The 63924-nt window shown below is 39.4% G+C and overlaps 2 protein-coding genes across 6 annotated transcripts in view; one reads left to right on the top strand and one right to left on the bottom strand.

The window, feature by feature from the left end:
• The first annotated feature begins 3475 nt into the window (after positions 1–3475).
• Pym (partner of Y14 and mago) lies at positions 3476–22324 on the top strand. 3 transcript variants are annotated; one of them, XR_011394465.1, is made up of 7 exons: positions 3476–3573; positions 10657–10764; positions 12394–12490; positions 12843–12985; positions 18491–18604; positions 18987–19709; positions 19902–22324. XR_011394465.1 is itself a non-coding variant. In XM_053798523.2 (6 exons), exons 1-6 carry the CDS (start codon positions 3540–3542, stop codon positions 19190–19192), a joined length of 702 nt encoding a protein of 233 aa, XP_053654498.1. In that variant the 5' UTR covers positions 3476–3539; the 3' UTR covers positions 19193–22324. The 3 variants fall into 3 exon arrangements, 2 of the variants coding, with proteins under 2 accessions (XP_053654498.1, XP_069959839.1); XM_053798523.2 differs by having other exon boundaries at positions 18987–22324; XM_070103738.1 differs by lacking the exon at positions 10657–10764 and having other exon boundaries at positions 3525–3573; positions 18987–22324.
• Positions 22325–37927: 15603 nt separating this feature from the next.
• Gas8 (Growth arrest specific protein 8) overlaps positions 37928–63924 on the bottom strand; it is a 49496-nt gene continuing 23499 nt past the window's right edge. The window contains exons 12-14 of one of the 3 annotated variants that reach the window (XR_011394463.1): positions 59837–60704; positions 42434–42535; positions 40708–40727 (exon numbers count right to left, since the gene is read on the bottom strand). Coding sequence is in view for 2 of the 3 variants with exons in the window: in XM_053798524.2 (XP_053654499.1) it covers positions 40569–40727; positions 42434–42538 (264 nt within the window). In the remaining variant the exon portion in view is untranslated. Of the gene's footprint in view, positions 40728–42433; positions 42539–59836; positions 60705–63924 lie in introns of all 3 variants that reach the window. The other 2 variants (XM_053798524.2, XM_053798525.2) reach the window with 2 other exon arrangements.

Genomic DNA, 63924 nt, shown 5'->3' with positions numbered 1-63924 from the left:
AGTATGTAGCTACCTGGCCACACTATGTAGCTACCTGGCCACACACACTATGTGGTTACCTGGCCACACTATGTAGCTACCTGGCCACACACACTATGTGGTTACCTGGCCACACTAGATGCTTACCCAGCGCAGTAGAGGTGTGTGTGTGTTCAGTATGTGATGGACTGGTATTGTGACCTTCTCTCAGTGAGGACAGGACACTGACTGAGTGTGTATCCGCCAGCTAGCCACCCACCTGCGTCTGAGGCCACCCACTACCCACCCTCCACCCAGATATGTCTGAGGATGCGCCCTCACCCGCCCACAACATAGTATGCGGTGCAAAATACACATATCAAACTAAAATAAGTATGGCAGCCTTAACATATACATTATTAATGCAGCTAATTAAAGTTCTGGTGACCCGTGGCTCGGTTGTCAAGCCACTCTCCTCACACACTAAGAGTTCATGGTTCAATCCCCGGCACGGGTGAAAACTTGAACATATTTACACCTGCTGTCCCTTTTCACCTAGTTCTAAGTAGGTACCTGGGTGGTAGTCGAGTGGTGTGAGTCGCATCCTGGGGTTATCCTGAGTAGCTAACCCTCCCAGGGTTAAAAATCCGAACAAATCTTATCTGAATGTGATTCACAGTTGGTGAGTTTATATCATATATTCATTTTTTGTTCCTACAAGTACATGATAAAACTTGTACAGACCATAGCTGACACCAGTGACGTACTATGTAGGAAGCCCCTTGTTATGCAGAGTATTTCTGGTAAATTAGATTAATTTTGTCCCCAGGATGCGACCCACACCAGTCTACTAGCACCCAGGTACCTACTTATTGCTAAGTAAACATGGACAGCAGGTGCCTTAAGGAAACACGTCCTAATGTCTCCACCCGTATCGGAGATCGAACCACGGACCTCAATGTGTGAGCCAAGTGCGCTACCAAATGAGCTACGGGACACCACAATTCATTTATTCATTTATTAACATAACTAAAAGTAGAATAATACAGAAGTTTTTGTGCCTTTAAGAATAAATCTGTTACTACATAACAGAAGGACCTCAGAAGGACCCAGAAGGACCTCACAAGGTCCCAGAAGGACCCCACAAAGACCCAGAAGGACCTCACAAGGACCCAGAAGGACCCCACAAGGACCCAGAAATACCTCACAAGGACCCAGAAGGACCCCACAAGGACCCAGAAGGACCCCACAAGGACCCAGAAGGACCCCACAAGGACTCAGAAGGACCTCACAAGGACCCAGAAGGACCCCACAAGAACCCAGAAGATCCCATAAGAACCCCGGTGAAAAGTCACAATAACTTTGTATTAAGTAACACAGATACATACACTTTAGGATAAGTTTTAATGGATATTTTGGTCCTGGAACTTTGGTTACTGCAAGTGATACGAAGGACCGAGAAAGTACAGTATATAACAGAGAATATAAGTCCTGGGCGATGGTCAGGTGGAGACGTGAGGTCTGTGTATCACCTAGCGGCCAGGAAGACGCATGTAGCAGTATCATCTGTGGCAGAGTGGTGGAGATAAGATTTTGTTGGGATTTTTAACCCCGGAGGGTTACCCACCCAGGATAACCCAAGAAAGTCAGTGTGCCATCGAGGACTGTCTGGCTTATTTCCATTGTGGTCTTTCAGTCTTGTTCGCCAGGATGCGACCCACACCAGTCGACTAACACTCAAGTACGTACTTGCTTGCTAGGTGTACGGGAACAACAGGTGTAAGGAAACACGCCTAATTTTCCCACCCGGCCGGGGACTGATCCCCAGACACTCAGTGTGTGAGGCGAGAGCGTTGTCTACCAAGCCACGGGACACCAGATGTAGTTGCCAACTCTTTGTTTTATTATGTTGTAAGTAGCAATTAACGTTGCTACTATACAAAGGCAACCATTCCTGTCAGAGATTCCGTGGACCATTTCTGCGTTATTCCAATGCATCAGCTCACCTTCTTTAGACCTATACTCCACAAGCTCTGCTGGTGTCGTCACAGTTGCAAGCAGCATATTTGTATTCTTGAACATGTGTAGAAACATTTCGCCTGATATGGTGTTGATTCCTGTGTCACTTTTGTGTGTGTGGTAGAGATGTCTCTTCCTGGCGAGGTCTATGATAAAAGATGTGGCCGTAGTGGCTATGAAGATGTTACTTCTAGAACTTATCTGCTTGGTATCAGTTGGCTGGGATCGGTTGGTTGGATTCGGTTGGTTGGGTTCGGTTGGCTGGGTTCAGTTGGTTGGGTTCGGTTGGTTGGGTTCAGTTGGTTGGGTTCGGGTGGTTGGGCTCAGTTGGTTGGGATCAGTTAGTTGGATTCGGTTGGTTGGATTCGGTAAGTTGGATTCGGTTAGTTGTGTGCAGTTGGTTGGGTACGGTTGGTTGGATTTGGTTAGTTGGATTCGGTTGGTTAGGTTCAGTTGGTTGTTCGCAGTTGTGTAACCGAAGGTTGAGAAGTCATTAGCAACCATGATCCAACCTTTCAGAGACACCTCCATGCAAACCTTGCAGGATATGGCAAGACACCTCATTGTTGATGCAAGCTATCCGAAATCTTGAGGTTGTATCCACATTTTGCGTCGACTAGATGAATTAGCTGTTTTTATAGAGATTGAAATCCATTTTCTATTTGCTGGGGTTAAATTCAAATAGCCGCTTGTCAGACCAGTCCCTTAAGTAAGTAAGTAAGTAAGTAAGTTTATTCAGGCATACACAAATACAATTACATAGATTATCATACATAGCAGTATATGTGTAGAGAACTTAGGATGATAAATTAGACACATGTGCAACTCTTGGGTATCTTTATTGAGGAAACGTTTCGCCACACATTGGCTTCATCAGTCCATACGTAGGAGAAACTTGAAGAACAGGAGGAGAATGAGGAAATCAGTCCCTCAACCTTGAGTCGATGTGTTCAGTCCATCAATCTTGAATTGATGGACTGAACACATCGACTCAAGGTTGAGGGACTGATTACCTCATTCTCCTCCTGTTCTTCAAGTTTCTCCTACGTATGGACTGATGAAGCCACTGTGTGGCGAAACGTTTCCTCAATAAAGGTACCCAAGAGTTGCACATGTGTCTAATTTATCAACATGTCGGTTCTCTGAACCATTCATCTACAGAACTTAGGATAACCCAAAAAAGTCAGAGTGACTTATTGCCATTTGTAGTCTTTCCTGGTCTCCTCTTGGTTTTTTCTGGATCTACCGAGGTTTAGGATAGGGAACCAACTTACCTAATTAGGAATTTAGTGTTCCAGGAAGATAAGATAAGATAAAATAATAGAATTCCCGGCCAGATTTGGTCAAAGGATCCAGTAAGAATAAGTCACTGTGTCTAAATTTTCTTTGGGTTATCCTCTGTGTACCTGTGTCTAAATAAACTTACTTACATACTTATATACTTACTTATTTACTTACTTGCTTACTCACTTACTTACGTGGCCACCTGGGAGTGAGGGTTCAATAAGAAGTAAGTTTTAGTAGCCTTCAACAACCCCAACAACAACAACAACAACAACAAGATGTCTACTGCAGAGTACGTGAAGGATGAGTCGGGCAAGTTATCATTTAATGACATTCCGAGTAATGAGAGTGATTATGGTTGTTACTGTGAGGATAATTGATGGTTGAGGTAGCAGGAGCAGAGGATAAATATGGTGTGTGAGGCTGGAGTGGCCGGTGAAGGAGAGACGGTGATGGCAGCAGCTGCAGCCACACATGCGCTCCATGTTATATATCTATAGCGTATAATTTTTTTGGTTAAAGACCTGCGTGTAGAGTATGAAGTTTTGAAATGTTATGGAGGTGGTTGTATGGTTTTTGTATCTAGTGTTGTTAAGGGTGTTTTAGGGTTGTGTTAGTGGATCAATCATATGTTAGAGGTCTTGACCCCATACTTGTCACTGATGGAAATCATGGAGAGATTTTTAAAATAATTTTTACACGTGAATATTTAGCCATTTCTAAGACATTTTTACTCCTGGACATTTCTTGATTTTTTATAGTTTTTGAGATATGGCTCATTTTAACGTGTATCCTGTGAGGAACCCAAAACGACTACCAATAACCCATATTAGTCGTGTACTGCCCACTAGTGGAATACTTTTTATGATTCTTTTAAATGATACATGAATTAATGTAGGGTTGTAAAGAGCTGTTTTCTATTTTTACTTTAAGTAATAAGATATTACAAGAACCCTAATGGAAATAAATTACTTCGCCTGACTTTTTTGGGGGGTTCTCCTGGGTAATTTGCATATATGTGATGTTGCAATAAGATAACAGTACACAGGTGTTCTGTACCTCAGTTGGTAGCGCACGCAGCTTACACATTGCGGTCTGTGGTTCGATCCCCAGTATGGGTGGAAACATTAGGACGTGTTTCCTTAAGACACCTGCTGTCCCTTGTTCACCTAGCAATAAGTAGGTACCTGGGTGTTAGCAGACTGGTGTTGCTTGCATCCTGGGGATAAAATTAACCCAAGTTGCTTGAAATACTCTGCATAACAAGGGCTTTCTGTATGGTACTATGAAACTGATGTTAGCTATGGTCTGTATAAGTTGTATCTTGTACCTATTGAAATAAAGATTATTATTAGTATTATTATAACAATGTGGAAAATAACCACTGAAAAAATTGTGAATTTCCAAGTATTTTTCATGATGTCTCACATAATCAAAGAACTGTGTGTAATTATGAAAGTTCTTGGAAATTCACTATTTTTTCACATTAGTTATTTTGCATATGTAACTATGAATGATAATTGTACTTATGTATACTTAAATATTTACTTACAACTAATACTATAAATATTGTGTAAGTGCTGTATGCAAAGTATTTATTATATTAAAAAATATAGCTTTAGAAAGTGGTTATGAAACAGATGCTGATGTGTGAGAGGCAGAGTGACCTTGTATGAGGCAGAGTGACCTTGTATGAGGCAGAGTGACCTTGTATGAGGCAGAGTGACCTTGTATGAGGCAGAGTGACCTTGTATGAGGCAGAGTGACCTTGTATGAGGCAGAGTGACCTTGTATGAGGCAGAGTGACCTTGTATGAGGCAGAGTGACCTTGTATGAGGCAGAGTGACCTTGTATGAGGCAGAGTGACCTTGTATGAGGCAGAGTGACCTTGTATGAGGCAGAGTGACCTTGTATGAGGCAGAGTGACCTTGTATGAGGCAGAGTGACCTTGTATGAGGCAGAGTGACCTTGTATGAGGCAGAGTGACCTTGTATGAGGCAGAGTGACTTTGTATGAGGCAGAGTGACCTTGTATGAGGCAGAGTGACTTTGTATGAGACAGAGTGACCTTGTATGAGGCAGAGTGACTTTGTATGAGGCAGAGTGACTTTGACTTTGTATGAGGCAGAGTGACTTTGACTTTGTATGAGGCAGAGTGACCTTGTATGAGGCAGAGTGACTTTGTATGAGGCAGAGTGACCTTGTATGAGGCAGAGTGACTTTGTATGAGGCAGAGTGACCTTGTATGAGGCAGAGTGACTTTGTATGAGGCAGAGTGACCTTGTATGAGGCAGAGTGACTTTGTATGAGGCAGAGTGACTTTGACTTTGTATGAGGCAGAGTGACCTTGTATGAGGCAGAGTGACTTTGTATGAGGCAGAGTGACTTTGTATGAGGCAGAGTGACCTTGTATGAGGCAGAGTGACTTTGTATGAGGCAGAGTGACCTTGTATGAGGCAGAGTGACCTTGTATGAGGCAGAGTGACTTTGTATGAGGCAGTGACCTTGTATGAGGCAGAGTGACCTTGTATGTCTGGCACAGACATTTAAAATAATGGACATTGTCACGTGTGAACACAGCTTACAGCTCTGTCTTGAATCCTGGAAGACTGGAAAATGTAGTGCTGCAGTTTTATTCCTCAGGATGTCTGAGAGGTGTGACTGTTGTTTCGGACTTTATTGATGGTTGGTGCAGTCATTGACTGAATTTCATGCAATGAGAGTGTGGATGGCATTGTTGGCTTCTGTATTCCTGCAGATATTAATATCTGCAGCCTGAAATCTTTGAGTATAATAGGTCCTCCATGAGTTTAAAACAAGCATGGCAGGCCTGAATAATTTAGTCAGATCATTTACCATATATAGAATCAATAAATTTATTTAAGTTTCTTAATTGTAAACTCCCTATACTGTTGTGCATTAATATTTCTTCACATTAGCACTGCTCTACAATACACTTTACTGAGCTTTGCTACTTAAAATAATCATTGCAATTAATTATTATATCTTCAGACAACTTAATCATTAATCTTAGCATTCAGTAAAATTAAATTATTAATTATTATTGAGTTTTTAAGTTATTGTTTTAAATATCACTTTATGTTGTAAAAATTCTACCGTAAAACATAATTTATTTAATTGCAATTTAACTTAATTTATTTTTTGTGTTAATTATATATCAAGTTTCACTTTTAATCTGCTTTTATCTATTCTTGTTTACTTTACTCAGTAGTATTACTTTTATTTTATGTCTGTTTATTTTTAATGTCTTTATATACATACTGTATATGTACATTATTTATTGTGTTAATAGTCTTGCTTTATTTTTAGCTTGATCAAAATGCTCTACATATCTAGGGGCTTTTCATTTGTACTAATAAATGTACTTGTTGACCCTTTTGTACAGGATGTAAGAGTTGCAAACAGTGAGGTGAAATACATATACAAAGAATCACATATCCTCTGGCTTTTATGGGAGTCTCGTAGAGATTTGTCAGCATGTTTAGTCAGTGCCAACCATGCTAGAGTTGTAAGGTTTAATAACCTGAGAACAGGAGACCTCCACTTTGTTCTTGACAGTGGCATTCACGTACAGGCCAAGACTCCAAGAGTAGCTCATTGTTCCTCACTTTTCTTTGGGCTCATTCATATTCTTGGAATCCTGTAGGGTTGGATTACCATTTCCATTTTTTCTTGCTGTACTAGGCATCTGCACTTGTAAGAACTGTGTTGTCTGGGTTGTCTTTCTTTCTTCTGTCTCGTGTTTCTGTTCCTTCATTATTTATTTCATCACTTCCCCTTTTCCCCACCTCTGTGCACTTGCTCTCCCTCTGTGGGCACCTAGCTCCCTTGCAGTGCTCCCCTTTCTTTGTATTTGACTGGATCCTCGTCCTTAATCTACTACTACTACTACTACTACTACTACTACTACTACTACTACTACTACTACTACTACTACTACTACTACTACTACTACTACTACTACTACTACTACTACTACTACTACTACTACTACTACTACTACTACTACTACTACTACTACTACTACTACTACTACTACTACTACTACTACTACTACTACTACTACTACTACCACCACCACCACCACCACAACAACAACAACAACCACCTCTACCTCTTCCTGCCTATATATACACGTCTCGTTTGTGTGACTTTGTAAATGGTCCAAGTAGGATCGAAGCGTCATCGTGAGCTCCTCTCTTCTGTGTATGGGTTGTTTGTGTATCTGCACTTGTATTTCTGCTGAAAGTGTGCAACAAGGTTGATGTTAGTGAAGAAACTGTCAGTGTCAATTACTGATGTGGCTGGGTTTTCATCAGAGTAATGACAATTTTTGAGATGATATTCATCTTGTCATTCTCAGCTGAGAACCTGACTCCATGTGCAGTAAAAGTTGAGGCAGTCTTCATGGATGAAACTATCTACACTTATTACTGCAAAAAAAAAAAAAAAAAAGCTTGAAGCCCAATTTGTCTGGCTTTGTCTATATTTTCCTCTAGTTTCCAGCACAAATATTTTTATATCTCCCAAAATAACTTTAAAGTAACCATAATTTTAATAACATTTGTGATGGCACATATTATGACATAATACTAATTAATCATGCCAAAATTGACTATACTACAGTGGAACCTCAAATATCGAACTTTCTCTGGTCCAGAAGGTTGTTCGAGTTCCTTTACCGAATGAATTTATTCCCATGAGGAATAATGTAAATTAGGTTAGTCCATTTCAGACCCTCAAAAATACAATTATAAAAGCACTTACAAAAATACACTTACATAATTGGTTGTGTTGGGAGCAGTTCAATTTTTGAGGTTCCACTGTATATGTTCACTATATTGTACATGTAGTTACTAGTTAGTCATTCCAAGAGTCAGGTACTGGACTTGCATGGTTTCTCATATATCATCCACAAGTCCAGTATCAGCTTTGACGCTTTATCAGGAGTGGGGTTTTGTATCCATTGTAGGATTTACTTTTTATGTGGCATATTTTGCTCAAAGTTCTTCTGTTATTTTTCTAATTTCACCTGTGACAGTGCTAAGTAAAACTACATAGCTGTGTCATGTGAAATTTTCATAAAGTTACTTCCTTGGTGATCAGCATTCTGGTTCTGAATGTGAGGAACACTTTTTTGAGTTTGTGAGACTCTTCCACAATGTTCTCTTCCTAGCCATCCCAAGAGGGTTAGATGGAACTCTTAATTGTTCTTAATATTATGAGGAAGTGTTCCTCTATTGGCCTGACCATACATTACATACGTCCTGCTCCATGATTAGCCTCAGGAAATTTACAAAGTTAGTCAAAAACTCAGTTCTGTAATGGATATAAGAACTATGGTGCTAACATGATAATTGGTGAAACTATATATTTAGGGCTACAGTGGTTTGAAATACTGCAAACCTGTGTTGATTACAATGTAATTAGTTGCCAACTCTTATTGTTATGGTTACAGTTGAAGGATGGTAAAGTTTAATTGCTCACGTGACTTCGTTATGCTGAATTTAACAATTTTGATAGTTTCAGAAATATATTGGCATACTTTTTACTGTTTTCAGGTGAGTGAATTTAGGTTAGTCTCAGGTTTGTTAGGTTAAATATGGTTAGGCAGGTATTTCCTTCATTCATTCATTTAATGCTAATGAAGGGCTCTTGATTGAAGGAATTGGACCTACTTTTTTATTCCTAGGATCAGTCCTGACTATTTACAATTTCCTGGGTGCTGTATGATATACCTTTGATAGGTTTCGAGAGTTCCTACTGTAACCCACCCCTGTCCAGGCTTGTCTGGTACTTGCTTGGCCAACAAGGTCATTGCTGCACTTGGTCAACTAGGTTGTTGCTGCTGGCAGTGCACTCTCCCACATATCCATCACAGCCTGCTTGACCCACTAAATGGGCTAAATGGTACTTTATATTAATATAGAAGTAATAACTAGTGCCCTAGGCTATTTAACTGGCAGCCAGTTGGCATAACATAAATGGATATTGAATTGTATTACCCAACGTGCTGTGTTTGTTTACTTTCAATTTGATTAGTTGTGATTTAATATGTATATTTTTTTTTAGGTTTATGTAACCTGACCTTACCAATCAGCTGTCTGCTACCTGACTAGCCTTTAACAAATTGGTCGCTACCCCATGAATAGCCACTTCCATAATTAATTCCCATTCATTTTTTCAACCATTACAGTGCCATGAAGCTTTAGTAACTTCTGTTATACACAAAAATAAGACCTGTATCCCAAGGATTGTCTCTTACATAGCCTTAGGGTTATAAAGAAGAACTGAGGATGTAATTTAGGTTTACCGAAACGTCTCATTATTACTACTTATTCATTCATGAGCAAAAATTTCACACGTGAGACCCATACCGTGTTTTATTTCAGTATTTGGTGTTATTTGCATTTTTACTGTAATTCTTGTACAGTAAGATTAGTTCCAGTTTACATATTCAGAACACGTAATTGTTAGTGTACAACAATTTTTTCTTGGAACGATGAGCCACTTTCCTGGGAAAAATGGAAAGGCTTTGCAAAAGAAAAGTGTAAATCTGCTTAGAATAATAGTTAATAGAGTACAGTTCATTATATATGCACACACAGAGTTGTACAACAAGCCTTAGTAGAAGAACTGGAAATGAAGATAATGAAAAGTTCTTTTACAGAATGGTACAACAATGGCATTCATTATGCAAGAGTAAGTTCTTGTACAATTCAAAAATTAATAAACCTATGTGATTAATTAAATACTAAAGATGGGACACCATGAGCATTTATAGATTAAATACTGAAGATGGGATACCATGAACATTTATAGATTAAATATTGAAGATGGGATACCATGAGCATTTATAGATTAAATATTGAAGATGGGATACCATGAGCATACATACTAAATTAAATACTGAAGATGGGACACTACAAGCACACCTAAATTCTAAAAGATTAGGACACCATAAGCATGGCTTTGCAACTGTAGTTACAGATAGGTAACAGGAATACTGTATGTACTGTACACACACATCCACACACAAAAGTACAGTTTCTGCAACAACAAAATATTTGCTCCCTAAAACAGAGTTTCAAAAAGGATGAATAAAATACACAAACTCTTTAATGAATTTTATTATTAAACCTAGAAAATGCAGAACATCAATATTTGGTTATTTGATCTTTTTTTTTTTTTTAGCTTTTCACACCAAAGATTTATATTGTTGAGACTGTGGGTAATCAAACAGTTTGTATTGCATAAAACACTAAAACTGAGAGGTTAGAGGGATAGAAATGGTGATTTCTATTCATGTATATTTTGCCGGCTAAGAGCTCATCTCTGCTCATTTTAAAGCCTAACCATAATATTTTGTCCCCAGAACATGATGTTCCAGTCGATTTATCACATCCAGATCACCAGCCGCAGCTGGATGAGCAAAGTGTGACCCCCAGCCAGGGACTCGAGTCCGAGACCTCTCGCTTGGAAGGCGAGTTTGCTCTGTTTGCATTTGATACTGTTCTCTTTATTTATTTTCTGACCTATAACTGGGAGGCAGTTGTTTACCTAACTTAATATGTTTTACAATACACAAGCAAACTAACAATAGTTATTTAATTCATTTACAATCTCTGCATGTCGTTTATACTCTGCATTGTGAGAGGTTTTTATCATTTACCGGATTACTTAACTGACATGCAGAGGAGTATTTTCATACTAAAAACTGAAATAAAGTATACCATGGAACTGTGTGAAATTTTAGTAACTAAATATTTTATTGGTATAGTATCCCAAAAATTCCAAGAGGTTAGACTGAATGAGTACCTAAAAGAAATGTGAAGGAAAAAATATACCCAATTAGTACGATTTTCTTGAAATACGGTGGCCATCCCCAACCCAAGAATGTCTGAATTGCAGTCATCTGTACGTATAAATGAGGTTCGTGAGATATTATACTAAAAAATACGCCTTTTGAAGAATGTTGATCCACAGGTATAAACAAATGTGACATGCAACTATCCTAAATCGCTCCATATCGATTGATTTAACATTTTTTAAGTTTTAGGTACCAGTAATGGCTTGGCCAGTGCCTCTGTACTCTCTTATGCTATTGTTTTCTACAGGAAAATTTGTTCAGATAACTTGTTTGTGAGTTATAACACCAGGAGTGTAACTCTTTAAAAAGGAACTCAAGCATATACAAAAATCACACAATATAGAGAAGCTTAGAGAGCTGACAGATGAGTTGGTGAGAGATGAGGCGAATCATAGAATTCGTTTTGTGTTGAGATATTTATGGGAAGAAAGAGGGAAGTTTGTGGAGGCATAAAAGAGAATGTACCAGAGTATTGTGGTACCGATCCTCTTTTGACGGGTGTGAGGCATGGTCTATGAACATTGCAGTGAGAAGGATAGCAGCAGTGAAGATATGCTGGAGAGTAATGTTTGGTGGGAATATTATGCAGAAAATTAGGAGCACAGAAATTAGGAGACGGTATAGGGTTATGAAACATTTACTTTAAAGAACAGAGGAGCTGTTAGTCATTTAGGTAGGATGGAGCAAGATAAGATAACATAGGTGTATAAATCTAGGGTGGAAGGTTTGGAGGGAAGGGTGAAGGAGGTTTTGAATAGTAATGGCTTGAGCTTTCAGCAAGTGTGTGATGTAGTTCAGCTGGGCTTGTGAGGTCTCTTGGGAGAACTACATCACAAGTGTGTGTTTGTATGTGTTAGATTAGAACAAGTGGTTTTTATGGTTTGATTTGATGTGTTGTTGGGGTGAGCAAAGTAACATTTATGAAGGGATTCAGGGAAAACTGGCTATCTGAACTTGAGTCCTGGGGATGGGAAGTACATTGCCTGCACTTTGAAAGAGGGGTGGGGATATTATAGTTCAGAGGTTTGTTTGAATGGTGATGTATGTTCACTTCTGGCATGACTGCTAAATGAATGAATGATGATAGATGTGTTTGGGTTACCATTTCCTTGGGAGGAGATGGATGATATTTTAAAATAAATTATTGCTCAATGTTTTATATCACTTATGTTTGATGACCCATTACATTCTAGCACAGTATATACATGTCCTGCTACATATTATTCTGACATTACTTTGCAGGACAGTGCTTCATTCCAGCATCACAACGTCCTGATGGAACATGGAGGAAAGCAAGACGCGTAAAAGATGGTTATGTGCCACAGGAAGAAATGCCCTTGTAAGTCTCTTGTGCTCAACAGTTTCAGTTATCCACGGTTTACCCTTGCCCGAAAATAACCCTTAATTTTATGTAATAATGATGCCAAAGTGCAAAAGTAGTGATGGTGTCAGTTCTTCAGAGCCTTAGAAAAGCCATGATGTTCTTCCCATCAGTAAAAAGGTGCTAATTCTCGACTTATTGTGTGTAATTTGTCAATTAAACTTTATCATAGGTATGTATGTAACGAAAAATTACTTAAATATAAGGTTCGCTACTATCCCCATTTTCAGGTATCCATGGTAAGTCTTGGAACGTATTCCCCGTGGATATGGGGGTCCTACTGTGCTATTTACCTTTCTACATATTTCAGGTATGAAAGTAAAGGGAAGCAGTGGGCAAAAAATAAACCGGACTTACCAGTAGGTCTTGCACCAGCTGATGTTGCTGCTGTGAAGGCTCGGCAGCAAATGAACGATGTGGGCATCCCAGGCTTAGCACTTCCGGCGAAACATGGTAGGTATTGTAGACTGGTAATAATGGTACAGTTACCCACAAAATACACCTACCATCCGATTTAGGACCGAGTTCGGTTCCGAGAAACCGGTCATAAGTCGAAATGGTCGTAAGTCAAACTTTACTACTGAATATCAACAAAACATTTTTGTAATGACTTTATTTTATTGTTTTATTTTTGTATTTCATGTTTTACTTTACTTTTTATGTTGTTAGTACTGTATTTTATACTGTAAGGTTTAGAATAAACACTGTGTACAACACAAATAGCTATTTATTTCCCAGAAATTTGGCATAAAAAACACGGTCGTAAGTCGAGTGGTCGTAAGTCGAGCAGGTTGTAAGTCGAGTGGTCGTAAGTCGAGCAGGTCGTAAGTCGGATGGTAGGTGTATTTGGTAAATGAGCACGTGCAACTTCTTCTTTCAACAAACCGGCCATATCCCACCAAGGCAGGGTGACCCACAAAGAAAAACTGAAGTCTCTCTTATTAACCTTAGTAATGTATACAGGAGAAGGGGTTACTAGCCCCTTGCTCCAGGCATTTTAGTTGCCTCTTATGACACACATGGACATATGCAACTAATGTGACATTTTACTGTGGCAATGTTTTGCTCTCCAGTTACAACTTTTTTTCATTTATTAATATTTGGGAGTGAAAAAATTGTTCATCCCTGGTACAGATAAATATTACAAGATGGTATGCCATTGGAGAGGATTGCTGAGAGTAGATTTTTAAGAAACATTATAGTAGAAAATCTAAATCATTTAGATAAAGAAAAATTGGATATCAAATTGGGGAGGAGGAGTATGGAAGAAGTGAATGTTTTCAGATACAGTGGACCCCCGGTTAACGATATTTTTTCACTCCAGAAGTATGTTCAGGTGCCAGTACTGACCGAATTTGTTCCCATAAGGAATATTGTGAAGTAGATTAGTCCATTTCAGACCCCCAAACATACACGTACAAACGCACATACATAAATACACTTACATAATTGGTCGCATTCGGAGGTGATCGTTATGCGGGGGTCCACTGTACTTGGGAGTTGACGTGTCGGCGGATGGATTTATGAAGGATGAGGTTTATCATAGAATTGATGAGGGAAAAAAGGTGAGTGGTGCGTTGAGGTATGTGTGGAGTCAAAAAACGTTATCTATGGAGGCAAAGAAGGGAATCTATGAAAGTACAGTGGACCCCCGGTTAACGATATTTTTTCATTCCAGAAGTATGTTCAGGTACCAGTACTGACCGAATTTGTTCCCATAAGGAATATTGAGAAGTAGATTAGTCCATTTCAGACCCCCAAACATACACATACAAACGCACTTACATAATTACACTTACATAATTGGTCGCATTGGGAGGTGATCGTTATGCGGGGGTCCACTGTATAGTAGTACTAACACTCTTATATGGAAGTGAAGCTTGGGTGGTAAATGCAGCAGCGAGGAGACGGTTGGAGGCAGTGGAGATGTCCTGTCTAAGGGCAATGTGTGGTGTAAATATTATGCAGAAAATTCGGAGTGTGGAAATTAGGAAAAGGTGTGGAGTTAATAAAAGCATTAGTCAGAGGGCAGAAAAGGGGTTGTTGAGGTGGTTTGGTCATTTAGAGAGAATGGATCAAAGTAGAATGACATGGAAAGCATATAAATCTATAGGGGAAGGAAGGCGGGGTAGGGGTCGTCCTCGAAAGGGTTGGAGAGAGGGGGTAAAGGAGGTTTTGTGGGCGAGGGGGCTTGGACTTCCAGTAAGTGTGCGTGAGCGTGTTAGATAGGAGTGAATGGAGACAAATGGTACTTGGGACCTGACGATCTGTTGGAGTGTGAGCAGGGTAATATTTAGTGAAGGGATTCAGGGAAACCGGTTATTTTCATATAGTCGGACTTGAGTCCTGGAAATGGGAAGTACAATGCCTGCACTTTAAAGGAGGGGTTTGGGGTATTGGCAGTTTGGAGGGATATGTTGTGTATCTTTATACGTATATGCTTCTAAACTGTTGTATTCTGAGCACCTCTGCAAAAACAGTGATAATGTGTGAGTGTGGTGAAAGTGTTGAATGATGATGAAAGTATTTTCTTTTTGGGGATTTTCTTTCTTTTTTGGGTCACCCTGCCTCGGTGGGTGACGGCCGACTTGTTGAAAAAAAAAAAAATTATAGTAGAAGATATAGTCATGAGTAGAATGGAAAGTTATCTCTTATTTAGCAAGTATGTACGTATGAAATATCATTTCTGCAGATCACTTGAATTCAGAACTTAGACATCTGAAGTTTTAGTAATACAGCTGATGTCTTTGCCACATCCTTTTACTGTAGTGGCTATTAGAGAAGTTGCTTAGAATACTTAATATTGCAGAATAGTAATAGTTATAATGTGCATTATTTTAAGAGAAATTATTAAAGCAAGAGTGTGTTATATATAATAATTATGTCTTTATTAAATAACTTGTCTTCAATAAAAGCAAATTGTCTTTTGGGAGTTAATAATAAGTTTTATCATTGCTTCAATTCATATAAAATTAAGAACATGGAAGCATGAGAATAGTGGAGCACTGCAACAGGCCTACTGGCCCATGCCAGAAAGATTTAAATCACACAAATCCACACCAACTCATGTACCTGTCCAACCTATTTTTAAAGGTACCCAAACTTTCTTGCTTCAGTGATGCTACTCAGGAGTTTAGTCCACTTATCCACAACTCTGTTTCTAAACCAGTACTTTCTTATATTCTTTCTAAATCTAATACACAGGAGAAAGAAGTTTGTGACAATGTTTCAGCTCAACTTGAGCCATTTACAAGTCACACTAACACATGAAGTGTGACTTGTAAATGGTCTGAGTTGGACTGAAATGTCATCATAAGCTTTCTCCTGTGTGTGGGTTATTTGTGTATTGTTCCCGTTATGGTATTGTGCCTGTTTGTTCTTTCTAAATCTAAATTTGTCCAACATAAATCTATTGCTGAGAGTCCCATTTTTGTAATATTTAGTGAAGGGATTCAGGGAAACTGGTTATTTTTATATAGCCGGACTTGAGTCCTGGAAATGGGAAGTACAATGCCTGCACTCTAAAGGAGGGGATCGGGATATTAGCGGTTTGGAGGGATATGTTGTGTATCTTTATACGTATATGCTTCTAAACTGTTGTGTTCTGAGCACCTCTGCAAAAACAGTGATTATGTGTGAGTGAGGTGAGTGTTGAATGATGATGAAAGTATTTTCTTTTTAGGGGATTTTCTTTCTTTTTGGGTCACCCTGCCTCAGTGGGAGACGGCCGACTTGTTAACCCTTTCAGGGTTTCGGCCGTATTAGTATGGCTTACGTGCCAGGGTCCTTGACGTACTAGTACTCATAAATTCTAGCGCCTTCAAATCTAGTGAGAGGAAGTTGGTAGGCCTACATATGAAAGAATGGGTCTATGTGGTCAGTGTGCGCAGTATAAAAAAAATCCTGCAGCACACACTGCGTAATGAGAAAAAAAAACTTTGACCGTGTTTTTGGATTAAAACAGCGACTTTGCACTGTATTTTCGTATGGTATTTATTGTTGTATTCTAGTTTTCCTGGTCTCATTTGATAGAATGGAAGACATATTACAGAAATTAAGATGATTTTGACTGGTTTTACAATGAAAAGTACCTTGAAATTGAGCTCAAAGTAGCAGAAATGTTCAATTTTTACCAAAGTTCAAAAGTAAACAAATCATGCTAAGCATCCAATACACGTCAACTGGTGAGTCTAATATTCTTTCACAAGTGCGCCGATATTATTTATACCATTTCTACACTAATGCAGTAGTCTGCATGACAGTAAATCTTCTATTTTTTGTGAGAATAAAAATTCAGAATGGAAAGCAAAAGAATGTAAGAGGGGCGTGGGGACGTGACTAATGAACAGAGGAAATGTTATTTTAGTGCAAGGAATGTCTTTCTTGTTTATTCTGGACCCTATTTGGAAATTGGCATCTTTTGAAATTTGTGTGAAATTGGCAAAATTGCTAAATTCTGACCACTGTATTGGATAGTTGAAATCGGTAAATGGGTGGTTTCTTGTACTCATTCGATGGAAAAAATGGAGTTCTAGCGAAATAGGTATGATTTTTGTCGACTAGTACACTGGAATTGGCTGAAAATAGGGCTCAAAGTGGGCAAAATCGCCGTTGCGTAAACATCGTTGAGACCGCTAACTTCGCGAGAGCATAATTCCGTAAGTTTTCCATCAAATTTCATACTTTTGGTGTCATTATGATCGGGAAAAGATTCTCTATCTTTTCATAAGAAAAAATAATTTTTTTTTTTTTTTTGAAATTTGGGGGACCCTGAGAACAAGTCTCTGAGAGGGCCTGTGGACCCTGAAAGGGTTAAAAAAAAATTACAACCTGTTATTTATATTCTCTATATACCCAAACCACCTCAGCAACCCCTCCTTAGCCATCTGAATTGTATCCTGGGTCACCTCACGTTGCCTTTTACTTTCTGTGCTGTGAATTCTCTGCATGATATTCACAACACACATGGCTCTCAAACATGACATCTCCACCTCATCCACCCTCCTTTTCACTGCAGCATTCAAAACCTACGTCTCACATCCATATAATAGTATTGGTACCACTGTACTCTAGAACATTATCTTCCTTTTTTTTTTTTTTTTTTTTTTTTCTTTTTTGCCTCCATATATAAAATTTCTACAGATTCTGTACTTCACCACACAACCCACCTTTCTTCCCTTCCTTTTATCTGTGCTGTGGTTTGCTTCAGCTTTCATAGATTCATCTGTTGATTTGTCCAATCCCAAATATCTAAATACATTCACTTCCTCCATTCTACCTCCCTCCAAACTGATATTCAGTCTGTCCTTTCCTAGACTTTTTGTTATCCTAATTATCTTGCCCTTTTTCTATGTTCACTTTAAATTTCCTTCTTTTACCTGGTATACTGAACAGGCTTATCTTTCTATACATGTATTGTTTACAGTCTCTCTTGTTCCCTTTTTTCTTATACTAGGGAACTATTCATGCTCTCTGCCAATACTTTGGTACCTATCTATATCTACTATATACCAGCTCTTAGAAAATACACCCTCTCTCACATTCCTGTCCCTTCAACAGAATGCTTTGTCTGTTTATCTAATATGGGAGTCCACGATAACGAGTATATCTTTTTGTTTGAAGAGGGGTTAGGTGTACCTTTCTTCTCACTGACTGCTGTACTCTCATCATGGAGTACAGCATAGCAAGTTCCATTCTTCAAGCCCACTTCTTCATCCCTCATCAGATGTTCACTTTCTTATTATCCTCCTTGAAACCCTAACATCTAACATCTTTACCACTTTCAATAAATATAATAATATTTGTAAGTGCAACATGCTATTACCCTTCATTAACCCCTCATCACGTGAATCTTTCTTCAGTAAATATTTTGTTTACGAGGTAATGTAATGTGAATTACTAATGCAGTTATATTGCTTTATTTAAATACAGTACTTTAAGTTTTTTTTTTTTTGGTAGGCATGTCCAAGTCACAGAAAAAGAAAGCAGCAGCAGCCAAGAAGAAGGCTGCAGCAGCTGACATGGAAATAACCAGAGATTTGGAAAACACACACATTTCCAACACAGTTGCAGGTAACTAACATTATTAGTGGTTTTGTGTACATATTTAAGGATTTACAAAAGTGTATCCGTGGTGTCATTTATCCATGGTTTACTGTGATACAAAAATACCTCTTTATTTTGCAAAATAATGGCCCCAAAGCACAAAAGTAGAGGAGCTGGCAGTTCTTCAGTGCCTAAGAAAAACCATGAAGTGCTTCTCATCAGTGAAAAGGTGATAATTCTCCACTTACTGTGTATAATTTATCAGTTAAACTTTATAATAGGTATGTATAGGACTTATATATAGGGTTTGCTACTATCCATGGTTTCGGTATCCACGGCAGGTCCTTGGAATGTATCCCTGCGGATACAGGGATCCTACTGTATTTTAATTCTTTGCTTTTCACTTCAGGAGGGAAACAGCCATCAACTTCTGATCCTGCCAAGCGATTACGTAATCTAAAGAAGAAACTGCGCGACATTGAGAAGCTGGAGAAGCAGATTGCAAATGGTGAACTAAAACATCCAGAACGCGAACAACTGGAAAAAGTGAAAAAGAAAGATGAGGTTATACAGCAAATTGAAGACCTAGAAGAAGAAATTGATGACACTCAGTAGTAAAATAAGCATCTTTGGTTGCAGAAATGGGACAATATTTCAATGACTAAAAATTATTATTGCAGATGCTAGTGGACCTCTTGGTAATATGGCTTATGAAAGTTTATTAGTTGATTTTAAAGTAGTTTAAACAGCAAATGGAAAAGTAGCTAGTGGTAGTGAAATAAATTTCTGTAGCTCTTTAACCCCTTAGCTGTACATTTCTTTTACTGTTGTATGTCCAATATTATATAATGAATGATTATTAATTAGGCACAGAGTTGCACTGCACAGTTAAGAAATTTTCATAAATGTGTATTTTATTCTTATGGTGTATATTATTCAGTTGTATTATTGCACACTCTTGACACAGGTTTATATGTTGCTGACACAGGTTCACTATTTGTTCCTGACATAAGTTCACTATATGTTCCTGACACAAGTTCACTATATGTTCCTGATACAGGTTCACGACATGTTCCTGACACAAGTTCACTACATGTTCCTAATACAGGTTTACTACATGTTCCTGACACAAGTTCACTACATGTTCCTGACACAGGTTCACTACATGTTACTGACACAAGTTCATTACATGTTCCTGACACAAGTTCACGACATGTTCCTGACACAGGTTCACTACTTGTTCCTGACACAAGTTCACGACATGTTCCTGACACAGGTTCACTACTTGTTCCTGACGCAGGTTCACTACATGTTCCTGACACAGGTTCACGACATGTTCCTGACACAGGTTCACTACTTGTTCCTGACAGGTTCACTACATGTTCCTGACACAGGTTCACGACATGTTCCTGACACAGATTCACACATTAAATCATTGTTTCTTTGCTGAAAAAAAATGTCCCAAGTTAAAAAAGGAATATAATTTATTGGCTCACTCTTGAGATGCCCAACAAATACTCAAGAAAATACACATGCTCCTCAAGTTATGATGGTTCGACTTACAATATTTCAACTTCGTGATGCTGCAAAAGTAATTACTTTGGAGATGAAACTTGAAATAATTACCCAGCATGAAGGCGGCATGTCCATAGCTTGTATATGTTTCTTTACTTTTCAGTACTGGTATTTAGTTACAGTAATTATTTGTTCATTACTTATTCAGTGATAGTAGTTATTTATTTACTTATTTAGCATATATCCATATTCGTCATACGATATTTTTGACTTATGATGATTTGTGGGAACATAACCCCATTGTAAGTCAAGGAGCACCTGTATTATCTTTGTTAGACTCAGGCTCAGTTTGTCCTGATAGATCACTTGAGTTTGACCTAAATTGACTGTCACTTTAAAAATATTCCTATACACATTGCTCAAGTTTATATTACAATGGAGTTGAAGAGAGGCAGCTAGGGGGTTAATTTTTTAAGTGTGGAAGTTAAGTGTTAAATGACTTTAAAGTTTAACTAAGCAAGATTGTTTTGATAAGTGTGGTTGTCCAAGCCAGCGAGTATCTGGTGCAGATGGTAGCATAATATGCACTAATAAATGAAGATTTCATTTATTTTTAGAGAAAATTCAGTGATTTTTAGATGGGCAGTAAGTTTATTTTTGCTTGGCACAGTCTGGGAAAAGTCAGTTTCTCAGTACATTTGTTATTCATGGTGAAGGCGCAGCGATAGTGAAAATTTTCTTCAGATATATTAATCTTCCTTCTCAGTATGTGCAATGCATTAGACATGACTAGTAAATAATTTTTTTACCATTCTCTGTTACTTGAGATGTAATGAAAATAAGAGTATGTAGTTTACCTTAAAACAATCTATTGAAAACGTCTGATAAAGTGGGTACATGGCATTAATGAAACTCGATGCCTTAATATGGGTCAGTACCTACAAAAATGTTTAACCAAATAAGACAATTATCATTGGCTAATGCGAAGTGCACTGAGACCTATATGGTCGTTAAAATCTTCATGGGATGTAAAATTTAAATTAATCAAATGTAAAATTTAAATTAATCATATGTAAAATTTAAATTAATCAAATGTAAAATTTAAATTTACGAAATGTAAAATTTAAATTAAAAGGACACAAGTGCAACTAATGTGACATTTATTGTGGCAACGTTTTGCTCTCCAGGAGCTTTATCAAGCGCCTGGAGAGCGAAACGTTGCCACAATAAATGTCACATTAGTTGCACTTGTGTCCTTTTACTTTACATATTGTCGGTAATTCTACCAACTTTATTACAAAATTTAAATTACAGCTTTAATTAAAATTGGCCTTGTTTCTAGGATTTTCATTTTAAAATTTATCAGAAAAAATGTCTAACTCAGTTTATAATTTTTTTTTGGGGGGGGCTGATGAAATTACTACATTTTTTTTTATTTTTATTTTTTATGGTTAAGAAAATTAAGCCTATGGAATATTAAGGTAATTATGTTTTCTGTCAGACATAATAGTAATATCAGGTTGGTTGTATTAATACTTGTAAAGTAACTAGTAACTGCACTGTTATGCCATCATCAGATCAATTGGGAAAGTTATTTTCTACACAGTTTAAGGGGCATGTAAGTACTTGTCTTCTAATAACATGTTCATATTTCCACTATAATATACCGTGTCTATAATTACTGTTGCATTTGCTCTGTCTGCTTTTGTAAAGTGAAGTCTAGGATCTCTCCTTAATTCCTGGCATAAGACAATTATCCTCAAAGATTTGTTAAGTTATACCAGGAATTAAGGAAAAATCCTAGACTTCACCTTATGAAAGCAGACAAAGCAAATGCAATAGTAATTATGGACGAGGTAGATTATAGTGGGAAAATAATGAATATGTTATTAGAAGACGGGTTAAGATATGGGAGAAATGAAGTGGAAATGCACCTTAAGCAGGTCCATACACAGGATTGTTGTTGAGAGTGTTTTTTAAGTGTAATAAGCAGTGGTGAATTAAGAGTGAATGGGGCCCCTGGGGTGACACTTTTGCTGTGTATGTGAGGCCCTTTGGGCAACACTTATATTGTATGTTTGGGGCCCCTGGGAAAACACACATACTGTATATGTTTTGCCCCTGGGGCAACACATACCATATATGTAATATATTTAAAATCCATTCATGCTTATAAATTAATTACTTACAGTGATGTATAATAAAATCATACAGATTAATTTGAAATTAAAATTGACATTTCTTTTGTTCCATTAAAGAGATTTTGTATATGAAATTTAGCCTTGGGGGCCATCTCTTTCACATACAGGGGCCCCTGGGGTGCCTGCTCCTTTTTGCCCTCATGTTAATCCACCACATGCCATAAGCAGTCATAGGCAGATGTGGCGGAAATGCTCCACGACGGACCAGTACGTCATTGGAGCTTTCCACTCCTATGTGCAGGTTATTTGTAAATTGTTCCATCCACTGTATTGTGACTTTTATTTTTCTTCACTTGGGAATAACTGTATATCACTCACAAATAGGGTCTGACAAGCCTCCTTCAGGAGAATTTAACAGATATATACTGTGTTCTGGTATTTAAATGCTTTTTATACTTGTTTCCTGCATTTTTTAACAGTTTAAGTTTTGTAGTGGATGTTTTAATATGCTAAGATTGAAATAATGTCTTTTTTGAATTTATGCCTAGAATATGCTACAGTGGTCCCTCGCTTTTCGTAGTTCTCGGCAATCGTAAATTTCGCCAATCATAGGGGTATTTTCGTATAAACATGGACTCGCTTTTCATAGGTTGACTCGCGAATAGTAGTTCGTCCAGGACGCTTACGCACGGTGTGAGCCGGGGCGGCCTCCCTACCCAGCCAGTCTGGCATTGTTTACCAGTGAGTGAAGGTCCCCTCAAGTGCTCCTACGAAATATTTCATAATATTCCACTCATTTTAGTGCTTGCAAGTACTAAATCAGCTACCATCGCTCCAAAGAAAGCTCCTAGTGCCAAGCCTGTGGTAAAGAAGGTGAGAAATATGTACAGTGACAAAGTCTTGTACCATTTTAGGGAAGTGTTAAAGAGACGCCAGAAACAGAGCTCTCTCCACAGTTACTTTGCGAGACAGGACTAGAGTGACTCTCAAGGTGGTCCTAGTGGCATTAAGAAACAGAGAAGAGAAGCAACCCCAGAGAAGCAATTGGTACCTGAGGTGTTGCTGGAAAGGGATTCCCCTTCCAAACTGTAAACAATCCAATCTCTCTCCTCCTCCAGTCTCCCATACACTAAGAAGAATCTCCAATAAAGGTAAGTGTTATGCTGTTAATGTTTCATTCATCATTTCCCATTGTATTGTTTATGTACTACATGTATATTTCATGTAAAAAATTTTTTTGTTTTAGTACTTCTGAGTGTCAGAAACGGATTAATTGTATTTACATTATTTCTTATGGGGAAAATCACTCAGTTTTAACATATCATGGAATTCCCCTAATAATGGCAATCAAGTCTCCGTCCCTGACTTTCGCTTGGCTGATTTCATAGGACTGAAAAATTACTTAGGTGGGCTGAACTGGAATGACCTGACTAGGGGTCAGGTAGGTGGTGATGGTTGCCGATATGATGCTTTCCAGGGCATAGTTCTAGCTGCTCAGTCAAATTATGTTCCAAATAGGGAAATCAGATCAAACAAAAATGATCCTAAATGGATGAACAATAGATTAAAATATCTGATTGGTCAAAAGAGAGGCATATATAGGCAAATCAAAAGAGGAGAGGGGCAATTAAGAAATCGATATATTCAGTTAAAGAGAGAAATAAAAAAGGGAATTAGAAAAGCAAAAAGAGATTATGAGGTTAAAGTTGCAAGAGAATCGAAGACTAACCCAAAAGGATTCTTTCAGGTATACAGAAGTAAGATCAGGGACAAGATAGGCCCACTCAAAAGTTCCTCGGGTCAGCTCACTGACAGTGATAAGGAAATGTGTAGAATTTTTAACACATACTTCCTCTCAGTTTTTACACAGGAGGATACCAGCGATATTCCAGTAATGATAAATTATGTAGAACAGGACGATAATAAACTGTGCACGATTAGGGTCACAAGTGACATGGTCCTTAGGCAAATAGATAAATTAAAACCTAACAAATCCCCAGGCCCTGATGAACTGTATGCAAGGGTTCTAAAGGAATGTAAAGAGGAGCTTAGCACACCTTTGGCTAATCTTTTCAACATATCACTACAAACTGGCATGGTGCCAGATAAGTGGAAAATGGCAAATGTGATACCTATTTTCAAAACAGGTGACAGGTCCTTAGCTTCGAACTATAGACCAATAAGCCTAACCTCCATAGTGGGAAAATTTATGGAATCAATAATTGCCGAGGCAGTTCGTAGCCACCTTGAAAAGCATAAATTAATCAACGAATCTCAGCATGGTTTTACAAAGGGGCGTTCCTGCCTTACGAATTTATTAACTTTTTTCACTAAGGTATTTGAGGAGGTAGATCATGGTAATGAATATGATATTGTGTATATGGACTTCAGTAAGGCTTTTGACAGGGTCCCACATCAGAGACTATTGAGGAAAATTAAAGCACATGGAATAGGAGGAGAAATTTTTTCCTGGATAGAGGCATGGTTGACAAATAGGCAGCAGAGAGTTTGCATAAATGGGGAGAAATCAGAGTGGGGAAGCGTCACGAGCGGTGTTCCACAGGGGTCAGTGTTGGGCCCCCTGCTGTTCACAATCTACATAAACGACATAGATGAGGGCATAAAGAGCGACATCGGCAAGTTTGCCGATGACACCAAAATAGGCCGTCGAATTCATTCTGACGAGGACATTCGAGCACTCCAGGAAGATTTGAATAGACTGATGCAGTGGTCGGAGAAGTGGCAGATGCAGTTTAATATAGACAAATGCAAGTTCTAAATGTTGGACAGGACAATAACCATGCCACATATAAACTAAATAATGTAGATCTTAATATTACGGATTGCGAAAAAGATTTAGGAGTTCTGGTTAGCAGTAATCTGAAACCAAGACAACAGTGCATAAGTGTTCGCAATAAAGCTAATAGAATCCTTGGCTTCATATCAAGAAGCATAAATAATAGGAGTCCTCAGGTTGTTCTTCAACTCTATACATCCTTGGTTAGGCCTCATTTAGATTATGCTGCACAGTTTTGGTCACCGTATTACAGAATGGATATAAATTCTCTGGAAAATGTACAAAGGAGGATGACAAAGATGATCCCATGTATCAGAAACCTTCCCTATGAGGATAGACTAAGGGCCCTGAAACTGCACTCTCTAGAAAGACGTAGAATCAGGGGGGATATGATTGAGGTTTATAAGTGGAAGACAGGAATAAATAAAGGGGATGTAAATAGTGTGCTGAAAATATCTAGCCTAGACAGGACTCGCAGCAATGGTTTTAAGTTGGAAAAATTCAGATTCAGGAGGGATATAGGAAAGTACTGGTTTGGTAATAGAGTTGTGGATGAGTGGAACAAACTCCCAAGTACCGTTATAGAGGCCAGAACGTTGTGTAGCTTTAAAAATAGGTTGGATAAATACATGAGTAGATGTGGGTGGGTGTGAGTTAGACCTGATAGCTTGTGCTAACAGGTCGGTTGCCGTGTTCCTCCCTTAACTCAATGTGACCTGACCTGACTAGGTTGGGTGCATTGGCTTAAGCCGGTAGGGACTTGGACCTGCCTCGCATGGGCCAGTAGGCCTTCTGCAGTGTTCCTTCGTTCTTATGTTCTTATGTTAAAATTGATTCGCAAATCGTAAATTTCGTTTATAGTAGCTCCTCCAGGAACGGATTAATTACGAAAAACGAGGGACCACTGTATCTTTTTTGTTTATTATTGTTTGTAGCTTCTGAGAGGGCAGTGGTCTAATACAATACTTCCTGTCTAGCTATGGGCCTGCTGAGTGAGTACTGTAAGTTGCAAAATATGTTTTGTGAGTGTGAGCATGAGAAGTAGCAAAACTGCAGAATGTAACTTAATTTTGAAATATGAACAGTAGATGCCATTTTGCTGTGAACTACAACTATATGTGAAGCATTGGGCTCATGTGGGTTATTCTGTGTAGAGTATGGTAGTGGCATGATCCTCTGTTGGCTGATTGCAGTTCATACTATCATGTTGTAAGCAATTCCTTAAAAAAATAACAACTTTGAAACAGAGACCATGTTAAGTGATGTATGATGTATGAAGCTGGGAGGTGGTGAAGTGAAATATGAAGACAGCAAGTTGAAAGAAACTTATGACAACATTTCGGTCTGACCTGGACCTTTAACTAGTCTCACACTAACACTTCTCTTTATTTCCTCTGTCTCTGCCCTCCTTGTGTGTACATACTGGCTCTCTTACCTTCGTGTTAATGTAACTAGTTAATGGTCCAAGTTGGACTGAAACGTCCTCATTTTTCTTTCTCTTTTGTGTCGGTTATCTGTGCATAGCTTCATCTACTTTGTGAGCTAGTTTTGAATTCTTTACACTTCATTATTCTCCACTACACCTCTCCTACTCACTCTTATACACCATCTTCCCCACACTATACATTGCCTTCTCTTAGCCATTGTTTCCTCTTATATTCCACTAATGATTTAGCCTCCGATTTAAAAATCAGAGAGAGAAACTTCTACCAATAAATTCTTCTCCCAGTTTGTCACTTAACTTGGAATGTTATCAGCATTGCAAGTGCTTCTTTTAAGCCAAGTCACACACACTTCTGTTTTTTAAATCCTGTACAACCAGATTCATGAGAGTTGGGTACCCTTATGTCCGTGTGAATTCAGCACAGGTAGTCTACCAGTACCACTGAAGTATGTTCAGTAAATATTGTTGCAGCTTTGAGCTTATGCTGTGTTTCAGAGATGGTATATCTTCAAATGTTGCCCTAATCCGGTTAACATTCGTAAGAATGTCCATAAAAAACTCGGCACATTTGAACCTAAATCTTATGATTAGTTCTCAGTTTGGGGGTCAGTGCTAAGCTAAAATATAAGTGGGCATTACAGAAAATAAATATTGTAAATGAAAGTTATTTCAATTATTCATTGAACATGCATGTAAATATGGAAGGGCCTGAATTTGAGGGTTTGACTGTATTGTAACATAATTGTGTTAGAAAGTATAAAATAATTTAAGTTGCAAAAGGTTTTTCAGTTGCTGAAGAATAAAAGTTGCAATGCTACTGTTATGGCTGGAACATTTCACAAATAACCTGCACATAGAGAAGAAAGCTTAGATAATGTTTTGGCTAGCCCTGGACCATTGTCAAGTCTCAACTGAGTGAAAAAAAAAAAGCAGAGAAGACTAGAAGACAAAAAGAGGGAAAAAGGAACCAGTGGTGGTGGTGGTAGTAGTAGTAGTAATGGTGGTAGTGGTAATGGTAGCAGTGGTTGTAGAGGTAGTAGTAGTAATAGGAGTAGCATTGGTAGTAGTGGTAGTAGTTGTAGAAGTAGCAGTAGTAGTAATAGAAGTAAAGATAATACCAGTTATAGTAATAATAAAGGTTACAATACGTGTGAAGGGGTTAGAGAAGCCGGTAACTTCACACACTAACACACATCATTGAGGAAAGAGAAGCACTGCAGTAGGCCTAATGACCCATGCCAGGAAAGGAAGAAGCAGCAAGTAAATGGGAAAGAAAAAAGACAGGTCAAGAGAAAAGGTGAGAAGGCCAAGTTCAGATCAAATCACAAAACTGTTTTGAGAAAGACAGGTGTAAACATCTTTGTACAAGAGTTCCTTGGGGATGTATTTTAGAGGGTGGAGTTACCTCCCATTGAGATGAACTTTAACCATTATGATTAGTATTATTATTATGATTACTATTATTTTTGCTGCTTTTCCTACTAATACTACTGCTGCAGCTGCTACAAGTACTGCTGCTGCTGTTACTACTGCTACCATTATTAATGCTACCATTATTAATGCTACCATTATTACTACCATTACTACTACAACTAACAGCCACTGCTACTATCATTACTACTGTTTCTACTACTGTTACTATACTATTCCTCTACTACTACTATTATTCCTACAATTATTACTTCTACTGCTACCATTACTACCAGTACTATTACTATCATTTTACTGTTACTACCATTACTGCTATTACTACCAGTTTATTACCATTATGTACTACTATAACTACTACCACTACTACTGGTACCATAACCACCACTACCATTACTGCTATTACTACCAGTTTATTACCATTATGTACTACTATAACTACTACCACTACTACTGGTACCATAACCACCACTATCATTACTGCTATTAGCACTGGTGCTTTTTTGCCTCTCTCTTTTTACCTGTCTTGGGTCTTCTTTGTGTCCTTTCTGCCTTTTCCTGCTCAGTTGTGACTTGACAATGGCTCAGGATAGACCAAAACATCTAAAAATTCTTTTAATTTTTTTTCTGTTTTTTTTTTAATTGCCATTTATTTCCTTGCTTATATATATAATATCCAGTGTTGTATGCTTTATTTTTTGGAGCATATATTGTACTTATGCCAAGTGATATTTAGCCATGACACTGATAAAAGGCTCTTAATCTGAGGCATTTGAGCTACCCTCTCTTGGATCGGACCTGGTTAGGTTTCATTCACCAGGCACTGTGTGACCCCCTGCTAGTTTAGTGCTTCCGTATTATGATAATTATGATATTGTACCTAGCTCCACATTCACAACTAGTTCCACCATACACATTCAACTCGAGTTCCACCGTAGACATTCACAGCTGACTCCACGGTACACATTCACAGCTTGTTCCATTGTGCACATTCACAACTAGCTCCACGACACAAATGCACAACTAGTTCCATCATCCACATTCACAACTTCCATCATCCACATTCACAACTTCTTTCATCATCCACATTCACAACTACAGTGAATCCTCTCATATCCGAACCGTATGGGCTGATTATTATTATTACAATCACAGGGAAGCGCTAAACCCGTAGGGTTATACAGCGCATGTGGGGGGTGGGATGGAAGGTATTCAGGCTCAGTTCAGGGAACTGGAGCACAGATCCAATTCCCTAGATCAAGAACCCCTCACCAGCATCAAGGAACCTCCCTTGAGGGGACCGTATGGGCTGACTGGTTCGGAAACACTGAGTTTCCGGATACATGAGGGGGAAAATGCACATCCCTACTGTCATATCGCCATCCATACCCTGTCATATCGCCATCAGCGATGGCATTTTAGGTTTAAAAAACAAGTCCAGCATCGTCTGGTGGTGGGACCAGACACTGGGCTCGAATAACAGCCTCCCGGATTTCATGGACCACAGGACCATAACTTTTCAAATGAACTGTGGACAGTGGATACTCCAAATACCTTAAAATTGAGCTCAAAGTAGTGGAAATGTTCAATTTTTTCTGATGTTCAAGAGTAAACAAATGATGTCACCGTCCAATATGTGTCCAACTGGCTGGTCTAATACGCAGTCACAAATGGGTTGACAGCTGTTTGGATGTTTTGGTAATAATTTTAGAATTTTGCCCTTTCCCAGGGCCTGTTCGGATATTGACAAGGTTTGGATAATGGCAGGCCAGATATGAGAGGTATCACTGTACAGTGGATCCCCGGTTCACGATATTATTTCATACCAGAAGTATGTTCAGGTGCCAGTACTGACCGAATTTGTTCCCATAAGGAATATTGTGAATTAGATTAGTCCATTTCAGACCCCCAGACATACACATACAAACGCACTTACATAAATACACTTACATAATTGGTCGCATTGGGAACTGATCGTAAACTAGGGGTCCACTGTAGTTCCATCATACACATACCTAGCTCCGTCATACAGACACTGACAGAATGGGTGGTGCCACTTTTGTCACAAAACCTCTACAAGAACCACTGCTTATTACCATGTTTCCATACATTTAAGATCTCTTCTTTTATTTGAAATTTTGATAGTAAAACTATTAAATTTATATTTTCTTCTGAGCTATTTTTTATATAAATGAAGACTTTGTGTAAAATAATTAAGATTTTGAAAACATGCTTTTATATATGCATTAATTGGTCGTGATAATATTGTCGTGTAAGTTGAGAATTTTTTTTAAAACTGGTTGTGGAATTAATATCGAGTAAATACAGTACCATGGCTGGAACAAATCACAAATAAACTGAACTTTCAAGAGGGTATCATGGCAACATTTTGGTGGGTTCTGGTTCAATTGTGGCTTATGGTCCATTGCAGACCAAAACATAGTGACATGTTATCTCTCCCAAGAGCAGATTATCTGTGAATTAATAAATATTTTTTTTCATAAAATGTTAAACTCAGATGAGTTCATACAGCTGCTGTGAGTTTGCAGATCTAATTCATTATCTCCATTGTATCTGTATCACTTGATTACTTCAAGTGGTACACTGGAGACTGACCAGAGGTGTTTGGGGGTCAGTCCCCTGGTGAGTATAGTTGAGTAGCTCTCTTATTTTTTAATATTAACTGAATATTCATTATATTTTTAAGTATTAACATTTTAAGCCACCATGATAGCTGTGTGTTAATGGTGGATAAGTTGTGTTGATGTTGCCATTTATTCAAACATTACTACTATTTCGTTTGGCATTTATCTTGTGATGTTAATTGTCAGGATTTTTTCAGTTTTTGGTTTAGTCAAAAATTTGACTTGGAATGTAACTTTGTTATTCTTTATAAAAGTTGAAATTAGTTATTTTTAATGCATCCCACTTGTTATTTCATTTATATTTTCTGTACATGTGGACCCTCGAATTTCATAATCCCTTTTCTCTGTAAAACTATAGTTACCCTCTATAAAATGTATTTTTTGTTTATATTTCCCATAAGAAAAAATGTAAATCCAATTAATCCATTCCAGACACCCAAAAATATTAACAAAAAATACATTTTATGAAGAATAACTATAGTTTTACATTCAGAAAAGGGGTTATGAAATCCGAGGGTCCACTGTACATGTCCACTGTCATGGCTAAGAGACATACAGGCAGGCCCCATTTATACAGCAGGTTAAGTTTTGGGCTACCGCTGTAAAGTGAATCAGCCTTTTTTTTTTTCACTTTCAAATGCATATAAAATCCTGATAACATGTTTACACTGTCATATATTAAGTGAGTACGTAATATAGTTAGGCCTTAAAAAGATATATACAGTACACACATTACTTACCTTAAAATATTTTTATCCTTAGCTTATAGTGAATGGTAAATATATTTATTGTAAGAAGTCTGAATAAATGAAGAATGGGTATAATTGAAAACTGCTGTACAGTGGTACCTCGGGATACGAATTTATTTCGTTCGAGAAGGCTGTTCGAGTGCCGATACTGAACAAATTTGTTCCCATAAGGAATAATGTAAATTAGATTAATCCGTTTCGGACACCCAAAAATATACTTACAAAAGCACTTACGTAAATACACTTACATAATTGTTCTAGTTTTGAGCTGTTCATATCCCGAGGTACCACTGTATTAGCAAAACACTGTACAGCAAAGCGCTGTAAAGTGGGCCCTGCCTGTATGTACATTATATTGACCAAGAGACACTTGGTCAAGAACATTTTTTTCCATTTCTTAATTATGCTTTTCTCTTAAGCATATAATCATTAGTGTTTTCAACATGCTACAAGAACAGTCTTCCTTAAAAGGGGCTACTTTGATGTCTATGAAGGGCTCTTAATCCACAGAATTGGAGTTACCCTCCCCTTCCTTGGATAAAGCCTGATTACCTACCATTCAGCAGATTCTGTATGACCTCCATGGGCTTAAAGTTCAAAATAAATATAAAAATCATAATTTAAAAATTTAAAAGTTATATATATACAACAAAAACAATTTCCTGCCTACCCATATTTAGATAAGGCTATAATGTATCCTATTATCTATTGTACAAAAACTTAAGGACTATAAGGACCTGCCTCGCATGGGCCAGTAGGCCTTCTGCAGTGTTCCTACATTCTTATGTTCTTATGTTAAATGTGTTAGTTTCTCATTCAGATTATTGATATTCTTATTTAGTGCTTTTATAATAATAATTTATATTCTTGTGAATTTAAAATTCACATTTTCTTAGATATTTGGGGGCATTCTGAGGGCTCCCACATCACAAAGATCATATCACTGCCTTTCATTTTCTATTTTTTTTTTTTTTTTGCTAATTCCCAATTGTAAATAAAAAAAACATTGTAGATGTATGGTTCAAAGAACCGACACGTTGTTAAATTAGACACGTGCAACTCTTGGGTATCTTTATTGATACCCAAGAGCTGCACATGTGTCTAATTTAACAAAAAAAAACATGTGATTTATGGAGTTTAGGGGTTACCAAGGATATAATCCAGATGGCTGAGGAGGTGATTTGGACATTTAAAGAGGATAAGACAGAAGAGGATGACCATGAGGGAGTATTAATTAAATGTGGAGGGTAGGAGGGTCATTCTAGGAGGAGTTGGAGGTAGGAGGTTAAGGAGGTCTTTGAGTACTAGGAATTAAGCATCCAGCAGGCTTGTATAAACATGCTAGAGATAGGAGTGAGTGGAGGCAAGTGGTTGTTATGGCTTGGTATACTGTTGGAGTGTGAGCAGCATAACATTTATGAAGGGTTTCAGGAAAACCAGGTAGCTAGGTTAGCCTATCTCATTGAGGTGGGAAGTACAGCGACTACACTGCTTCAGTTTGGAGGCTTATAGCTATTATATGAATGATGTTGAATATGTTTTGTTTTCCCTGGGTCGCCCCACCTTGGTGGAAGTTACCCCCGGGGTGGTTGAAAGTTAGGACTGTATTGTGATGAATGGTTTTGAAAACCGACAAGTTGAAGATTGAGACACTTATGCACCATATGGGAATCTTTATTTAGGAAACGTTTTGCCACACAGTGGCTTCATCAGTCCAATACAAAGCAGAGAGGTGCAAGAAGAGGAGGAGATTGAGGTAATCAGTCCCTCAGCCTTGATGGACTGAACACATCGACTCCAGGCTGAGGGACTGATTACCTCAATCTCCTCCTCTTCTTGCACCTCTCTGCTTTGTATTGGACTGATGAAGCCACTGTGTGGCGAAACGTTTCCTAAATAAAGATTCCCATATGGTGCATAAGTGTCTCAATCTTCAAGGACTGTATTACATTTTCATCCCAGGTTAACACCTTAATTTATAATTGTGCTTGTTGAGTACATAATACTTGTTCCCCAGTAAGAAGGAAACTATATCTTTGTACGTATTGCGTTTATCCACAAAAAGTAAATTACAGTGGCTTTCTTAACATTGTGTACTAGTAATACTATTTAGTAATATCTTTATAACAGTAACCAACCAACTATGCAGTATTTTCAAGCATTAAATAACATTTAAAAATAATCATTAATACTGTGACTTGCAAAATTGTCAAGACAGTTGTAAGCGACTCTCCACACAGGAGACCTCAAACCTATAGATAGCTAGTAGTAAACCAGCAGTTCAGTTTGGACAGTTTAAGGGTTAAGCCATCATGGTACAGAGGACTAGTACCATGATGGCTTAACCCTTAAACTGTCCAAACATAGATCTTTGTTCATGTGCTTAGTGCTCTGACCTTTATTTTCCCCACTTGAAAGCATGTAAAGAAAACATAGATCTAGGTACTTTCGGAGCCCCCCTCACGTGAACGTAGATCTACGCTTGGACAGTTTAAGGGTTAATAAGAATCATACAACTATATTTATTTCTGTACACCATTGGAAGGTTAGCATGGGCCCCACTGTGACAACAATGAAGGTTTTTATAGATAACAAAAAGGCATAATACCATGACTAGAAAAATGTTCAAATAACCCGCACATAGGAGAGAGGAACATATGACAATATTTCAGTCTGACCTGGATCATTTAGTCTCACGTAAGCTCCTCTCTCCTATGTGTGGGTTATTTGTGTATTGTGTAAGGTTTTTATAGACTAATCTCATGCCAGTGTGGCACAGTGGATAACACACTGGACTGCTAGTTTTAGGACTGACTTGCCATGGATTAGAGCTCTTAATGTGATGAATTGATTGCAGTTGGTCATTATGATTTTGCAATTAATTCATAATGGCTTTGATGGACCTTGTGCTAGAGCACACACAACCATGCTGTTGTGAGAGTCATCTGTGAAACCCTGCATTATGGTCACAGTGGGACCCATGGTAACATTCCTATGCTGCAAAGAAATACACCTAATTGGATGTATCCTATTAGGCTAGCATGATACAGTGGATGTACTAGTTTTAGGGTTGACTGACCATGGGTTTAAGCCCTTTGTGTGGTAAGTTTAATTAATACTGTACCTTATTTTCTGTTGAGAACATAAAATGGTTTATGGAAAATATTTAAAAGCATCAGTGTTTGTGTATTTTGAGTTGGGGAGAGATGCCGTGAAGGCATCATCACATTCCAGTCATGTTTTATCACCACACCAAGTGGACCAGCTGCCAACCTTACATCTAGAGCTTCCTACAACTTTGTAAGTCTCATATATGTGCTCCTAGGTAAGACATGCACTTCTCTAGTAGTACTTGTTCTGTGTATGAAGCTCCTAGATCAGGCTAATAGTTACACCAGCCCTTGTTAGCTTTTATTAACCCGTAAACGGTCCAAACGTATATATACGTTTTTTAACATTTGAAAGTATGTAAAAAAAGTAGATCTTTTTGTTTTTCTACATTTGAAAATGTGTAAAAAAAACTTTGATCTACTTTTTTTTTTGTTATATTTGAAAATATGTAAAAAAAACTTAGATCTACTTTTGTAGCACTACACACGTGAACGTACATCTGCTTGGACCGTTTACGGGTTAACCACAGTCAACTTAAACAACCTACAAGTTGTGAAAACGTTGTGAAACGTCGTCGTAAGCTTCTGTCTTTTATGTGCGGGTTATTTGTGTATTGGTGTAATACAGCTGTTGCTAATGTAGTCTTTATATATAACTTGATTTTTATTGGTTAATACGTATATAATAATTATGGTAAGATGTTAATTTCCCATTTCTTCAAGGATGTTGATTTCCTGCTGATAAGGGACTCTTCATGCAAGGAACTGGACTTATCCTTCCTTGGATCAAATAGGAATGACTCACATTCCCCCAGGGACTATATGACCCCTATGGATTTAGTGCTTCCCCCCTATTAAAAAAGTTCCTGATTTTTGTGTTCTCGGTGATTAGAATTGATGTTGTTCTCTCTTGTGAAGTTTACTGAATTCTAACTTAGGAAACTTATTATTCACTTCCTCTCTACCATTAACAGTAACTAAGATAAATAAATAAATACTTTATTTCCATGTAATTCATAGTTTTTACATTATTATTATTATAATCAAGGGGGAAGCACTAAACCCGTAGGATTATACAGCGCCTATGGGGGGATGGAAGGCATTCAGGCTTAATTCAGGGAACTGGAGCACAGATCCAATTCCCTAGATCAAGAGCCCCTCACCAGCGTCAAGGAGCCTTCCTTGAGGGGATAGTTTTTACAAAATTAGTTGGCATTTAATAGTACCTGTGGAAAGTCTCTTGTTATGTAGAGCATTTCAGTCAGGCTAAAACCTAAAATTTATTCAGATCTCGAATATTTTTTGTAATTTATTTATGCCACTTCCTGTGGTCATGTTTTTAGTACAGTATTGTCATTTACTGAATAATTAGTTCAAGGTGTCTTTCAGGTTGATGGTATTTCATAAGACCCACCGGCCTGCCTATCTCTTCAAGGATGCTGCCCTGATGCTGATAAAGGGCTTTTGTTCTAGAGAATTCAAGCTAATCTCTCCTTGGATCAAGCCTGTTTGTTGACCATACCACTGACGTTGGAAACTGTTAATCTGCAAGTAATTATTATTAGGCAATTATTATTATTGTTATTGGGAAAGACTACATCTGTAGGGGTGACAGTGTCTGTAGATTGGCAGGCAAGACACAACTGTAGTGAAGACCTTTCTTTGTATAATATTTAACTCAACATTGAGTGTCTTCATGTACTCTGGAGACATGAGAAACTACGGTTAAAATAGTTCAGAGGGAGTGATGTCACCTGTTCATGTATCACATGTTTGGGTGTGAGCAAATCTAATTGGAAGTGGAAGGTGCACTGTGAGAGGCCTGCTGGCTCATGTTCAGCTTACTATGGGAGTTGACAAAGTAAATATCCCATTGTTTTGTTGGTGACGTTGGTTAGTTTAATGATTCCGGACATCTTCTAAGTTTGTCATTTTCCTGGTCCAGTAGGGTGGCTTTGTTCCACACCAAGAGATGTGCAGGAGCATTGCAGCTATGCAGGTGTTACTGGTGTCATCCAGTCCTAGAGTGTACCTGGTAGACTTCTGGCTGCTTTGTCAATGTATACCTGGTCACAACCATCAGACAGATTTCTGCACACTTCTATATCCTTGTGTTTGGTTTATGGCATTGAGGTCCTTGTGAAATCTTGTATAGTTTTTGTAGTGTCTGCAACAACACTTGTGTTAGCTTTAATGCTTTATGGGAACCACCACCACAAGCAGATGTTTGGATTAGCAATGGATTCACCCCGAGTGCTGCCCTGGTAAATCTGTACCAAGAACATCTGGAGAAGGACCAGCTAGTTAAAGTATATAGATGACATTCTAGTCATCATACCCAAGATGATTCACCCTACTACAACTCCAAGAGCATTTTAACCAAGTGGGACCATCCATACAATTTACACTGGAAGAGGGAACAAAAATGATAATCTACCTTTTTTCAATGTCAGACTCCCTAAACAAGATGGAATGCTGAAGACAATGTCATCTACTTCTTTTCCAACCAATTTAAAAATCGAGGAGTATTGATTAAGCATTGAGAATCTGCAGTGAGGAATTCCTGGAAGAGGCACTTAACATCAAGAATGCTTTCACAAGCCTTATGTTTCCTTCACATACAACTTTACTCTGTAAATGTAAGGCAAAAATATATAAACCGAAATGTCAGCAGGGAAAACAGCACATGGAGATTCATGTTGCCGACAAATATCAGAAATCCAGCACTGACTTCATAGTAACCACTACAAAAACCATACAGCACTTCACAAAGACCTTGTCAAACACCATTTACCAGCCCTAAGGATGCAGGAGTGCACAGAATCCTATGTGATGGTTGTGACCTGGTATACATCAAGATAGCCAGAATTTTTCCAGTCTAACACTGATAATGCCCACATACATTATTATTATTATTATAATCAAGGGGGAAGCGCTAAACCCGGAGGATTATACAGCGCCTGGGGGGGGGATGTGGAAGGCATTCAGGCTTAATTCGGGGAACTGGAGCACAGATCCAATTCCCTAAATCAAGAGCCCCTCACCAACATCAAGGAACCTTCCTTGAGGGGTGCCCACATACAGCACTACATCTCATACATATCTCATAGTGAACTAAGATGCCTGGAATCATGTTAAACTAACCAACACTAAACAAAACAGTGGGATGTTTACTTTGTCAATGTCCACAGTGCATATAATGTAGTTGTAAATCATGGTAAACTGAACATAGGCCAGCAGGCCTCCAACAGTGCACCTCCCACACCAAGAGTGGTTTAACTTGTATCCAAACATATGTTACCTGAACAAGTGATAGTCACTCCCTCTGGACTATTTAAGCCATAGTTTCTCATGTCTGTTAAGTACTTGAAAAAGACCAGTGTTGAGCATTGTACAAAGAAAGGTTTTCACTACAACTGTGTGTCTGTTACTCTTCCACAGACAGTCATTCCTATGGGTGTAGTATTCCCCAATGACTTTAGTAATTCACAGAAGTCTTCAGGAAAGAGTAAACACAGGAATACCTAAGAAATTTACTTCAGCTATTATACAAAAAGAAATGCTAATGAAAACAAAGATATTAAGTCTCATTTATGGTATTGTTGTAATGAAGGAATCAAGCTTGGCAAAATGCTCTCATACATATACTTCTTGGAGAGAGGAAGGAGTGTAATCATTTTGATGAATTTTAGGTCTGAAGCTTTGCAAGAAGTACACTGGTCAGTGTTGTTCAGCTGTCTCCTGGTTTCTGGCTGGCACATTTGCCCTAATCTCGGGCAACTCTAGTGCCAAGACTTTCTCTGAGGAAACATCTGGTAATAACAACAAAACACATAACTATAACATTCAATGAGGAAATGGTTTGGCCATAAAATGCTTGATCAATCCAATAGAGAGAATAGAAAGCACAGGATATGTGTAATGGGTCAGGTCAGGTAATGCATGCACTGGAAGGCAGAGCTAGGCATGGCTGTGTTCTGCTTAGACAGGATGTGTGTGGCAAGTATTTCCTAGATCATAAGACTGCCTGTGTTTTGAGTGGTGGTGGTAGTAGCAATGAGAGCAAATTCCAGACAGCATCTGTGACACAGGTCATATTCCTTGGTGACAAGCCTGGCACTTTGGAAATCCATGAGATGGTTATGGGTGTTAGAGGTGCTAGGTCATTTCTGGCAATTCTGCTCACATTCACTGGTACGTTGTTTGATGTTCCTAGGTGTTTTCACCATGTATACTTTCCCACAATGGGTGGTGTAAATACTAGCTTTCAGTTTTGTGTGTTGTGCATTCCTATTTGTTAATATGTTGGTGGTGTTAAAAGTCATGCTGGCCATGAAGGTCTTTTAACAATAAAGTAGTTGACTTTCTCAGAACCCTGTTGAATTGGGAGACCAATGATGTGTTAAGACCTTCATAGCCTTTCTTAAAATCGCTGATTAAATGTGGTGAGTACTGAAGTTTGGAAAAGGTCCTGTGTATACAACTACATTCTTCAAGGAATGCAGGGTTTGAAATTTTATAAGCTCTGAAAAGCCTATGATGATTCCTCTCTTAGTATGTGGGTTCATGATAGGAGTGTAGAAGATCCTTATTTGTGGGTTTCCTGTAGGCTCTGAAATCCAATTTTTGGCTATTATTGCAAAGTAAACTGGGAAGAGTAGGTAATTATTCTTTTCCTCCTACATGGTGAACTTGGAGCTGATGTTGAGAAGTGCAGTGGTGTCCAGATGTCTAGGTGTGATTACCAGGATGTTATCCACATAATGCCATGTTATCTCTGGAGGTGTACAGCTTTCCTCCAGGCTATACATCTTCAGAGAGAGAACACAGTTTATATGGGTAATTGTATCTAGCCATCTGGACACCACTTTGCGTCTCACCAACTCCATGGAAACCTCTCATCACATTTACCATGGAGAAGGAGCAGAATAATTGCCTACTCTTTCATAATTTACTTTGCAGGAATGGCCACAATTTAGATTTCAAAGTTTGCAGGAAACCCATGAACAAGGATGAACCACATTACCCATTACACCATGACCCATGTACTAAGAGTCATTATAGGTTGTTAAGAGCTTATTGAATATCAAGCTCTCCCTCAAAGATTGCAGTTGTATACACTGAAGCTTTTCCAACCTTCAGTACTCAACACATTACATCAATGACTGAGGGAGAAAGGCTCTTAAGGTCTTACACACCACTAAACAAAGACTCCTGACAAGTACATTGCTCTCCTGTTGGGATGGCTCTGAGAATGTCTATAATCTTATTGATAAAAGACCTGCATAGCCAATATGACTTTCAACACCATTAAGAACATAGTAACAAACTAGAATGTAATGCACAACACAGTGAATCTAAAGATAGTACTTACACCATCTAATGTGGGGGAAAATATACATGGTGAAAACATCTACGAGAATCAAAGACACCAGTGAACATAAGTACACTAGCCAAAGGAACCACTTAATGCCTGTACCATAACACGAAGTAACCATCTCATAGACTTCCTAAGTGCCAAGCTTGTCACCAAGAAACTTGGCCTAAGTTGCAGATTCTAATTGGAATTTGCTTTCATTGCTACTATCAACTCCACCACTCAAAGCACAGGCAGTTTTATGGTTTTGGAAATATTTGCTTTACACATCCTATTAAAGCAGAACACAGCCATGCCTAGTAGCTCTGCCTTCCAATGCATGCAGCAGCTGACCTGATTCACTATCTATATCCAGTATTTTCTATTCTCTATACTGGCTTGATAAAGCCCTTTGTGGCCAAAACAATTCCTCATTAAATATACTAGTTACTACAAATGTGTCTTGTTAGAGTTACCAGTTGTTTCCTCAGAGAAAGTTTTGGCACTAGAGTTGCACAAGATTAGGCCAAATGTGCCAGCCAGAAACCAGGAGACAGTTGAACAACACTGACCAGTGTATCTCTTGCAAAACTTCATGGAAGATTCATCAGACATTAATGATTACACTCACCTCACCTCTTACTCCCCACAAGGAGTTTAAACACAGTATATGCATGCATTCTGTGTGACTTGATAAAGCTGTAAATGTTGTCCCAATAAAAGCTTCCTCTGTATCACATCTCTTCACTAGTCTTGGCAACACACCATTTAAATCCACCAATGCTGGAGTGATTGACAGATTGGGTTTATATTGAAATGTTGGGAAATTTAGTAGTAGTCTTTGGTTTGGCATTGCTTCTGAGGGTAGACTGATATTTATCCATGAGGTTTGTGTACATACGTCGCAGAGTTGCTACTTCTTCACGCAAGCCTCCAACTAGTTGATTTTTCTCGTCAACAATTGTCTGTAATGAATGAGCGTATTACTCTGTATGATTAGACAGACTATACTCGTCATATATGTCAGTCCCTATTGGACGCTTATATTTATGGGAAAGCACTAAACCCATATGGAGGTCATATAGGGCCTGGGAAATAAAGGTAATCAGTTTGATTCCAGGGGATAGCTTAAATTCCTTGGATTAAGAATCCTTCACTGGCATCAAGGTACCCTCTTCAAGGGTGTAGTTTATCATACCTAGGATCAGGAAATGATATACACATATAGGAAGGCCCTGCTTTATGGCAATTTACTAATACAGACATTTCAAATTACAACCAAAAATTCAGTTATACGGCTCCCTGATTACTATTATGGCATCTGCACGCCACTGTTTACATCATCGTGAGCTCTGCAATCATGTCTGAAAACTTTAAAAAATTTCAAGCGTTTTAACGTTAAAGCATATTTTATGTATACTCTGATAATTGTACTTATGTGTACCTGTACCTAAATAAACTTACACACAGTGCTGGCATGCAGGTACACATTAAAATCACTAAGAGTGTCTCGCTAGCTGTGGGGAGCTTTAAATGTTGGCTTGTAGGAGAGATGGCAAGAATTATGTTTTCTTTAATCTAACACTAGAGAAGCTGTATACAGTATAGTATTACTAGGGGGTAACTATAGAAAAATATCTCCTTCATGTCTTCACTCATAGCATCATTTGCTCTAAAAATGATGTGTTGCACGAGAATGGGAGTGTTGCTATTATTTATTATACTGCACCAATGTGAAGATAACTTGTATACACTGTAAGGTGTTTGTATTGTGGGGAAAAAGCTTAAACATGTGCATTATGCAAAATGAACGCTTATGAACTGCGTTAATTTGACCTCCCACCATCCGTTCCCTCTCAGTTTGTTTACATTCTTTGCATTTCTCTTGTTCTCTATCAGTTACAATGGCATCTAAGGGTAGTTGTGATAAAAAGAGGAGTTGTAAGACTCTTACTTTAAATGCCAAGTTAGCAATGATGAAACTCAGTGAACATAGTAAGCCAATGGCAATAATAATAGTAACTACTCTGAGGCACTTTAAATGTCATAAATTACGGCATAGACATTTTCATTAATCCATCTTTAAACTCATGTGTGGTAGCTGGGCGGGCTACCAGTTCAAATTTAAAATTTAGTGGAACAATTACCTATGTCTTCACTGGGAACCACTAAATCCATGGGGGTTATTCAGTGTCTAGAGAATAGAGATAATTGTGTTTGATTTGACAAAGAGGAAGGCTGACAAGTGAGAGTAAAACACTATTTATGAACTGGTTAAACAGTTGTAGACAGAGCATGGAAAACTAAGGATTCCTAAGTGACAGCATTAAAATTCCCCATCAAGGCAAGGAAAGTGCTTTATTGCTGGTTAGGGGATCTTGGTCCATAGAATCTAATATATCCTTCCTTTCCTAGGATCAAATATAATTGCCTACTGTTACCCCAGCTCTATGAGCTTTCCTCTTTTCCCATGAATGTAATAATTTAGGGAAGGAAAATCTTTGTTTTACAATGCTTCACCCATAGTGGAGCTATATAAAGCTCCATTGTTAGTAACCTCATAAAATAAAGATCTTACTTTCTTAAAGTGTTTTTCATTGACCACTGATAATAATAATAAATATTCTTATCTTTCAACATTTTTTTTTTTTATAATGGATGCAATATATACCTCTAGTTGGTGGCTGACGTGGTTAAATGAGGTGGGATCCAGATTAGCAGCTGAGAGAACTTCAGAGAGAACAGCTTCCTTCTTCTCCAGATGCTCCGACAACTGCTGACACACAACTTTACTGATTATATGTTTAAACACTCACAGAGTTGAACAGTAACACTACTGGAGAAAATATATCCCAAGATAAAACACTTCTCTAAAGACCCTTCAAGGAAGGAGCACTTTCATAATGAAGGGCTCATGATCCAAGGGAATGGATCTACTTTCCTTGGATCAAACCTGATTACCTCCCTTTTCCCAGGCACTATGCACATATAATCCACACATGGGAGAATGAAACTAATGATGACATTTCGGTCCGACTTGTACCAATAATGAGATGTCACAAGTTTCATTCTCCTGTGTCTGGGTTATTTGTGTGTTGATCCAGACACAGTATTGTGCCTCCCTATTCTTTTCCCAGGCATTGTATGAGCCTTATGGGATTAGAGTGGCTCTGAGACAGACAAGCAGACAGAAAGACAGACATAGGTAGACAGAAAGACACACAGGTAGACAGACACACAGGTAGACAGAAAGACACTCAGGTAGACAAAGACACACACAGGTAGACAGAAAGACACACACAGGTAGACAGAAAGACACACAGGTAGACAGAAAGACACTCAGGTAGACAAAGACACACACAGGTAGACAGAAAGACACACACAGGTAGACAGAAAGACAGACACACCGGTAGACAGAAAGACAGACACAGGTAGACAGAAAGACACACAGGTAGACACACACACAGGTAGACACACACAGGTAGACACACACAGGTAGACAGAAAGACACACAGGTAGACAGACACACAGATAGACAGACAGACACACAGGTAGACAGAAAGACAGACACAGATAGACAGATAAACACACACACACAGATTTTTTTTTTTTATTTCAACAAGTCGGCTGTCTCCCACCGAGGCAGGGTGACCCAAAAAAGAAAGAAAATCCCCAAAAAGAAAATGCTTTCATCATCATTCAACACTTTCACCACACTCACACATTATCACTGCTTTTGCAAAGGAGCTCAGAATACAACAGTTTAGAAGCATATACGTATAAAGATACACAACATATCCCTCCAAACTGCCAATAACAGAGATACACAGATATATAGGCAGACAGATACAGACAGGTTTATGTGCAACAGTAAAAACAAATAGAGAGTTTGAGAGTAAGAGCCTTTCTTACCACAGACTTCATCTTAGGGGCCATGGTGAAATTTACTGTCCAGTTAGTACAGTTAATACAGTATGATGCTGCTGATAGGACAGGGTTACTCAAACTGATGCTGCCTGCATGACGCATTGCCGCCACAAGTATTGTCAAATATTGTACAGTGGTGTGCATCAGCCAGCCCAGCCCAGCTGCCAGATTCACGGTGGTCGTAAGTGGAGTGGACGTATGTCGAGCAGGTCGTAAGTCGAATGGTAGGTGTACTTGCTTCCTTACACTGACTGTTTATGTTCACCCATCAGTAAAGTGGGAACCTGGGTGTCAGTCAGCTGGTGTGGGTCGCATCCTGGGTGTTAGTGGAGTGGTGTGGGTGGCATCCTGGGTGTTAGTGGAGTGGTGTGGGTGGCATCCTGGGTGTTAGTGGACTGGTGTAGGTTGCATCCTGGGTGTTAGTGGACTGGTGTGGGTCACATCCTGGGTGTTAGTGGAGTGGTGTGGGTTGCATCCTGGGTGTTAGTGGAGTGGTGTGGGTGGTATCCTGGGTGTTAGTGGACTGGTGTAGGTTGCATCCTGGGTGTTAGTGGACTGGTGTGGGTCACATCCTGGGTGTTAGTGGAGTGGTGTGGGTTGCATCCTGGGTGTTAGTGGAGTGGTGTGGGTGGCATCCTGGGTGTTAGTGGACTGGTGTAGGTTGCATCCTGGGTGTTAGTGGACTGGTGTGGGTCACATCCTGGGTGTTAGTGGAGTGGTGTGGGTTGCATCCTGGGTGTTAGTGGACTGGTGTGGGTCACATCCTGGGTGTTAGTGGACTGGTGTGGGCCACATCCTGGGTGTTAGTGGACTGGTGTGGGTCACATCCTGGGTGCTAGTGGACTAGTGTGGGTCACATCCTGGGTGTTAGTGGACTGGTGTGGGTCACATCCTGGGTGTTAGTGGACTGATGTGGGTCACATCCGGGTGTTAGTGGACTGGTGAGGGTCACATCCTGTGAGTTAGTGGACTGGTGTGGGTCGCATCCTGGGTGTTAGTGGACTGGTGTGGGTTGTATCCTGGTTGTAAGTGGATTGGTGTGGGTTGTATCCTGGGTGTTAGTGGACTCGGGGTAGGTTGCATCCTGGGTGTTAGTGGACTGGTGTGGGTTGTATCCTGGGTGTTAGTGGACTCGGGGTAGGTTGCATCCTGGGTGTTAGTGGACTGGTGAAGGTCGCATCTTGGGTGTTATTGGACTGATGTGGGTCGCATCCTGGGAGTTATTGGACTGGTGTGGGTCGCATCCTGGGTGTTAGTGGATTGGTGTAGGCCGCATCCTGGGTGTTAGTGGACTGGTGTGGGTCACATCCTGGGTGTTAGTGGACTGGTGTGGGTCGCATCCTGGGTGTTAGTGGATTGGTGTAGGTCGCATCCTGGGTGTTAGTGGACTTGTGTGGGTCACATCCTGGGACAAAACTGACCTAATTTGCAGGAAATGCCCTGCATAACAAGGGACTTTCTATATGGTAGTATGTCATTGATGTCAGCTATGGTCTGTACAAGTTGTATCGTGTACTGGCAGTAATAAAGATATTATTGTTATTATTACTTTATCTTCCAGCCTTGCCGACGGCTTCACCTTCGACACAGACTTCCTCTTTAACTTTTACACAGCAACAGACTTATTAAACAAACTTTGATAATACTTCCTTTAGCACTTCTGACAGCCCATTCTAACTCAACCTCTTATCCTCTCCACCACTGGCTATTTTCTGCTGCACCACCCCTCAAGGAAGGTTCCTTGATGTTGGTGAGGGGCTCTTGATTTAGGGAATTGGATCTGTGCTCCAGTTCCCCGAATTAAGCCTGAATGCCTTCCACATCTCCCCCCCCAGGCGCTGTATAATCCTCCGGGTTTAGCGCTTCCCCCTTGATTATAATAATAATAATAATCTGCTGCACCAACACCCTCTGTCCTGAACCACTGTGTGACCCTAGTGGGTTTAGTGCTTCTTTTATATAAAAATCTAATAATGCACTACAGTAAATTGTTAAGTATTCCACATCACTACAGTAAACTATTCAGTACTCCATATTACTAAAGAAAACTATTCACTTCTCTACATCACTACAGTACAGTGTTATGTACTTTACATCACTACAGTAAACTGCTAAATACACCACATCACTACAGTAAACTGCTCAGTGCTCAACGCTACAATAAACTGTTCAGTACTACACTACACATCACTAAAGTAAACTGTTATGTGCTCAAAATCACTACAGTAAATTGTTAAGTATTAAACATCACTACAGTTGTCATTCATCACTACAGGATGCTGTAATTCATCACTACAGAATGCTGTCATTCATCACTACAGGATGCTGTCATTCATCACTACAGGATGCTGTCAGTCATCACTACAGGATGCTGTAAATCATCACTACAGGATGCTGTAAATCATCACTACAGGATGCTGTCAGTCATCACTACAGAATGCTGTCATTCATCACTACAGGATGCTGTCAGTCATCACTACAGGATGCTGTAAATCATCACTACAGGATGCTGTAAATCATCACTACAGAATGCTGTCATTCATCACTACAGAATGCTGTCATTCATCACTACAGGATGCTGTCAGTCATCACTACAGGATGCTGTAAATCATCACTACAGGATGCTGTCAGTCATCACTACAGGATGCTGTCAGTCATCACTACAGGATGCTTTCAATCATCATAACAGGATGCTGTCATTCTTCACCTACAGGATGCTGTCAGTCATCACTAAAGGATGCTGTCATTCATCACTACAGGATACTGTTATTCATCACTACAGGATGCTGTCAGTCATCACTACAGGATGCTGTCAGTCATCACTACAGGATGCTGTCAGTCATCACTACAGGATGCTGTCAGTCATCACTACAGGATGCTGTCAGTCATCACTACAGGATGCTGTCAGTCATCACTACAGGATGCTGTCAGTTATCAGTACAGGATGCTGTCAGTCATCACTACAGGATGCTGTCAGTCATCACTTACATCACTGGAGTAACCAAAGCACTTCTAGTTTCCTTCACTATTAGCTTCACTACATTTATATTAAAGAACCTTGAAGTAATATACTGTAGTTAAGACCTTGAAGTACTACAATATATTAAAGAACTTGAAGTACTATAATATAGTTAAGACACTGAAGGAGTGAAATCCTTGAGTGTGTCTAACTGTAAGTGTATAGTCTAAGGTGAAGTACCTCAGAAACTTACTATAACAGTACTAAATATCTTCTGCTCTTCGACGGTAAGAAATATTGGAGTGAACTCCTTCAGTGTGACTATATTATAAGTGTATAGTCTAAACGGAAGTACCTCAGAGACTTACTATAGCAGTACTAAATATCTTCTGCTCTTCGACGGTAAGAGATATTGAAGGAGTGAACTCCTTCAGTGTGACTATATTATACGTGTATAGTCTAAGGTGAAGTACCTCAGAGACTTACTATAACAGTACTAAATATCTTCTGCTCTTCAAGGGTAAGAAACCGTCCTCCAAAGATATAATCTTTAGTTGAAGAGAAAGTGGAAGTCCAGAAGAACATCTTGAAACACAAGACTCGCCAGCTGGAAGACCTCAATATGAAGAAATACGAGGAGAACATGCTGGTGGTCCTCGGATGTGGAAAAAATTACGTAGGCAGAGAAAGCTTTGAAAGCTTCTTGAAGGAAAATATTCTTATTTCCAAAGATCCTGAAGATTTTGTTTTCCAGATGGAATTAACTCAACTATATTCAAAATACGCAGTCGAGGCAAGACTACGACTTGCTAATTCTATGGACTGTGGAAAACACTTAAGCACTTCTGGCATAGGCATCAAGAGAATGAGTGCCAGGTATAATTTTGAGTATGCCTATCAAGGAATGAGATGGATTGATACTTCTGGTAAAACTATTTATGAACGTAGTGTTAAGAGAAAAAAGCCTCTATTGGATGAAATTTGCCGAAAAAAACAAAAACTAGTAGACAGCAAAAAGAAGAAGGAACAGGAAAAAACTAAAAGAGAAGAAAAAAGAATGGAGAAGGAAGGTGAGGAAGACTCAAGCAGTGACAAGGAACTGCCACCTTCCACAACTGAACCAGAAGTACAGACTGATGAAGAATCTAACAAGGTTACAAGTCAGGAAACTACTACTGACAATGATTCTCTTATAAGTAATTACATAAACAACTTTATAGTTTCTACTGGAGCAGCAGCTGAGTCAGAAGAACAGCGAGAACAGGAGACCTTCATTCAGGGGCTTCTCTTCCCTGACAAACCACCAAAAGAACAGCAAGAACAGGAGACCTTCATTCAGGGGCTTCTCTTCCCTGACAAACCACCAAAAGAACAGCAAGAACAGGAGACCTTCATTGAGGAGCTTCTCTTCCCTGACAAACCACCAAAAGAACAGCAAGAACAGGAGACCTTCATTGAGGAGCTTCTCTTCCCTGACAAACCACCAAAAGAACAGCAAGAACAGGAGACCTTCATTGAGGAGCTTCTCTTTCCTGACAAACCACCAAATCCTGTAGAAGAAACAACTCCACCTATCAACTTTGACACAAAGCCAGAGTCTGTACAGGAAACCCAAGATTATGATTTTGACCTGGATGCTCTCTTTCACTGAATCAGTCCATCTGGGCCGCTATCACTTGTAGTAACCAAGCAAGAACTACATCCACTGAAGAAGACCACAAAAAATATATGAGGATATTTTCACAATTGAAAATTTTATTTTTACAAATTTTTAAGAAGATATTATTATTTTTTAAATGAAAGGACTGATTTTAGTTGAGGTGATAGTATAATAATTATATAATGGAGTCTGTCTGTGTGAATAGTCGAGGTTAAATACTTTAAAAATAATAATGACAATATTGGTATGGTGAGGCATAGTAGTGATGAGGATAATGATATGAGGGTAGTGATGAGGATAGTGATGATAGTGATGAAGATAGTGATGAGGGTGATGACCAGGACAGTGATGAAGGTAGTGATAAGTGTAGTGATGAATATAGTGATGAGGGTAATGAGGATAGTGATGTATGGTGACATGTATGGTAGTGTTGTATGGTGACATGTATAGTAGTGTTGTATGGTGACATGTATGGTAGTGTTGTATGGTAGTGTAGTAGTAATCATTAGTGATGTGTTGTGTGCTGATGTGTAGTGTTGTGTACTGATGTGTAGTGTTGTGTACTGATGTGTAGTGTTGTTACTGATGTGTAGTGTTGTTACTGATGTGTACTGATGTGTGCTGATGTGTAGTGTTGTGTACTGATGTGTAGTGTTGTGTACTGATGTGTAGTGTTGTGTAATGATGTGTAGTGTTGTGTACTGATGTATAGGGATCATTAGTGATGTGTTATTAATGGTACGCAAACATTCCTGACCACGACACAACACTTTGAAGTTTCTGACAACACCTTGTGCATCTGGGTATTATGTAACTACCTTGCCCAGAGGCCACAATGTTCGATGTTGTTCAGTATCAATTAACACAATGTCACCTGGTTGAATGTTCTGTCAGTTTACTGCCTCTGGCGCACCATAAAAGTGTTCATGTAGTGTAAGAAGATATTCTTTATGCCACACGTTGGACCAATGAGTAATTACCTTATTTAACATCTTGAACTTATCACTCAACACGGTCACGTTATTGTAATCCTCATCACTTCCCTCGGGATTATCTCTATAGATAGGTGCAGCTTCTAACCTTCGTCCACATATTAGGTGAGAGGGAGTCAGGATCTCCGCGTCAGGAGTGTCGCTCATGTATGACAGAGGGCGATTGTTCACCCGATTCTCTGCCTCCACCAACACTGCACGGAATTCCTCCAAATTAATTCTCTTCCTGTGTAGCACCTTACGAAGACATCTTTTCACTGTACCTATCATTCTTTCGTACAGTCCTCCCTGCCAAGGGGCTCTGGGAGTAATAAATTTCCAGACACACCCTCGCTGGGTCAACAAAGACTGTACATCATCACTCTTATTTAATTCCATCAAGTGTTGAGCATCCGCTACAAAATTGGTGGCATTATCTGAGATCATCAATCTTGGACAGGATCTCCTAGCTGCAAATTTCCGGAACAGCTATATGAACTGTTCTGCAGACAAGTCCTGAGCCACTTCTAGATGAACAGCCCTAGTAGCTGTACAAGTAAATAGACATACATACACCTTCAAGGGAACACCATCTGAAGTACCTGTTAAAATGATTGGCCCACTATAGTCCACTCCGGTCACATCAAATGGTTTTACCAACTGCACGCGTTCCTTGGGCAATGGTGGAGGACCTGGGTACATGTAGGTTCTGGCATCCACCCGGCGACATATTACACACGACTTGATAACCCTTTTTACACTTTGCCATCCTTGTGGAATCCAGAAGGTTTCCCGAATACAGTTTAAGGTATCCCGTACCCCACCATGCATCACGTTATTATGGGCATTAAAGAAAATCAAGGTTGTCAGGTGATGAGTTTTGGGCAGCAAGATAGGGTGCTTAGCATATTCCCCCAATTCAGCATTTTGTAACCTGCCTCTGTGCCTAATTACATCATCCTCTAAATACAGCCCCAGCTTTTCTATTATTGAGCCTTTCACAATTTCTCCTTCCATCATTAATTTAATCTCATCCCTGTAGGTTTCTTCTTGTACCCTCTGTAGCCAGTATTTCAGGGGATGGGGAAAATTATATGAGATATTCATCTTACTTATAAATTTAAACACTAACCTTGTCACGCTAATCAGCTTGGGTAAGGAAGAATACCTATTCATGTCAATGGCTAAGGAGGGACTACTGACTGGAGTGGTGCTCACCGTAATTTCGACAGGAGCAATATGTGCCTTTTGCACCGGCCAGTTAATTTTGTCCACCAGCCAACTTGGCCCTTTAAATCACGATAAAGCACTCACAAATTTTTCATAAGTCAAGCCTCGAGACAAGAAGTCAGCCGGATTCTTGTCACCAGGAATGTGATTAAAGGTTAACATGTGCTGACCCAAACTGTTATATTTCTCCTGCATTGATTGATTTCAGCAACTCTGTTTTGTACATACACAATCTTACTGTTACCATTACGAATCCATTGTAAGGATACCTCATTATCAGACCAAATTACGGTGTCGCTGATATTTATCTCTCGCAATTTATTTCTTATATAATTGGCTAATTTGACACCTACATAAATGGCCGTTAATTCCAACTGAGGTAAGGTACGTGATTTGATTGGAGCCACCCTAGCCTTAGACATAACAAGAGAAATGGCACTATTACATTGAAGGTAAGCGACTGCTCCATATGCTAATTTCGAAGCATCGCAAAAAATGTGGAGTACATTTTCTCCATCTTGACTGGCCACATTACGTGGGAACTCCAACATTGGTAATTTTACATATTCACCTATTAGTTCTTCCCACCTTTCAACAAATTCCTCAGGTAGGGTTTCATCCCAAGCACTCTTAAGCTTCCATGCTTCTTGTATCAACAATTTTCCTCTTATGGTAAGTGGTGACACTAAGCCTAGTGGATCGAAGCATTTTGAAACTTCCGCAAGCAAGACTCTCTTGGTTAATTTATTGGGCATGCTGTAGTTATTAGACTTTAACGGTAACAAGTCTCTCTCTGTGTCCCGAGTCAGTCCCAGCACATTACTATATTTATACACTTCAACTCCAGGGTTGTCTTTATTTATTTGAGTCCTTAAACTGGACGAATTACTGTTCCATTCCCTCAGGGGCATATTTGCACCTTGCATTATTTCATTAGCCCCTTCATATCTGCTCATTAGTTCTTCTTCAGTAGACGTCACCCCCAGGAAATTGTCCACATAAAATTATTTACCCATTACTCCACTCAGTGGACCACCCGTACGCTTAAGGTGTGCATTTATCGTTGCCTGGAGTAGGAACGGACTGGAGGTAGCACCAAACAATACACTCTTGAAGCGAAAAGTCTTCAGGGGCATATTTGCACCTTGCATTATTTCATTAGCCCCTTCATATCTGCTCATTAGTTCTTCTTCAGTAGATGTCACCCCCAGGAAATTGTCCACATAAAATTATTTACCCATTACTCCACTCAGTGGACCACCCGTACGCTTAAGGTGTGCATTTATCGTTACCTGGAGTAGGAACGGACTGGAGGTAGCACCAAACAATACACTCTTGAAGCGAAAAGTCTTCAGGGGACTAAGTGGGTCACTAGGATTCTCGGGCCATAAGAACCTTGTGCAATCCCGGTCAGCCTCCTGCAGACCCACTCTCAGGAAAGCTTTACTTATGTCCGCCGTAAAGGCATAATTCATTAATTAACCCTGAAGTTTAATAATATGTCTCCCAGTTTTTCCGTCAACGACGAACCTGTCATCAAACAGTCATTCAAACTAGGTACATTTTTGTTACTCCTGGCACTACAATTAAACACAATCCTCAGAGGAGTGGTCTTAGAATCCTTCTTCACTCTGTGATGTGGCAAATAGTGACCATAAATCTGGGCTTGCTCGGGAGGTACCTCCTCTATGAATTTATTATTTAACTGCTCATTAATTATATCATCGTAAGCAGTCAACAGTTCTGGTGTCTTGCTCAGTTCGTGGAGCTGAGCCTTTAATTGTCCATACGCCATCCGGTAATTAGTTGGTAGGTCTGGATGGTTCAGCTTCCACGGAAGTCTCACCCAGTATTGTCCAGATTCAAATTTAACATCCTTCTGGTATTGTTCTTGAGTAAAGGAATCATCTGGACTTTCTTCATTTACATTGATCCCTATGCTGTCCAATTCCCATAATTTATACACAGGTTCAACTTCATCCTCTATTGAAATATATTTATACTGGGGTGATCTTTCATGAGTAAGACACACCGTAACTGTATTTATGGCTTCCTCCAGCCATTCATTATCAGTACGAGGAAGCCTGCCATACATCACGTGACCTCCTGCGGTCCTTAGAAGGGTGACTCCGCATTTCTTTGTCATACCCTTTATACAAAGGTGGCATAATGGTCACTACCTATCAAAATATCTATTGGCCCCACAGAATCATTATTTACACCAGAAGGTGCCAAATTTACCTTACTTGAAAGCCTTTCAGTAGCATTACCAAGCCCTATCGTAGATATTTTCTCTGGGAGCCTATCCACAATTACGGCATTGTGTTTTCTCTCATTGCCCAGCCTGACAGTTACATAAACAGTGTCGTATGACTGGGCCTTCTTATTCGAGAGAAAGCCAGATAACTTGACTATAGCAGGATCTCCCATTTGTACCTTCATCCCATTAAGGCAATTACGTTTTATGAAGGTGCGTTGTGATCCCTGATCCAGTAATGCTGTTACAGTTTTGGATTTACGCCGTTTATCATTAATCACCACATCCAACACCGGTAAAGCTACCTCAGCTAGGCCATCATCACCGACATTAGCTGCAATCTTTAAGTTGGCTACTGTTGTGTCCGGGTTATTATCACTATCAGTACTATTGTTACCATCATTACGATTAGATCCGCCCTTACACATAGCTATGTTGTCTCTTCCCTTGTTACACTGATAACAATGGTGCAAGTTAGCATGGCAATCCCTTATATTATGATTTCCTAGACACCTGATACATCTAGCAAGCTCTTCCAATCTTTCCACTTTAACATCCCATGAATTATAGGCATTACAGTTCTTAGAGAAATGAGTACCGTTGCAGAAGATACAATCTCTCCTTTCTTTGCCTGACCTCTTATCAACTGGGCTACCCTTATTGTGGTACTTCCTCCTCTTGCTTTGATGTGGAGAACCACTATTACTGCCCCCTGTCACTTGATATGTGCCTACATAACCCCGTTTAGTAGGTGACTTATGATTATTGATATTGAGATAAAGTTTCCTTTTGTGGAACTTGACAGGTGCACTGGGGTCTGTAGATGTGGTATTCCTAGAGGTAATGGGTTGGCTGGTCTGCAGTTGGACAATTAGCTCCTGCAGGCCCACTCTTATTTCTTCCAACCCGAAGTAACCCTTGTGATATCTGTTAGATAGCCACTCTACTGTCTTGTGGTTCAATTTATTCTGAATCAAGGCACTCAACAACCACTCTGCTCCCTCCAGATCATATTTATTACTCAAGGTCTTAAGAGTGCTTTCTAGTTTGATCCTAAATTGCTGTAAGCCGTTGCGGTTGTGATCTGGAGTCTTCAAACTAGCCAAATTAGCTACTAGATCCAGCCTGCTTTGCTCCAAGTTACCATAAGTGACCTCCAACAAGTCAACTGCCTCACTATAGGAGTCATCTACATTTGGGAATGCTTGTATGAGAACATGCGCATCTCCCCTTACTTGTCCCTTTAAATAGCATAATTTGGTAACACTTGCAAGATCACTCCTATCATGTACGACTGCTTTAAAGATAGACCAAAACCCCAGTTTTCTCCCGGATTAAAAACAGGCATGCATAATTCTGGGAGTTTTGGTAGACACCTCTGATTTTCCTTACTAGGTTGACCAACAACATTGTTTACACCCTTTACCTTCTCTAAAGCCTTAGTTTTGCAGGACACAATGTTGTCCTCCACTTCATAATATTGATCCAACAGCCACTCCCTTTCAGCATCATCTGCACAATTCACCAGAAGATCGCTCTCACAGTCCTTATACCACAATTAATATGACTCATATCTATTTTCTAAGGCATCTAGGTGTAATTTTAATTCATCAGGGTTTACCGTTTCTTGTCTCATTAACTCCATACACTTGTTGTATGATTTAGTAACATGACCCTTCCGAGCTTATAGTGACGCTTTCTCTGCTTTGGCATCCATGGACTTGCCAGCCGCACTAACTTCCTCAGACCCAGCCATGTTTAGGGAATTAATAATCACCAATTACACAACTTAAGTAGACACCTTGTGAGAGTAATTCTTGCACTTTACTCTTGTATAAATCCTAGCCACCCATGTGCTAGTAATTAATTGGGAGAGAGAGAGAGAGATTTTGGGAAATGTTGAGTGAATGCGTGGGGAGTTTTGAATCAAGTGTGAGAGTAATGGTGGTTGGGGATTTTAATGCTAAAGTGGGTAAAAATGTTATGGAGGGAGTAGTAGGTAAATTTGGGGTGCCAGGGGTAAATGTAAATGGGGAGCCTTTAATTGAGCTATGTGTAGAAAGAAATTTGGTAATAAGTAATACATATTTTATGAAAAAGAGGATAAATAAATATACAAGGTATGATGTAGCACGTAATGAAAGTAGTTTATTAGATTATGTATTGGTGGATAAAAGGTTGATGGGTAGGCTCCAGGATGTACATGTTTATAGAGGGGCAACTGATATATCGGATCATTATTTAGTTGTAGCTACAGTTAGAGTAAGAGGTAGATGGGAAAAGAGGAAGGTGGCAACAACAAGTAAGAGGGAGGTGAAAGTGTATAAACTAAGGGAGGAGGAAGTTCGGGTGAGATATAAGCGACTATTGGCAGAAAGGTGGGCTAGTGCAAAGATGAGTAGTGGGGGGGTTGAAGAGGGTTGGAATAGTTTTAAAAATGCAGTATTAGAATGTGGGGCAGAAGTTTGTGGTTATAGGAGGGTGGGGGCAGGAGGAAAGAGGAGTGATTGGTGGAATGATGAAGTAAAGGGTGTGATAAAAGAGAAAAAGGTAGCTTATGAGAGGTTTTTACAAAGCAGAAGTGTTATAAGAAGAGCAGAGTATATGGAGAGTAAAAGAAAGGTAAAGAGAGTGGTGAGAGAGTGCAAAAGGAGAGCAGATGATAGAGTGGGAGAGGCACTGTCAAGAAATTTTAATGAAAATAAGAAAAAATTTTGGAGTGAGTTAAACAAGTTAAGAAAGCCTAGGGAAAATATGGATTTGTCAGTTAAAAACAGAGTAGGGGAGTTAGTAGATGGGGAGATGGAGGTATTGGGTAGATGGCGAGAATATTTTGAGGAACTTTTAAATGTTAAGGAAGAAACAGAGGCAGTAATTTCATGCACTGGTCAGGGAGGTATACCATCTTTTAGGAGTGAAGAAGAGCAGAATGTAAGTGTGGGGGAGGTACGTGAGGCATTACGTAAAATGAAAGGGGGTAAAGCAGCTGGAACTGATGGGATCATGACAGAAATGTTAAAAGCAGGGGGGGATATAGTGTTGGAGTGGTTGGTACTTTTGTTTAATAAATGTATGAAAGAGGGGAAGGTACCTAGGGATTGGCAGAGAGCATGTATAGTCCCTTTATATAAAGGGAAAGGGGACAAAAGAGACTGTAAAAATTATAGAGGAATAAGCTTACTGAGTATACCAGGAAAAGTGTACGGTAGGGTTATAATTGAAAGAATTAGAGGTAAGACAGAATGTAGGATTGCGGATGAGCAAGGAGGTTTTAGAGTGGGTAGGGGATGTGTAGATCAGGTGTTTACATTGAAGCATATATGTGAACAGTATTTAGATAAAGATAGGGAAGTTTTTATTGCATTTATGGATTTAGAAAAGGCATATGATAGAGTGGATAGAGGAGCAATGTGGCAGATGTTGCAAGTATATGGAATAGGTGGTAAGTTATTAAATGCTGTAAAGAGTTTTTATGAGGATAGTGAGGCTCAGGTTAGGGTGTGTAGAAGAGAGGGAGACTACTTCCCGGTAAAAGTAGGTCTTAGACAGGGATGTGTAATGTCACCATGGTTGTTTAATATATTTATAGATGGGGTTGTAAAGGAAGTAAATGCTAGGGTGTTTGGGAGAGGGGTGGGATTAAATTATGGGGAATCAAATTCAAAATGGGAATTGACACAGTTACTTTTTGCTGATGATACTGTGCTTATGGGAGATTCTAAAGAAAAATTGCAAAGGTTAGTGGATGAGTTTGGGAATGTGTGTAAAGGTAGAAAGTTGAAAGTGAACATAGAAAAGAGTAAGGTGATGAGGGTGTCAAATGATTTAGATAAAGAAAAATTGGATATCAAATTGGGGAGGAGGAGTATGGAAGAAGTGAATGTTTTCAGATACTTGGGAGTTGACGTGTCGGCGGATGGATTTATGAAGGATGAGGTTAATCATAGAATTGATGAGGGAAAAAAGGTGAGTGGTGCGTTGAGGTATATGTGGAGTCAAAAAACGTTATCTATGGAGGCAAAGAAGGGAATGTATGAAAGTATAGTAGTACCAACACTCTTATATGGGTGTGAAGCTTGGGTGGTAAATGCAGCAGCGAGGAGACGGTTGGAGGCAGCGGAGATGTCCTGTTTAAGGGCAATGTGTGGTGTAAATATTATGCAGAAAATTCGGAGTGTGGAAATTAGGAGAAGGTGTGGAGTTAATAAAAGTATTAGTCAGAGGGCAGAAGAGGGGTTGTTGAGGTGGTTTGGTCATTTAGAGAGAATGGATCACAGTAGAATGACATGGAAAGCATATAAATCTATAGGGGAAGGAAGGCGGGGTAGGGGTCGTCCTCGAAAGGGTTGGAGAGAGGGGGTAAAGGAGGTTTTGTGGGTAAGGGGCTTGGACTTCCAGCAAGCGTGCGTGAGCGTGTTAGATAGGAGTGAATGGAGACGAATGGTACTTGGGACCTGACGATCTGTTGGAGTGTGAGCAGGGTAATATTTAGTGAAGGGATTCAGGGAAACCGGTTATTTTCATATAGTCGGACTTGAGTCCTGGAAATGGGAAGTACAATGCCTGCACTTTAAAGGAGGGGTTTGGGATATTGGCAGTTTGGAGGGATATGTTGTGTATCTTTATATGTTTATGCTTCTAGACTGTTGTATTCTGAGCACCTCTGCAAAAACAGTGATAATGTGCGAGTGTGGTGAAAGTGTTGAATGATGATGAAAGTATTTTCTTTTTGGGGATTTTCTTTCTTTTTTGGGTCACCCTGCCTCGGTGGGAGACGGCCGACTTGTTGAAAAAAAAAAAAAAAAAAAAAAAAAAAAAATTATAATCCACCACACGACCGATTAAATTTGTGTACCCTATACCCACTTTCTTCAATCAGTCACTTAATTATTAAGTAATTAATTCAATTAATTTTTCACTGATTGCAACCGGTTCAGGAAGGACCAGCGGGCAGATATGGAAAATGTTATAGGGGTGATTACTTGTACATACCTCAACATACATGCATACGAGTAATCTCATTGGGAAACAACAATTATATTGTTTACCACAGTCACCCGTGTAGACATGTGAGAAAACTTAACCACCTCTGGTCACTGCAGGTGGCCCCTCGACCTTCACAATCTTATCCATATCTATCCGAGACCAGCATAAATTGAATAGCACCCTCAAGTACGGCGCTACTAATTAATTGTGGACTGTATAAATTATATTAGTTTAACTGAATAAGGGGGGAGGGGGTTAGGTTACACATGGATACATCTATCAAGAAAAAACATTTGTACATAATCCCACCACTTACCAGATATTCTCTGGTGGTCACTTGATGTGGCTGGATCACCCATAACCTATCCAATTAAAACATACCTAACTGGCCAGTATCAGTCTGCTATAACTAGAAAGGTTACTTAACTGTGGGTGATTGATGCTCCTTATTTCCTCCATTCACCATCTCATTTCGATGTCCTGCTACACCGACACGGTTCTTATTCCAGCAGGACGAGGTATCCGTTGGTTTGTCCCGGTTTAGAAGTCGTGATTCCATAAAACTTCACTATCCTCGGGACGAGAACCACGCGTTCACTCGGAGCAGGGCGATTTATTTCACTTCCCGCATTCTCTTAACTTAATGTTATTATCACTGATTACATTACCATTCACAAGACGATTTAACGTCTCATAATTATTATACACATTAGAGGTCACTCCATTAAGATCTGAGACCGATGAGTGAGGATTAACTCACGGGTAATTTCCCCTGGACACATTCCATGGCGGCGCACCCGTCACCCCCGGTCCTACTATTATCCACTCATTTTACCACTTTATTACGGTCACGTAAATCACATTCCCTCACTCTTCACCAGGAACAGTTACGACACTTCCTATTAGGAAGTGAGGCCCATATTAATCCTTAGGCCGCCGTGAACGCCAATTGCCTGATCCCATGTTTTCACAGCCTCCTCACTACATTGAAAACACTGCCGCCAACCCATGCCCTGAGTCAACCTGTCCCCCCCCGCACATCCGCGCAGGCGCAGGGCGAACCCGGTTGGTTCTGTTCAAAATACAAATACATTTTGACCCAAATCAACACATTAAACACTTATTAGGCACTATAGCTTCGGAAATTAAATAATTTCCACAGTAGGTGTATATATCTCAAGCGTATGTGCACACTAAGACGTATGTATAAAACAAGTGTATATCTCCTCTCAGTGTACATATGCCTAAGCTTACCTTAATCCCAATTTTAGGGATTAAAGCATCCTTGACTGGTTGTGTACTGGTAACGTGCAGTCTTTAACAACACACATACACTTGACAAATTCTAACTTAACAAACCATCAAGAGAGAGAGAGTAGATGGATGTTTCACATCAAAACGATGATGGATGTGCAATTTCAGAGGATAGGCAATGGAAGATCTAGAGAAACATAAGAACACAAGACTGAAAAGACATGATATACCAGGCTTGGAAGAACTTAAAACACAGAGGAATTATGATTGTTTAGTCTTTGCAGAAGTTATCTCCAATGACTGAAGTGAGAAATATCTGACTGAATTAAAAAACTAATGTTCTTAATGAAATTAAAAATCAATAAATCTTGCCTTACTGACTTACATAATTGCTGCATTTTTATATTTTTGAAGATTCTAAATGTATTATTACAGTACTAATTTAGATCCTGCTGAAAGTACCAAGCACAATGTGATTTGTAAAATGTTAATCTGTGCATTATGCCTACGCTGTCTCTTTATCTATATCTACTGTAACTTTGCAATAAAAAAAAAATCTTTTCTTTCTTTCTTTCTTTCAACACACCGGCCGTATCCCACCGAGGCAGGGTGGCCCAAAAAGAAAAACAAAAGTTTCTCTTTTTAAATTTAGTAACATATACAGGAGAAGGGGTTACTAGCCCCTTGCTCCTGGCATTTTAGTCGCCTCTTACAACACGCATGGCTTACGGAGGAAGAATTCTGTTCCACTTACCCATGGAGATAAGAGGAAATAAACAAGAATAAGAACTAGAAAGAAAATAGAAGAAAACCCAGAGGGGTGTGCTCACCTATTTGTGGTTGCAGGGGTCGAGTAATAGCTCCTGGGCCTGCCTCTTCACTGACTGCTACTGGGCCCTCTCTCTCCCTGCTCCATGAGCTTTATCAAACCTCGTCTTAAAACTATGTATGGTTCCTGCCTCCACTACGTCACTTTCTAGGCTATTCTACTGCCTGACAACTCTATGACTGAAGAAATACTTCCTAACATCCCTTTGATTCATCTGAGTCTTCAACTTCCAATTGTGACCTCTTGTTTCTGTGTCCTATCTCTGGAACATCCCGTCTTTGTCCACCTTGTCTATTCCGTGCAGTATTTTATATGTCGTTATCGTGTTTCCCCTCACCCTCCTGTCCTCCAGTGTCGTCAGGCCGATTTCCCTTAACCTTTCTTCATAGGACAATCCCCTTAGCTCTGGGACTAGTCTTGTTGCAAACCTTTGTACTTCTCTAATTTCTTGACATGCTTGACCAGGTGTAGATTCCAAACTGGTGCTGCATACTCCAGTATGGGCCTGACGTAAATGGTTTACAGAGTCTTGAACGATTCCTTACTGAGATATCGGAACGTTATCCTTAGGTTTGCCAGACGCTCGTACGCTGCAGCAGTTATCTGATTAATGTGCGCCTCAGGAGATGTGCTCAGTGTTATATTCACCCCAAGATCTTTTTCCTTGAGCGAGGTTTGCAGTCTTTGGCCACCCAGACTATACTGTGTATGCGGTCTTCTCTACCCTTCCCCAATCCTCATGACTTTGCATTTGGCAGGATTAAATTCAAGGAGCCAGTTGCTGGACCAGGCTTGTAGCATGTCCAGGTCTCTTTGTAGTCCTGCCTAATCCTCGACCGATTTGATTCTCCTCATTAACTTCACATCATCTGCAAACAAAGACACTTCTGAGTCTATTCCTTCCGTTACGTCATTCACATATACCAAAAACAGCACAGGTCCTAGGACTGTGTATATATATGGAGTGAGTTAAATAAGTTAAGAAAGCCTAGGGAAAGAATGGATTTGTCAGTTAAAAACAGAGTAGGGGAGTTAGTAGATGGTGAGATGGAGGTGATGGGTAGATGGCAGGAATATTTTGAGGAACTTTTAAATGTCGACAAAGAAAGGAAGGCGGTAATTTCATGCATTGGCCATGGAGGTAAACCATTTTTTAGGAGTGAAGAAGAGCAGGATGTGAGTGTAGGGGAGGGTGTGTGAGGCATTATGTAGAATGAAAGGGGGTAAAGCAGCTGGAACTGATGGGATCATGACAGAAATGTTAAAAACAGGGGGGGATATAGAGTTGGAGTGGTTGGTATTTTTTTTTTTTTTTTTTTTATTATCACACTGGCCGATTCCCACCAAGGCAGGGTGGCCCGAAAAAGAAAAACTTTCACCATCATTCACTCCATCACTGTCTTGCCAGAAGGGTGCTTTACACTACAGTTTTTAAACTGCAACATTAACACCCCTCCTTCAGAGTGCAGGCACTGTACTTCCCATCTCCAGGACTCAAGTCCGGCCTGCCGGTTTCCCTGAATCCCTTCATAAATGTTACTTTGCTCACACTCCAACAGCACGTCAAGTATTAAAAACCATTTGTCTCCATTCACTCCTATCAAACACGCTCATGCATGCCTGCTGGAAGTCCAAGCCCCTCGCACACAAAACCTCCTTTACCCCCTCCCTCCAACCTTTCCTAGGCCGACCCCTATTTTTGTCTAATAAATTATGAAAGAGGGGAAGGTACCTAGGGATTGACAAAGAGTAATAGTATAGTTCCTTTATATAAAGGGAAGGGGGGCAAAAGAGATTGTAAAAATTATAGAGGAATTAGTTTACAGAGTATACCAGGAAAAGTGTACATTAGGGTTATTATTGAAAGAATTAGAGGTAAGGCAGAATGTAGTATTGCGGATGAGCAAGGAGGTTTTAGAGTGGGTAGGGGATGTGCAGATCAGGTGTTTACATTGAAGCATATACGTGAACAGTATTTAGATAAAGGTAGGGAAGTTTTTATTGCATTTATGGATTTAGAAAAGGCATATGACAGAGTGGATAGGGGAGCAATGTGGCAGATGTTGCAAGTATATGGAATAAGTGGTAAGTTACTAAATCCTGTAATGAGTTTTTATGAGGACAGTGAGGCTCAGGTTAGGGTGTGTAGAAGAGAGGGAGACTACTTCCTGGTAAAATTAGGTCTTAGACAGGGATGTGTAATGTCACCATGGTTGTTCAATATATTTATAGATGGGGTTGTAAAAGAAGTAAATGCTAGGGTGTTCAGGAGAGGGGTGGGATTAAATTATGGGTAGTTAAATACAAAATGGGAAGTGACACAGTTACTTTTTGCTGATGATACTGTGCTTATGGGAGACTCTAAAGAGAAATTGCAAAGGTTAGTGGACGAATTTGGGAGTGTGTGTAAAGGTAGAAAGTTGAAACTGAACATAGAAAAGAGTAAGGTGATGAGGGTATCAAATGATTTAGATAAAGAAAAACTGGATATCATATTGGAGAGGAGGAATATGGAAGAAGTGAATGTTTTCAGGTATTTGGGAGTTGACGTGTCAGCGGATGGATTTATGAAGGATGAGGATAATCATAGAATTGATGAAGGAAAAAAGGTGAGTGGTGCATTGAGGTATATGTGGAGGCAAAAAAACGTTATCTATGGAGGCAAAGAAGGGAATGTATGAAAGTATAGTGGTACCAACACTCATACATGGGTGTGAAGCTTGGGTTGTAAATGCAGCAGCGAGGAGATGGTTGGAGGCAGGAAATGTCCTGTCTAAGGGCAATGTGTAGCGTAAATGTTATGCAGAAAATTCGGAGTGTGGAAATTAGGAGAAGGTGTGGAGTTAATAAAAGTATTAGTCTGAGGGCTGAAGAGGGGTTGTTGAGGTGGTTTGGTCATTTAGAGAGACTGGATCAAAGTAGAATGACATGGAGAGTGTATAAATCTGTAGGGGAAGGAAGGCGGGGCAGGGGTCGTCCTTGAAAAGGTTGGAGGGAGGGGGTAAATGAGGTTTTGTGGGTGTGGGACTTGGACTTCCAGCAAGCGTGTGTGAGCATGTAAGATAGGAGTGAATGGAGACGAATGGTTTTTGGGACCTGACAAGCTGTTGGAGTGTGAGCAGGGTAATATTTAGTGAAGGGATTCAGGGAAACCGGTTATTTTATATAACCAGACTTGAGTCCTGGAAATGGGAAGTACTATGCCTGCACTTTAAAAGAGGGGTTTAGGATATTGGCAGTTTGGAAGGATATGTTGTGTATCTTTATACATATATACTTCTAAACTCTTGTATTCTGAGCACCTCTGCAATAACAGTGATTATGTGTGAGTGAGGTGAAAGTGTTGAATTATGATGAAAGCATTTTCTTTTTGGGGATTTTTTTTCTCTTTGGGTCACCCTGCCTTGGTGGGAGATGGCCGACTTGTTAAAAAAAATAAAAAACATGTATGTGTGGTGTGACCTAAGTGTAAGTAGAAGTAGCAAGACATACCTGAAATCTTTCATGTTTATGAGACAGAAAAAACGACACCAGCAATCCTACCATCGTGTAAAGCAATTACAGTGGTAGATAAGACACATAGGCAACATTTAGGCAACTTTATTCCAAAATGTTTCGCCTACACAGTAGGCTTCTTCAGTCAAGTACAGAAAGTAGGCAGAAGCAGTAGAGATGTGAAGACGATGTAATCAGTCCATCACCCTTGAAGTCGTAGATTTGAGGTTGTCAGTCCCTCAGCCTGGAGAAGTTCTGTTCCAAAGTCTGGAACTAACTGAAGATCAAACGACAGTGTTGAGACTGTCCGAAGGAGAGGAATAAAGTTGCCTAAATGTTGCCTATGTGTCTTATCTACCAACCTGTCGGTATTGTATACCATTTTGATATTCACTCTGTCAGACACTGCAACAAAATGGCATCTTGGTACAGAAGAGAAAACACCTTGGACACCTTGGGTGTTTGATCTGAGAGGGACATGACTTCTCAGTGGCTACATTCTCACTACTACTACTCTGCACCTCTCCTTCCGACAGTATTTAAGTCTCAACACTGTCATTTGATCTTCAGTTAGTTCCAGACTTTGGAACAGAA

This window comes from Cherax quadricarinatus, chromosome 87 (genome assembly GCF_038502225.1).
Source record: "Cherax quadricarinatus isolate ZL_2023a chromosome 87, ASM3850222v1, whole genome shotgun sequence".
NCBI classification, from domain to species: Eukaryota; Metazoa; Arthropoda; class Malacostraca; order Decapoda; family Parastacidae; genus Cherax; species Cherax quadricarinatus.
This window is presented reverse-complemented; position numbering and strand designations above follow the sequence as displayed.

Bases quoted from the DNA above. Each gene is read 5' to 3' on its own strand.
- Pym (XM_053798523.2), top strand. From the start codon at position 3,540: ATGTCTACTGCAGAGTACGTGAAGGATGAGTCGG. The intron at 3,574-10,656 runs GCAAGTTATCAT...TTTTGTCCCCAG, and splicing joins GTACGTGAAGGATGAGTCGG to AACATGATGTTCCAGTCGAT. The intron at 10,765-12,393 runs GCGAGTTTGCTC...ATTACTTTGCAG, and splicing joins CGAGACCTCTCGCTTGGAAG to GACAGTGCTTCATTCCAGCA.